Source organism: Dreissena polymorpha, chromosome 6 (genome assembly GCF_020536995.1).
Source record: "Dreissena polymorpha isolate Duluth1 chromosome 6, UMN_Dpol_1.0, whole genome shotgun sequence".
Lineage (NCBI taxonomy): Eukaryota > Metazoa > Mollusca > Bivalvia > Myida > Dreissenidae > Dreissena > Dreissena polymorpha.
This window is the reverse complement of record NC_068360.1, coordinates 116,351,512-116,423,600: the sequence shown is the minus strand read 5'-3', so window position 1 is coordinate 116,423,600 and position 72,089 is coordinate 116,351,512. Positions and strand designations below refer to the sequence as shown.

General features: G+C 34.8%; 5 protein-coding genes across 8 annotated transcripts in view; 2 read left to right on the top strand and 3 right to left on the bottom strand.

The window, feature by feature from the left end:
• The window catches only part of LOC127833870 (uncharacterized), a 16,810-nt gene extending 6,620 nt beyond the window's left edge, over positions 1 to 10,190 (top strand). Inside the window, exon 4 of the mRNA XM_052359360.1 lies at positions 9,624 to 10,190. Within this exon, the coding sequence (XP_052215320.1) occupies positions 9,624 to 9,746 (123 nt within the window). The 3' untranslated portion in view covers positions 9,747 to 10,190. The remainder of the gene's footprint in view (positions 1 to 9,623) is intronic.
• Positions 10,191 to 36,361: 26,171 nt separating this feature from the next.
• Positions 36,362 to 38,990, bottom strand: LOC127833867 (uncharacterized). The gene is made up of 2 exons (XM_052359356.1): positions 38,856 to 38,990; positions 36,362 to 38,545 (listed from the first exon to the last, which is right to left on the bottom strand). Exon 2 carries the CDS (start codon positions 38,249 to 38,251, stop codon positions 36,749 to 36,751), a length of 1,503 nt encoding a protein of 500 aa, XP_052215316.1. The 5' UTR covers positions 38,252 to 38,545; positions 38,856 to 38,990; the 3' UTR covers positions 36,362 to 36,748.
• Positions 38,991 to 39,968: 978 nt separating this feature from the next.
• On the bottom strand, positions 39,969 to 53,245 carry LOC127836024 (protein phosphatase 1 regulatory subunit 27-like). Its single transcript, XM_052362442.1, has 3 exons — positions 53,187 to 53,245; positions 48,516 to 49,026; positions 39,969 to 39,990 (listed from the first exon to the last, which is right to left on the bottom strand). Exons 2-3 carry the CDS (start codon positions 49,019 to 49,021, stop codon positions 39,969 to 39,971), a joined length of 528 nt encoding a protein of 175 aa, XP_052218402.1. The 5' UTR covers positions 49,022 to 49,026; positions 53,187 to 53,245.
• Positions 53,246 to 56,260: 3,015 nt separating this feature from the next.
• On the bottom strand, positions 56,261 to 58,651 carry LOC127836023 (uncharacterized). The gene is made up of 2 exons (XM_052362441.1): positions 58,105 to 58,651; positions 56,261 to 57,141 (listed from the first exon to the last, which is right to left on the bottom strand). Exons 1-2 carry the CDS (start codon positions 58,649 to 58,651, stop codon positions 56,261 to 56,263), a joined length of 1,428 nt encoding a protein of 475 aa, XP_052218401.1.
• Positions 58,652 to 65,716: 7,065 nt separating this feature from the next.
• The window catches only part of LOC127833865 (uncharacterized), an 11,628-nt gene continuing 5,255 nt past the window's right edge, over positions 65,717 to 72,089 (top strand). For 2 of the 4 annotated variants that reach the window (XM_052359355.1, XM_052359354.1), the window contains exons 1-5: positions 65,717 to 65,881; positions 67,376 to 67,609; positions 68,039 to 68,302; positions 68,607 to 68,879; positions 72,059 to 72,089. The exon at positions 72,059 to 72,089 is cut by the window's right edge and continues 107 nt beyond it. In XM_052359355.1, the coding sequence (XP_052215315.1) occupies positions 65,794 to 65,881; positions 67,376 to 67,609; positions 68,039 to 68,302; positions 68,607 to 68,879; positions 72,059 to 72,089 (890 nt within the window). In that variant the 5' untranslated portion in view covers positions 65,717 to 65,793. The remainder of the gene's footprint in view (positions 65,882 to 67,375; positions 67,610 to 68,038; positions 68,303 to 68,606; positions 68,880 to 72,058) is intronic. The other 2 variants (XM_052359353.1, XM_052359352.1) reach the window with 2 other exon arrangements.

Genomic DNA, 72,089 nt, shown 5'->3' with positions numbered 1-72,089 from the left:
TAAATAACTGCATAGCAACTTTTTTGTTTCCTCATTGTTTCCTATTTTCTCAACTAAAGTGTTGCTGAATAGTAACTTAAACGAAATTAAATGGGGTGCATATGCTTTAAAAAGTGTTGTTCGCGAACTCGCCAAACTGCCAGTAGCATACTTTAAATAAATCAACAAAGATAAATTATCAAATGTTCACATTATACGTTATTATTTGTTATCATTGACTGTACTAGATGATCGACAAATTTTGAAGAGTTAAAGATTATTTCATTCTTTTAATTATTGTACGTGAATACTTTGGATCACTTAACTTGCCTTCGTTGACTTCTTTGAGAGCCGTATATAGGCTTTATAATGCTAGAGCTGAACGCTGTGTCGATGGAGACCAATTATTATACTGTGCGCGAATAAGAATGCTGGAAGCAACAAAGCGGTACTTCGATGATGCAACTGCGCGACCCTGAACAGAATTATTAACAATAAAATTAGCATTAAATATATGTTTGTTTAAGAATAAACATTTTAAGTAAATAAGAATTTTTTTGTCAACAATCATAATGCAATGATATCTTAATAAATGCACTAATGTGCAGAATTGTTTTTTTTATAAACGCATAGACACAATGATTAAGGTTCTACAACACATAAGAGTAAACGTTTCGGTATCGGCGTACTCTAGGTAGTTTTAAATTTCATTGAATTAAACAGGCATCTACGATTAGTACCATTATAAGAAAGTTCAATTTTTATATATTTGTATTCGTTCATATTGTTTATGGTTTAAGATGGAGAAAATAAAATGCTTACCTTAAAAGTGTTCGAATTATCTTTAAAACTCGCTGTTCGTTCGAGAGACTTACCCCGACGACTGCGAGCATTAAACCAAGCCTAACCACTGCGACCATTCGACCAAGCCTAACCACTTCGACCAATAGACCAAGCCTAACGACTTCGACCATTAGACCAAGCGCAACGACTTCGACCATTAGACCAAGTCCAACGACTGCGACCATTAGACCAAGCCCCGCGACTAATTGCGTCAAAAAAAAATTTTGTTTAGGCCTTTCTAAACTTTTATATTATATCTTATTTTAAAAACATGTTTTAGCGGATGTGTAAAATATTTTTTGTGAATGTACATAAGTACCTGTAAAGGCAACTAAATAATTAAAAGCGACATTTAAGCTAAGTAAAATTCTCATTTGTGGGCGTGAGTTCGAATCCCACTGGACGCGTGGACTGAAAAAATAGGTTAACATCGCATACATTTTCATAGCGATTTCACTCATAACGTATTCGTACTTAATAAATATGTGTACGCTAGGAGCAAATATGTATGGATTTAATATGTTTCGTCATGATTTAGAACTAACGTTGATACCTTGGAGTTTCAGGAACAGATTGATTTCGCGAGTAGAAAACAAAATAAATAACTTTGTGTACTTGTTACAAGATAAATGAAACTCCTGAAACAGATTCACATCCCCTAGTCTGTTATTTATGCAAAATTACCAATCGATTATACGATGTTATAAATGCAATACTATATAAAAGCATGATTAAACCCTTGCCACCGTCTTGGAACGGTCAATACAAAGCATTCGGGGTTTAAACCGTTTAATGGTAACCTTACCTCACATTTATCTCAATATTAATAACAAAACATACACATGTAAATAAAGTTGAGAATGAAATGGTATACCAATATTTTAGTCTATTTTAAATGCATTATGAACTACGTGAATTACTAGGAACAGGTAATGTACGATAATTGGGACTGTATGATCTCAAGTGTCTGAAAATTGTCTTCTGTCACGACGAAAATTTTGCTCGCTTCCTGTGCAATGGCTTGAAGTCCGTCAATGTTTGAGTCATACCCGACGCCAATAGCAAACACATAGAAACCTGTATCTGGAATTAGCCCTTCGACCTCTTCTCGGACCTTTCCAATGTTGTCAAATCGGCCAGACGAAAAAACAAGTAATGTGTTTCTTTCTTTTGGATCCGTGTTAATAAATTGAGTTAAAAGTAAACCATAAATAGCTGTTGAAATATTTCGTGGAATGTTAGCTGAACAATCAGACGCACAACTTGTTTTGCGATACTGTCGAATACCTTGTACATAACTTAGAATTTCGTCCATATTCAGGCTATTGGTTGAAGACAAGTACTGACTTTGAAAATCATCAAAACGCATAACGCAAAATCGCTGTCCGTTGACTCTTCCAAAGGCCATCAAATGTTGCAATATATAAAAAATATATGTTTTCACATTGTTAGAACATTCAAGTTTATTTTGAATACGATAAGACTTTACAATATGCATATTATATAATTACCTTAATATATAAATGTTCAAAATATTTGTTTATTTTGAATATGAATGTCTTTAGAGTTGCCAATTCTTTCGTTACAAATTGTTAACTTATATTGCCTAAAATAGTATATATATATATATATATATACCTGTATGTCATTGACCACGGTTTACTACATTGTGTATTATATGTTTGTGTACTCATGGGCTTAAAGCCTAATGTATTCTGAAATAAAACCAAAAACCATGTATATGCAATTCCATTCAAAGCTAAACTAAACTCCGTATTCGTCATGGCTGATAATGAATGATCATCTATCAAAGCTTTGATATCCGTGCGACTACTTGCTCTACAGTTTCCGCATGTGGCGTCGATAAGTCGATCAATCAACGTATGCAGCGAATCGAAATTCTCGACCGAGAAGACATAGGACTGCGTAAATTCGTCAGCCGCAATGCAAATATTTGTAGTTCTTCGTGTGAAACCATTTGACCAATACCTGGATTGCAGTACAAAAGAGGCAATAGTTCATTATATAACAATAGTATGCGTGTTTTATATCAGCTGTGCGACTCATTTCCCACAAAAACACAATGTTTAAATAATGTGTATGCACTTGCAGAACCTACCCACGACAACGACAGTAGACAAACTACGAAGATACATCGCTTCCCTCTTGGTGGATATCCGATCTGTTGACATTCCGTCGGTCAGTTGGTGGATCTCCGATCTGTTGACATTCCGTCGGTCAGAACAAATATGAACTTCTCAATATTGAGGCCAGGAAGCCGGTTTCCTCGTGATTAAAACATATTAAGGGCTAAAGAAAGCCCTATGTCCGTAAATGTACTGCCAGGTCTAAATCTGCAATTTTGAAAAACATAAATACGAACTTTGAACGAGAGGAAACTTTCTTAATAATGGAAAACATAAGAAAATACCCTCGATATATTTAAATTAATATTTAAATCTAATGCAAACTACAAAGTATTATAGCCTTTATCGCATCCTTTGTCAGCCGATGGTAAATGTCTATCTCCGTGTATGCCTCGGTCAAGAAGGTTACTACTGCAATCTGAAAGGACTAACTACTGACTCCGACTGTATCGACAAAGCGTTCCACGAATTTATAGAAGCGACGCGCGAGAATGTACCACAAAATATCGCCCTTGTGTAGGTAGACCAAAAGGCGATAAATCGTGTTAAATATTGCATGTCGCTTCGTGTATCGCGCAAAATATCGTGCGTCGCCGCGACTGTCGCGCAAAATATCGTGAGTATCCGCGACTGTCGCGCAAAATACCGTGTATCGCTTCGTGTGTCGTGCCTCACGTTCAAAGGGCGACGCACGAAACACGAAGTAACGCACGATATTTTGCGTGTATCGCGCAAATATTTACAACTACTGCAGAAGATGTAACATTAATTTAAATTGTTTACTTTGACTCAAATCATTAAAAAAGTTAATATCATTTAGAATATGAACATCCAATAACAAAAACGAATGTGCTGTTTTAAGAGTTGATCTAGTTTGGCTCATTTAACGATAATACATACAAAGTTTGATCAAACCAGATATTACGTTTAAAGGCCCTATTTGTTTTTGAATGTCCCAGTATTCCAAAAGGAACATTTTGAAATTTAGAAAAATGACAACATCAAGTAAGCAATTATGTTATTAACTGATAGACAGGCTTACAGCCCCAAAATGTATGTTTAATAGTTTTACATTCAGTTGGGCAAAAGGTACCGTTTGCTGAAGTGGCATTTCAAATTTAAAATAAGAAGGAGTTCGTACCTATGATTATATGTACAATTATATATCGAAACTACTGCAAATTGGCATACCGTTAATTTCACAAGGGAATATCAAAAATATCTTCACCATATTTACAAAATATTTAACCAGAACATTGAAATAACAATACATGTGCAAAGAGTGTTCATAGTAATAAAAATGATTCAACCAAAACATTGTAATAACGACTCTACTTGTGCAAACAGTGATCTTAATGTGATTGCATTATTACGACGTTTTTCAAATATCACTTCTGTATCTATCAACTACCAACACGTACGAAATATAAACTCACGATATTCGCAACATTTTCCATAATATCTCTTGTTACAATGGCATTCTGCATAATTCCAATATCCCTCATTCTTACAGACCACACAAGATTCGGATTCAAAGCCGGTTTTCATTCAATCCACAATTATGCAAGCATTCTTGAAAGCCCCAATCATCCTCGCAACAAAACGCCCTTGACCTAAAACGGTTAAAAACGGGAACTCCGCAGATACAGTCCGCCGACCAGGATGTCTATCGTTCCCATTGACAAACGTCAACAGAACATTCGGATGATCCTATGTGCCAAAGCGCCATTATGACTCAAATAACAAATGCAAAAGTTGATTCCGTGTTCATTTCTAAATGCGCTTATTTAAATTCAGTAAGGTGAGTTTAACACCAAATACTGAGAATACTTAAGATAAGAGTGCTTTCGATTTGAAGTAAGATTTGTAACTTAACTTATCAAACTTGGTTTAACGGACGAAGTTATAAATACAAAACTGGAAGATAAGTAACAGGATGTGTAAAGAAATGTAAAGAAGCATATACAAAGACACGAAACTTTATCCTGATGATAAAGAACCACTTTACTGAAAGGGCCTAGGACAAAACGTTATGTACGAGCTTGGCACCCCTGTTGTCTGTGTACACTTGTTGATTTTAAATTATGACACGTCGTCTGTGGGCTGTAAGTGGTTGATTATCGTCTTGGTCGGTAACGGAAATTTTAAACAAGCTTCAATCTATTTTATTCAACTTTTAACAGAAATAATCATAAGCGAAAATGAGTTACTTAATTCAAACGGTTTTACTTATTAATTCGGGAATTATTTACACATATATCTATATATGATATACATTTTATGATAGTGATTGTTGATTGAACGTATAGCCAATAATGCAGCGTTGCTGGCTATTTATAATTTCAGCAAGATAAATTAAACATCTATGAAGTCATAACCACTGACCAATGAAATTGCTCCTTGCAATACTCTGGCCAATGAGATTTTTAACATAAAGTTTGAACCGCGATGACCAGATTCAATTAATCTATTGTGGATTTGAACATCGTCTGACAAAAACCTTTGTCCAAAACGACCCCAAAACCCCAAATCAATTATTATTAACCGATTATGCATTTTATGAGGTTAATATGTTCAAATTCTAAATTGATTGTTGATAAAAACTTGACGTGTTACTGTTTACTTAACATTTACTTGTATAAATATTAACGTATTGTTGGTAAATAACTATGTTGAATACTTTTATGACATGATTCAAAATGAATTCAAAATTTTAAACATATGCCTAGTTCAGGTTCATGTGAAAGATATAGGGAATCATTTCCCCGAATAATTTTCAATATTTCGTCACTGAGCTTTACATAAATAGCGTTAAATCAAAAGCCCTATGTATGCATGTATGTATAACATACGCATATAAAATTAACATATTTAATACATGGGGAATCATTAAAGAATCTAAAGAATGTTTTTTATGTTGGTCATTCTCTTTTTTGCATTTACGCAGCGAGTATCAACTGAACTTAAAAGCAATGCCTTATATACAGTGGCGTATCCATATTCAAATTTTAGCCGAGGCAGTATATAGGAGGGTCCGGGGGCATGTCCCACCCCCCCCCCCCGAAATGTTTTTATACCTAGAACGTCTCTGGTGCGTTTTAAATGCCATTTAAACCACATTTTATACCTAAATAATCGGAATCGTTGACGCTACATATGACCGTTTAGTATCAATAAAGTTAACACAAAAAAATAAGTTTTCAATTTTAGATTCTGTTACCATAAACAGTGTTTGAAGTGACAGATATGTAACAACCTTAACTACAGAAAAATATTCATATAATTCATATGAAGTCAGATAGAAAAAGAAAAAATTGAGACAAAGCACTCTCATACAAGCCTTAATATGTTTATGGATAAAAGAATGTGTTTTATATATTTATTATTATATACTAAGTAAATTGATCTACCTTATAATATAAAGAATCTATATATCAGACATTTTAGTGAATAATGTTTCATGCATTGTGAAAAACTTCTCCACTGTCTTAACATGTTTTATTATTCTTCAACTTTGAAATAATAATCTTATTGAACGCTAATTCAACTCTCCTGTCAACAGTCGATTCCCACATTTAAAGAGTTTTAAGTTATTAAATTGAAATAATTATCTGCCTCAACATGAATCAATTGTACTCAATGATAATATTTGAATATCATAGTGCCTAAAATTCATTAAATTGCCTCAATTTTTTATACAGATTTTATTCTTTGACATAAATATTCCTTTCTTTTCATTGAAATCTCAACATTGCTCTGCAAAATTTAGGCAACTGCCTCGGTGTGCCTCAGCGTAACTACGACGCTGATATATACAATTATTACGAGGATCGTTAACGTATCATTATGTTGGTTTCGTTTTTCAAGTTTTGCAATAAAAATATAAACCTTTCCTTAATAATCAAACGTTCGACGTTTCAGATATGTTTCGAGATGCGTACATGTATTGCCAACTGGCTGTGATCCATGTCGCATTGTCGTTGTTTCCTCATGCCTAAGTTGTTATTTATTTCGTCAGCCAAAATCCAAACAATTTTACATAAAAAAATACAATCATAAAGCTATCTAAGTTGCAATAAGTATTTAACTAATACATAAAACAGAAAATAGGACTCGCTCGTTTAACAATAATGTTTTTTTAAATGTGTCAATTGCTATTATAACAGTAAAATTGTTCGATTGTATGAAAAAGTATTCAAAAGATGCTAATCGGCCATATACGAATTATAATGTAAGCGTATCCTTGGATTGACCGTTCCAATGCGGTGATCACAATTGTAATCATTTAATGTATATAGTTTGTGTTCTGTGCTAACAAAAGTGGATACGTACAATAATAACTATCACGATAGAATAACTGGAGTTTTATCCTTTGCTTTTGAACTACACGAATACTATCGTGTGTTTTCTGAGGTATTCCATATCGCTCTTTGTATCTGATGTGAATGCATCGGCGAATAGAATAGAGTGTTTTCAATTTTATAAACCATTACATAAAATGATTTTCATACATGAGTCCTACTTGATCGTAATTCTTGTCCAATTTATCACGTTTAATCTGTTGTGTGTGCATGGGCTTGTGTTTTTTATTTCGAAATATAATGGGATCATGCAAAAATGTTTCAATCATACCATAATTCGTTCATGTAACCAACGAATGCAGTGGCGTTAATCGAAAAGTATCGAAGATGGATATATATAAATATATATATATAGTATATATATATATATATAATGGAGAAAGATATGCGTGAACAACCAGATACATAGACATACAAACAGACAGACATATTCCTATTGGAGACTTCGGCGTGTGCGCCTAGCTACGGTGCAGAACGAAGCAGACATACTGTGAAATCCCCAACCCCCCAAAACAGATGGTTCATTCACAATTATATACCCCATATGTTCACCGCAACGCATCTTCCAATGTTGGAACAGTTTACATACACAGAAGGGACAGTTACATGAACATTTATTACAAACATGAAACCATAGATGTATTTGGGCAGGATCCGATAAGGATTCATAAGCTACCCTAACACTATGCTAGAGACACAGCGGAAATATGTTTGATCTAGAAGATACAGTGAAATTATGAGTATTTATGTGTTTCAAGGGAGATAATTATATTTCACAACAACGTTATTTCCGTATTCCGGGATCTATAAATAGATACTCGTTCACAGTCGATTGTTTATATATATGGAGAAAGATATGCGTGAACAACCAGATACATAGACATACAAACAGACAAACAGACAGACATATTCCTATTGGAGACTTCGGCGTGTGCGCCTAGCTACGGTGCAGAATGAAGCAGACATACTGTGAAATCCCATTCCCACCCAAAAAGATGGTTCATTCACAGTTATATATCCCATACTTTCACCGCAACACATCGTCCAATGTTGGAACAGTTTACATACACAGAAGGGACAGTTACATGAACATTTATTACAAACATGAAACCATAGTTGTATTTGTGTGTGTGTGTGTGTATGTGTGTGCGTGCGTGCGTGCGTGCGTGCGTGTGAGTGTGTGTGTGTGTGTGTGTGTGTGTGTGTGTGTGTGTGTGTGTGTGTGTGTGTGCGTGCGTGCGTGCGTGCGTGCGTGCGTGCGTGCGTGCGTGCGTGCGTGCGTGCGTGCGTGCGTGCGTGCGTGCGTGCGTGCGTGCGTGCGTGCGTGCGTGCGTGCGTGTGTGTGTGTGTGTGTGTGTGTGTGTGTGTGTGTGTGTGTGTGTGTGTGTGTGTGTGTGTGTGTGTGTGTGTGTGTGTGTGTGTGTGTGTGTGTGTGTGTGTGTGTGTGTGTGTGTGTGTGTGTGTGTGTGTGCGTGCGTGTGTGCGTGTGTGTGTGTGTGCGTGTGTGTGTGTTTGTGTGTCGTGTTCTGAGACTTTTGGTACTAATTCGGCAAGCGTTATAATGAGAAAAACTCATTTGACATGACGTCGCTAAACTTGCGCTTAGCTTTGTTTAGATTGTTTAATGTTTTCTGTGATTATACTGTTTAGCGTATTTAAGTAATATAAAAATCGGCACAGACAAACCATGGAAGGAAGTGTCTCTCAAACAAATAGTTGATTTTGACCTTTTAATTTCAATGAGCTGACTTGTTACTAGCCTGTTTACGAATTTGGCTACGGCTAGTTTATAGCCACAAACAAGACTTCAACACATGTTGATACCGATTTTAGCTTGATGCTATTAATATTGTTTGGAGTGTACTTGTCTGTGAGCAAGGTTAATGTTATTTTTTTAATCAAATTTATTTGTTTGGTTAAATGTGCAAAATAATTACAAAATAACTCAACATATTTTCAAGCGAAAACGAAAATAAAATTGGCTACAATGACCATTCAAAGTTCCTGTGATATTTGGTTTACAGTTTAATTTAATAAATGAAGTTTATCGATGTGCTCACGGTTTAATAAGAAATTCAATCTGGTATTAATGCATATTTCTGAAGATATTTCATTTCTAAATTTGTCTATAATGAAATAACATTTTGTTTTGGAGAAATTTCCTATCTGGAAATTCTCCTACAATCATTGCCTGTCGCTGTATCAGTGAAATGTGATGTTTATGTTGCCAATAGATAATGCATTTAATTTGCTTAACTTCATGACTATTGATTACATCTTATTTTTGTTCAAGCACAAAATAACATCAGACAAGCCAGCTGGAAGATTAAAAGCCAGACCGGGTCTTTGTGCAGAAGATCATAAAGATGTCAAGGAATACATGACCTTCTTGAGAAGAAGTTTGATAATTTATTAATACCACACCACCAACAAATACTTATCATCTCTTCTCAATGCCTGTGATACGTTAATAGGATGAAATGGAACACTGTGCATAAGCAACTATTCCTTCTATTTCACTTGCAGATGTAACAATGCAAGTTGCCAACCAATATGGAACTAATAAAAGCTCATATTACAGCTAGTTGCTGTAACACATTTACATCACGAGAAGTCTTTTATATTGTGAAATGACAATAATAGATTTTAGAGTAACTATAGCACTCATTTTGTTTTAATATGTTTAAATGTAGAAGACATTTTACCTTTACTCACTTTATTATGCACTTTGAATGATTTAGTATCCATTCCACAATAGCGGCTTTAAATAACTGCATGAGTTTATTAATTTTAAAATGGTTACCATGGTAACCACAAAGTTTTAATCATTGTCATGTAACTAACTCTGTAATATTTTTGATTTCTGAATGTTTTGTTGTAGATAAGTTTTATGATAACAATTTGTAAAATTAATTGAACGATTTATTGAAAATTGAACAAAACAGAGAAAGTATGTTGTCTATGTAGGTACATAATTATGGCCGAGTGGATCTGTTTTGAATTTGTTATAAATTGTTATTGTCATTGAATTATTATTATATCTAAATTGCTACGAGATTGAAAAAATGCATTTTTAATAATGTTGCGTTTTATTGTTTGCAAAGTGTAGTAAACATAATTTTGAATGATCAAATCTGTTCAATAAATTATTGTAGTTTCACCTCTTTTAAATTAATAATTGTGTGTATGGCCATTGGTTTCCATGGCAACAGTACAACTAAAACCTTGAGCTAACTTGTAAGCAATCACTGATTATATTTGGACAAAAGTCGATGCAGACTTTGGAATATATTGGTCATTTATAAGACATCATTTGCAATGTCATTTAATTTGTAAAAATTTGGTAACTGTCAGTTATGGTATCTGAATAGATTGTACCGCAAAATAAGTTTGCGAAAATTTTCACAAGAATCCATATCTATTAAAATAGACACTTAGACTTTGTATCTGCATCAGGTAAAGATTTTTTTCTTGTATCAGTTATTAAATCAAACATATTATATGTTTTGTTGTATAAACATATTTTTAATTATTTCAATTATGTATGGAAACAAAATATTAAAACTCATTAAAACACATCATAAATTGACTTTGATCATGCAAAGAAATGTGTGTTCTTTCGTATTGTGTCTTCATTGAACGATTTACTTAATATAAAGCGATTTTTTTATTGTTCAGCTTCTTCTTTCCGCTGGCAAAAACATACACGCTTAAAAACTGCAGGCGTGAAACACATATGCAAACACATAATTAAAACTGCAGGCACGTATTCCGAGGCGTAATTGCTACGCATGCGCTCATGATCACCAACGGAGCTATTCCAGCGCGCATGCAAACGCCTGCACTGACAATCGTTGGCGCGATTTACATATGCAAACATTCAATAAAAAAGACGGGAACGGATCCTAATTCGCACTTAAATCAGCACTTCCGACCACACGGGCACTTACTCCCGCGGACAAAAACAAAAACGCTCGCATCATTTGATAAGGTACGACTTTATATATCTTTGAACTATTGCTAAGTAATAGTTTGACGGAAATAACACTCAATCGCTATTGAAAAGCTGTCAAGTGTTCAATAAACTATGGCAAAGTATGCATGGTAAAAAAGAAAGCTATTGATTCGCAAATCCTACTAAATGAAATGTATGATTGGAACAAAAAATATTGATCGTATAACGGATTTCTGAGTACAGTTAAAATGTATTTGATTGCTTTTGTTCGTTTTGATAACCTTTATTTAGTTTGAATACACATAAAACAATTGAAAGTCGGTAGCTATTCAAAATACACAATACAAAGATAAAACAAAGCTGTTTCATTATTCAAAGGCTCAACATCCATAATGACATCCTTTTTTCATTACTTTTTTATGTATTTCATGAACAGTGGAATGACAGCAGATTGATCGATAATAATTAACGTATCTTTCTCAAACAGACTTTGCACAGTTACCGAAACCGCAAATATTAACGATTGTTTTACGTCTTTGTTCGTATGGTACCATTATTAAGCTTCTTATTATCCATACATAAAATAAATGTTAAAGCACGTTAATGTCTTAGTAGTGAGTGACAATTTCAATATAAGCTATGATATAACGATTATAAACCCCATTAACAACAAAAATAACACTCGATGAGTTCTGCCTTCACGGGAGAAAAATAACACTAACCAATTCTGAGGCACAGTATCAAGTCGCAAACGTAATCGGCGGCCTAATGTTGTTTACTGCACGGGATTATTTTATAACTGAACAATATAATGTATATACATATATATATTTGACTGTATCTCCTGTCATTTTAGCTGGAAACAGTAATTTGTATCCTACAGCCAACCTGCGTCGCGGTTTTGTCCAGTATACGTGTAACATTATTAATTAGCTTTATTATAAAGGATATTAGCTGTAATCTTTCTATTCAGTTTTCAGCCGTTATGAAAGGTGTGTTTTAATCTTATGATATATATCGTTCCGAGCTATTACTATTAAAAAGACAGGCTTGATTTACAGTTGATCATACAATAAAAAACAAAAATAAAATATTTTTTAGTTTAAGTCAAAACTGTCAATGTTCGATTATTGTATAGAGTAAACGAGTCATGCGGACGATTCTATGAATCATAATATGACAATTGTTAAAACGTTTCCAATAATCAGGTCGGTGATTTAACATGGAAATTATTCACTAGATTCTATTAGGTAAATATTGAACGTAACTAAACATTATGAAAAATTAATAACTAGTTCCGGTAAAATAATTGCTTTTGTTTCTTTTAAATCGTATCGAACAATAAGCATTGAAAGAAGATGATTTGTACAGATCAGTCGGCATCGGTGGTTGGTGTGTTAAGTAGCTTTGGAAAAAAAAACACGAATACAATATTAAGGCTATAACTAATAATTATCATCGATAATTAAAATGGAATTTCGAATGTTTAATGTATTTTTGGTCTTGGTTTTGAATGTGCAAATGTGTCGTGTTCAACAACCTTTGTTTAAAGCTAAGAAGTCATCATCTTTGGTGAGATTCGACCGGAAAATAAGTGCAGTCTCTGGAATCAAATGTTGCGCAGAATGTGAACGTGAGAGCTCGTGCAAAAGCACGGGTTACCATCGCTCTACCAAGGAATGCTTCATTTCATATACACATGCGATTGAGGCTTTAGTTACTGCAACAGACGCTTCATCGACAGTCTTTGCAATAGATGGTAAGTTATGCATGGAAAACATAATTGACCGACTTGAGTAATGATATATTAATGTAGATAACTTCGGTAGATAAAGATTATATTCATTATATTTCCTGCATTTTTTTCTTTGCAATTATTCCATTGTATATGTCATGATAAAATGTTTACTATATTTGTACATACGAATCACTTTTGCTTCGAATACCAAATCATGGAAAACTTTTATTGACCTATATTTTGTAATAGAAACCAACTGAACATATTTTAAAGTACAAACGAACTGTACAAGCACACACACATTATTATTTGCACCACCCTCCACCTTTTTAAATGATTACATTATGTACTTTGAATGTAAAAGGGCTCAACAATAAAGATAAACGCATAAAAATCTTTAAATAGTTAGACGAAAGAAAAAGGATATGCGTTTTAAAGAAAGTCATTTGACACATACTTTAGCACAAACATTAAGAGATGAATGGAACGGAGACATCTATCTTAGTGGACAGCATACTAATAAATAAGGCGTTGCCTTTCTGATAAAAAATAATATAGGTATCACAGTCGACAACTTTAACGAAATAATAATTGGAAGACATCAAAATACTCGAAACACAATTAACATTAATCAAAGTTTAAGGCCCTAACATAGATGATTCCACATTTTACGAAACATTACAATCCTTTATCAATAATAACCAAGATATTATAAAAACATCATAGTCGGTGGTGATTTCAATACTGTTCTTAACCCATTATTAGATAAAAAGAAGGGAAACCTTTATACTCATTCTAAAAATAGAAACAGTTTGAATAACATAATTGAAATCTACAATATAATAGACATCTGGCATACAATAAATCCATCAACCATCTCAAGATCCCATTCTGGTTTCATTAAAGGACGTTACAAAGGACGAAAACGTAAGTATGATACAAGAATGCATACATTATTTCAACCAACCAAACAGGCCTTATTTGCTTTGCAGACTTCGAAAGGGCTTTCGATTCACTAGACCATTCGTTTATGTTCTCTTGTTTAGAAAATATTAATTTTGGTGAAAGTCTTATTAAATGGGTTAAACTATTTTATACCGATATTAACAGCATTATTATTAACAATGGCTTTTTTCAAACAGTTTAAACATCGAACGAGGGGTAAGACAAGGGTGCCCACTTTTATCCTCGCTATTTATTATATGCATCGAGTATCTATCACACTATATCCCATCAAATTAACTTATAAAGGATATATCGCTAGAACCAGATGAAGAAATTAAACAGTCCCTATTTGCTGACGATGCAACTTATTTCTTAAATGACAGTAGTGACCCATTCAACAATCATATTAAATGGCTAACCCTTTTTGGAATGGCATCGGGTCTTAAACTAAACAAAAGTAAATGCAATGTGCTACGAGTAGGTAAATTTAAACAAAGTAATATTCATCTTAAAAAAGAAATGAAATTCAATTGGACATCAGATGAAGCAACAACGTTAGGAATAACTTTTACAAACAATCAAAATGAAACAGATCTAAAAATCATATTGCCTACATTACACAAATTTAAAAATTGTTAAAAATCATGGCAGCATCGTAAACTTACACTAATCGGAAAAAAACACAGTGTTGAAAACGTTTGCACTCCCTAAATTGATTTATACACTAACAGTTCTCCCAAACCCACCGAATGATATTATTAAAGATATACAATCAGAAGTATTCAATTTCATATGGGACGGTAAACCTGATAAAATTAAGCGAACTCAATTAATTCAATCAGTAGAATTTGGAGGTATTCGACTAACAGACATAGATTCATTCCTGAACGATATCAAATGCAGTTGGGTTAAAAGGTATTTAGATAAAACCAATACGAGTAAATGGAAATTATTCTACCAGAAAATTTTAAAAACATATGGTGATTTCTTACTTTTGAGTGTAATATCAACATTAATATTTTAGATGAAATTTCAACCAAAAACATATTTCTATCGAATGTTTTATCGGCATGGTGTAAAGTAACTCATAATTTAGAAACCAAAACAAACAGTAAAAGCATTATATAGAACAATAAAGACATAACTACTAACAATAATACTTTTTTCTATAAACATTGGTTTGAACGAAACATAAAATATGTAGATCAATTGTACGACTACAGAATAAACGAATTATATTCCTTTGATAATTTTTGCTACACATTCGGAATACCTACAAGTAATTTCCTGATGTACTACACATTGATCAAAAGTATACCCATACATATTAAGGGATCTTTTCACGCTTTGGTAAATTGACAAAATTAAAAAAAGTTGTTTCAGATTCGTAATTTTTCGTTTTAGTTATGATATTTGTGAGGAAACAGTAATACTGAACATTAACCATGCTCTAATATAGCCATTATATGCATCTTTTGACGATTTTAAAACCTAAAAATTATAAAGCGTTGCAACGCGAAACGATTGAATAATTTGGAGAGTTCTGTTTTTGTCGTTAAATTTTGTGAAACTACGAAGATTGCTTATATAAGGTATAAAATACGTCAAGAATGTGTACTCGGCGGAATAGCTCAGTAGGCTAAAGCGTTTTTAATTCAGGACTCTGGCAGGACTCCAGGGGTCACTGGTTCGAAACCTGCTTCGGGCAATGTTCTTTTCCTTTTTTTAATTTTTTTCTTGATTTTTTACTGGAGCTTTTATGATCCAATGTTTACATTTATCAATATAAAGCATTTAATGAATAAGTTAAAAAAAATGCCTAAATCTGTGAAAAGGCCCCTTTAAAGCTGTTACCAATACAAATAACACACCATGTACTCACAAAACTTTCGTAGAAAGCATAATTGAAAAACAAAACAAAACAAACAAAATATTTTACACACTACAAATCAAACATCATACTGAACCCTCTAAAGCTCAAACTAAATGACAAAACCTTCGAGAAAAAGAATTTAATTGGAAACAAATATTTGTCATGCCATATAAAGCAACTACTGAAAGCACATTGAGAAATGTCCAATATAAATACATCCAGAGAATCATAGCTACAAATAAATATCTTTTTAAGTGCAACCTATCCAACACAAATCTATGTGATATGTGTAGTGAACATATTGAAACAATAGAACACCCTTTCTGCGAGAGTAAACATATTCAATCTCTATGGAATCAATTGGCAAACTTTGTAGAGAAACAACAAGTAAATGTTTAACTATCTTTCTTAGACATCAGTTTAGGGGTAAATACTATCAAAATACAAGAGGTTAATAACGCTGTGAATTATATTATTATATTAATAAAATATTTTATATTCAGCATGAAATGCAGGAAACAAACACCCACCATGAACTGTTTCATCAATTATTTAAAATTAAAGATTCAAATTGAAAAAGAAATAGCCCTCAACAACGATACACTTCATATATTTGAACTTAAATGGAAACATATTAAACTTTCGTAAACAAGTCCAGTTTGTTGTCTACCCACTGTATGCAACTCATATTTATTCATAATTATTATTATATATATATATAAATATATGTATATTATAGTATACATTATAGTATACATTAGCATAGTTTTGTATAACATGTTTGAACATTATTGCTGCTACGTGTAATCTTTTTGTCTTATGATCAAATACATGTATGCATTGTATGTTTTATATTGAATAAAAAAAATATAAAAAAAAGATTATATTCAAGTATAATTTAACGATAATTTTCGGTGTAATCTTTCACTTTTTGAAACAGTAAAAACAGGTTTTAATAATTAATAAGTGCATATAAAACTAAAGAATTCATAACATCACGACGGTACATACGAAAACATGTACTTTATGAATGCATTAAACAGTCAACTCCTCTAAAATTGCAAGACCTTGTTATTTGGTATGTGTTATGCAGCATTCTATGAAGGTCCTTTACTTAGTGGGATCAAAATTGCCCCGCCTTGTGGATAACTTGTATTCTTTTATATGTGTTTAGTGAAGTCTTAAAACATCTTACAAATTATTATGACGATAGCATAGATAGTTGTTGGCCATATTATACCCATGCGATCAAAGTGAACCACGTTCAAATTGTAACAAGGTATTTGGACTTGAATGTAAAAACAAAAAGTTTTATATACAACATTTAATATTAGCCCTCTACCAAATTGAAAACCTTATGGACTTTGTGGTCGACATTAGCTCCGTCGTGGGGGTAACTTGTTTACATTGATGTGCATAGAAGAAATCTCAGCTTAAATCCCAACATGAATAAATATAATCGGCTCAGGACCATTTGCCCCCTTGTTCCAACTTTGTAACACTCATTTCGAGTTTGGTGTTATTGATTTCTAAAATGTAATTTTTGAAAGTTATCGCTTTATCGGCTGGAATTTAAATTGTTCTTTTCGACGAAACAAACACGATGGAACATTGAAACCTGTTTTCTTATTTGTTGCAGTTAAAATTCACGTGTTGTTAAGAATAATTAGATGATAAAAATGTGAAATCACAATGACATAAACGCACCGTTATATAGCAGCAAAATGTGTTAGAACAATCATTCGTCGAATGCGAGATCAGATGTTTGTTACTGCCTATGGAATTTCATATGAACGCATTCATTTAGACTATCTGAGATTGTCCCATGCTTGCATATGTTTTATGTACATGTAGTTTTGACCAAAATATTAATTGCATATTAAATTGTATCAAATAGGGCACTTTTTTTTTTTTTTTTTTTTTTTTTTTTTTTTTTTTTCTTTTTTTTTTTTTTATTCAATATCATACATACAATGTAAACATGTATATGATCATACAACATAGTGATTGTACAAAGCAATAAAGTTCAGACATGTTATACAAGATATGCTAATATATATATTTTTTTTAGAGAGAATAGAAAAGAACAACAGAGGAATAGTTATGAAAAAATGATGAGTTGTATAAAGTCGGAAGAAAGCATACTGGACTTGTGTGTTTTGTTTTATATTCACAATGATCTTGTCAGATTGAAAAAAAAATAAACAAAACTATTTTAGAAAGATAAACTAACATTAGAGTGAAATGTATAAAAGTGGACAAAACAGTATGAGAATTTAATCCGATTCCATTTTTGTTCAAAGATTTGTAATGTGTCATTACTGAGGGCTATTTCTTTCTCAATCTGGATTTTGAGTTTAAGACTATGGACAAAACAATAAAAATTTGGTACTTGTTTTTTGTACTTCATGTTTAAAAAAGATAAACAAAACTATTTTAGAAAGATAAACTAACATTAGAGTGAAATGTATAAAAGTGGACAAAACATTATGAGAATTTAATCCGATTCCATTTTTGTTCAAAGATTTGTAATGTGTCATTACTGAGGGCTATTTCTTTCTCAATCTGGATTTTTAGTTTAAGACTATGGACAAAACAATTAAAATTTGGTACTTGTTTTTTGTACTTCATGTTTAAGATAAAATATTTCATCAATATAACCATAAAATTCACAATATTATTACCGTCTAGTGATTTCAATGAGTTAATTCCGAAACTTACATTTAAGAAAGATAGTTTAACGTTTAGTTGCTGTTGTTCAAGAAATGATATTAATTGATTCCAAATAGGCTGGATGTGTTTGCACTCCCAAAAAAGATGTTCTATAGTTTCAATGTTTTCACTGCAGAAGTCACACAGATTTGAGTTAGCTAATTTGCATTTAAAGAGATATTTATTTGTAGCTATAATTCTATGGATGTATTTATATTGAAAATTTCTCAGTGTGCTTTCAATGGTTGCTTTATATGGCATGGTAAATATGTGTTTCCAATTAAGTTCATTTTCTACAAAAAGGTCTTGCCATTTATTTTGGATTTTGGAGTTTTCTGTAGGTTTTTTAATTTGTAGTGTGTAAAATATTTTATTTGTTTTGTTTTTTCTTCCAAGTATGTTTTCTACAAATGTTGTTTGAGTACATGGTGTATTATTTGTATTGATTTCAGATTTAATATGTATGGGTATGCTTTTGATTAGTGTGTAGTACTTCAGAAAATTATTTGAAGGTATTCCGTATATGTAGCATATATTATCAAAAGAGTAGAAATCCTTAATTCTGTAGTCATATAATTGGTCGACATATTTAATGCTTCGTTCAAACCAATCTTTATAGAAAAACATCTTATTGTTTGAAGTTATGTCTTTATTGTTCCATAAAATTGTTTTACTGCTGGTTTGGGTTTCTAAGTTATGAGTGACATCACTCCACGCTGATAGAACATCAGACAGAAATATGTTTTCGTTTGCAATTTCATGTAAGATAGTATTGCTGATGTTACATTCAAAAAGTAAGGAGTCACCATATTTTTTAAGGATTTTCTGGTAGAATAATTTCCATTTACTCGTATTGGTATTATCTAGGTATCTTTTAACCCAGCTGCATTTGATTGCATTCAAGAATGAGTCAATGTTCGTTAATTGGATACCTCCATTTTCTACAGATTGAATTAACTGAGTTCTTTTTATTTTATCAGGCTTACCGTCCCATATGAAATTATATATTGCTGATTTTATATCGTTAATTACATCGTTTGGTGGATTTGGGAGAACTGTTAATACATATATTAATTTAGGAAGTGCAAACGTTTTTAATACTGTGTTTTTTCCGATAAGTGTAAGTTTACGATGATGCCATGATTTTAAGCAGTTTTTAAAATTCTGTAATTTAGGTAGTATGTTTTTAAGAACTGTATCCTTTTCATTATTTGTGAAAGTAATGCCTAACGTTGTGGCTTCATCGGATGTCCAATAAAATTTCATTTCTTTTTTATATTGAACAGTACTTTGTTTTAATTTACCTACTCGTAGCACAGTACATTTACTTTTGTTTAGTTTAAGACCCGATGTCATTCCGTAAAGGGTTAGCGACTCTATTAGGTTATGGAAAGAATCGTAATTGTCGTTTAAAAAATAAGTTGCATCGTCAGCAAATAGGGATTGTTTGATTTCTTCGTCAGGTTCTAGTGATATGCCTTTTATGTGTTTATTTGATTGGATTTGATGTGATAGATACTCGATGCAAATAATAAATAGCGATGATGAGAGTGGACATCCTTGTCGAACCCCTCGTTCGATGTTAAAACTGTATGAAAAGAAGCCATTGTTAATGATTATACTGTTAATATCGGTATAGAATAGTTTGACCCATTGAATGAGACTTTCACCAAAGTTCATATTTTCTAAGCAAGAGAACATAAATGAATGATCAAGCGAATCGAATGCCTTTTCAAAGTCTGCAAAGAATATTAGACCAGGATTATTTGAATTGTTGAAATAGTTTATGCATTCTTGGATAAGACGAACGTTTTCACCAATGTAACGTCCTTTTATAAAACCAGATTGAGATTTTGAAATGATTGATGGTAATATTTTTTTAATTCTGTTTGCTATACTTTTAGTTGCAATTTTATAATCATTGTTTAGTAAACTAATCGGGCGCCAGTTTGATAAGGATTCTAAGTTTTTTCCAGGTTTTGGAATAAGCGATATTATACCTTGTTTTTGTAGCGTAGTTAAGTTTTCGTTGTTAAATGAATAGTTAAGTGAATTAATTAGATGTGTTTTTATCTCATTCCAGAATATTTTATAAAACTCGATTGTGATGCCATCAGATCCTGGGCTTTTGTTATTTTGCATTTCTTTTAGGGCTAATCCACATTCATATTCATTAAGCAATCCGTCGCACAGTTGTTTTTCCTCTTGGTTTAATGCGTGATGTGTATTTTTAAAACGGGTGTTATTTTCAACATTTTTTCGTTTATAGAGGGTTTCGAAAAATAAACGTTGTTCTTCTAGTATTTCAGTTCTGTTTGTTATATCTTTGCCATTGACTACTAATTTGTGTACAGTTTTTTGTTCACTTCTACGTTTTTCAATGTTTGCGAAATATTTTGTATTTTTTTCATTGTGTTCAACATGCTGTGCACGCGCTCTTAGTATTATTCCATTGAGATGTGTATGATAGATTCCATCTAATATTTGTTTTTTTAATGTTATTTCATTTTCAATGTCGGTGGTATCATTTGTGTTTGTTTGATGCAATTGTTTTTCAAGTGTTTCAATGGTTTTGATGGTTTCAGTTTCAAGTTTGTGTGTTTCTTTTTGTTTAAATGATGTGTATCTAATTGTTGTGTTACGTATATTTCCTTTAATTACTTCCCATAAGGTGTTTGGGTTTGCATCTTTATTATTTTGAACTGTATTTAATATTTCCTGTTTTATTTGTGTTTGATATTGTGTATCTAATAAGATGCTGTTGTTAATTTTAAAGTATCCTGGGCCTCTTTCAGGTTGTATATTGTGCAGTTTAAGTTCAACTAGAGAGTGGTCAGTCATAAATCCTGGTTTTATGTTACATGTGTCAATAATATTGCAAAGAGATTCAGATATTAAAAAATAGTCTAATCTACAAAATATTGTTGGTTTTGTGTTTGAGTGCCAGGTGAATTTGCTTTCGTTTGGATTTATAGTACGCCAGATGTCTATCATATTGTAGTTTTCAATTATGTTATTTAAAATGTTTCTATTTTTAGGATGAGTATAAAGGTTTCCATTTTTTTTGTCTAATAATGGGTTAAGAACAGTATTAAAATCACCACCGACTATGATGTTTTTATCTTGGTTATTAATTATAAAGGATTGTAATGTTTCGTAGAATGTGGAATCATCTATGTTAGGGCCGTAAACATTAATTAATGTTAATTCTGTTTCGTGTATTTTGATATCTATACTTGCTTGTCTGCCAATTATTATTTCGTTAAAGTTATTGACTGTGATCCCTATATTATTTTTTATAAGAAAGGCAATGCCTTGTTTATTAGTATGTTCTCCACTGAGATAGATTTCTCCGTCCCATTCATATTTTAAGGTTTGTGCTAAAGTAGGTGTCAAATGACATTCTTGTAAAAGGCATATACTATTTTTTTTTTGTCTAACCATTTGAAGATTTTTATGCGTTTGTCTTTATTGTTTAGCCCTTTTACATTCAATGTACATAATTTAATCATTTAATGGGGGGTGATGTAAATGATGATTTGTGTGTGCGTGTCCAGTTAGTTTCAAATTTAAAACATCTCCAGTTAGTTTCTATTGTAAGATAAGATATGTCTCTACATACAAACAAAATATGGAAACAAAAATGAGCAGAAAAATAGTTATGTTTACACCCCGAAAAGCAACGGGTACACATGATAAAAAAAAACTGTTTACAATGACAAATAGGAAGAAAGGGTTCCGCCAAAAAAAAAATATATATTGTGTAACAAACACTATCATTAAACAAGTAAAAAAATGCTTAAGAGACAGAAAAACAGCACACAGAACAACGCAAACACAAAAAACACTGGCATGCAAAAACAACAACAATGTTTGCGTGGCGTTTGCGTATTTAAACAGTACGTGTTTTTGTTTCCTATGCTGTAATCTCAAGTAATAAATATGTTTAGTTTGTACGCCTGCTCGTTGTTATAATGTGATTGTTAATATGTATATGCGCAAGTTCGTGCATGTGTGTGTGTGTGTGTGTGTGTGTGTGTGTGTGTGTGTGTGTGTGTGTGTGTGTGTGTGTGTGTGTGTGTGTGTGTGTGTGTGTGTGTGTGTGTGTGTGTGTGTGTGTGTGTGTGTGTGTGTGTGTGTGTGTGTGTGTACATTCATGCGCGCGTGTGTGTGTGTGTGTGTACGTTCATGCGTGTGTGTATGTGTGTGTGCGGGTGTGCGTGTGTGTGTGCGTGTGGGTGTTTGTGTGCGCGGGCGTGTGTGTGTGCGTGAGTGTGCGTGAGTGTGCGTGTGTGTGATTTTTGTGCGTGTGTAGGCGCGCGTATATGTCCCGGTGTTTTGTGAAAATATATAAAACATCTAAAGGGACAGAGAAAAAACAACAGAACTACATTAAACATACATAAGATACAACAACCAAACATGTTGAAAATTCTTTTGAAGAAAAAGAATAAAATTGGTAATTCGTTTGTATTCGAGAGAGCGTGGTTGCTTGCATGTAGCCATGCATTGGTGTGTTTTACTGTGTGTGTGTGTGTGTAACACTGATTTTTCACCAAAAAAATAAAAAAGTGTAGTTTGTACGCCTTCTTGTTGATGAAATGTGGTTGTTAACAAGTATATGCTCACTTTCGCGCATGAGTGTGTGGTGCGTGCGTGCGTGCGTGCGTGCGTGCGTGCGTGTGTGTGTGTGTGTGTGTGTGTGTGTGTGTGTGTGTGTGTGTGTGTGTGTGTGTGTGTGTGTGTGTGTGTGTGTGTGTGTGTGTGTGTGTGTGTGTGTGTGTGTGTGTGTGTGTGTGTGTGTGTGTGTGTGTGTGTGTGTGTGTGTGTGTGTGTGTGTGTGTGTGTGTGTGTGTGTGTGTGTGAGTGCGTTCATGCGTTTGTGTGTATGCGTGTGTGTGTGCGCGTGTGTGTTTTTTGTGTGCGCGTGTAAGCGTGCGTGTATGTCCCGGTATCTTGTGAAATATATAATACACAAAAAGAAACAAAGAAAGAAAATATTAACAAACAGAACAACATAAAACATAGTAGAAAAAAACATAAGGTACAACAACCAAGCATGTTGAAAGCTATTTAAAAAAAAGGTAATCCGTTTGTGTTCGAGATAGCGTGATTGCTTGCATGTATGCATGCATTTGTGTGTTTTACTGTGTGTGTAAAAGTGATTCATTTTACACCAAAAAGGAAATATAGCAACAAAACAGCAATGTACAAGAAAACAAAACCGAGCGTGACATATTGTTTTGAATGATATACAACACATTTTTTTAAGAATAAGTTATTCCGATCAAGTGAAAATTTTAAGTTTAAGTGAAATTAACGTGTTAGGTTCGTTGTTGGCATTTTCACAATTGTAACACAGAATCAGTTTGAGCAATAAATAATTAAAAGAACCATTTGGTTTTACTATCAACTATCACTAATTGTTGGACAAAAAGGAAATACAGCAACAAAACAGCAATGTACAAGAAAACAAAACCGAGCGTGACATATAGTTTTGAATGATATACAACACATTTTTTTAAGAATAAGTTTTTCCGATCAAGTGGAAATTTTAAGTTTAAGTGAAATTAACGTGTTAAGTTCGTTGTTGGCATTTTCACAATTGTAACACAGAATAAGTTTGAGCAATAAATAAGTAAAAGAACCATTTGGTTTTACTATCAACTATCACTAATTGTTGGACAAAAGTTATTTTATCTACCAGCCATAGACGCATTATTAACGCAAATCATTTCAGAGGGTAATATAATCAAACGACTTATATAAACTTTTCAAAAAGAGTTCATTCGTCTGTCTTTTGTGTGTGTACGTACGTAATGCATCCATCACTATACAACTGATTAATAATGTAAAAGCAGTAGTTGCCTCTACCAGCTATAGCAAGATTAAACAAGAGACACAATCACGGTACAGGCGTGCATTAGAAACGCACAATCCGTTTTTGTTGTTTTAACATAAAAGATATAACTAATTTACAACCAACAATTATTGAATCTATTTATGTAAAGAATAGATTCATCTATTTGGTTTTGTAATGTTATAGATATCGTGGGGACTTTTATTATATAAGACGATCTTTGTTAGAAAAATCTACTGTATAGTGTATCGTTCAATTTAATTTTGTTAACAGTATGTTGGGTTCAAAAACAATACAGCTTAGACTATTGTGTATGCTTCCTTTTAGATGTAATTTTTATAGTAGATAATTAACGGGGATTTAAGTTACAATATGCAGAAATGAATGGTGTGTAAAAAGCGACTAAAAAAATCAATCAATAACAGCGATTGTTTCGAATGAAAAACCAACAGTAAGTGCGGTTATAAAAACATCGTTAAAGTTCGTTTACGTTTTGCGGTTTTCACGCCCCCTTTATATGAACAATTAGTTTTTTTTTTAATCCCACAAGTTGGCAAGTCTAGCACGAAAATGAAAAACTAGATAAGCCTCATGGCTATATAATTTCAATGATAGTTAATAATTATTAATAACTCTGTTAATATAAAAAGTGTATGTATTGATTGTATTAGTTGTTTGCGTACTTATAAATTGTAAACCCAAATGTGTACTGGTTATTCAACACGACATCAAGCAAAGTATAATTTTATCGATAAGAGACAATTAAATTAGTGTTCCTGCGAGTAGAATCGTTTTTCTCGCTCTCTCGTTGCGCGGTCTGCACGTCATATCCAATGTTCAACTGTGAAAATCTCGTGGAGCGTTTCTGGTTTATGGACACAGTGTTTATAAAAGAAAAGAGATCACATTTTCAATACTGGCTTAAGTGCTAGGCCATGGTAGATCCAGCCAGTATTGGTATTGGTCTTGGACGACTTTGTGTACTATCTCGTTGACGTCGCGGTAGTACACATTTCCCTCGCGTGACCAGGTCGACACGACTATGTCCCTCTGCTTTTTCCTAACGCAAGCAAGTATTGTGGTATTGAGCTTTGTAAGGTGATCATTCACATACACCGGGTCTTTTAGTGTTCGCAAGGCTTTCGCGTTTCTCATTATTTTGGTTTTTGTCATTCTCGAGATCATTTTCATGATTATTGGTCGGCTTTTTCGAGAGTTGAACGGCCCAATTCTATGAGCAATGTCAATGTCGTCGCGATTTAGTTTAAGGTCTGTGATGTGTCGATTGAGAAGTTCTATTACTTTGTCTGCAGTTTCTAGGCTAGTTTCGTTTTCCTTGTCCTGTACTCCATCTATCTTAATATTGCTGCGTTTGCTATACTGTTCAATATCGTTGAACCTGAAATCGTTTGCAGTTTCCTTAGTTTTGATGGTCCGTTTCAGCATTTCATTTTCATCCTCTTTATCTTTCAGTCTTTGGCTCATTTCTTCTATCTGCTTCGACAGTTTGCTGTTCGTTTCCGCCTTCTCAAAAATTTCGCTTTCGAGAATTTCCACTCTTAAGGTTATTGAGCCTAAGAGCTCGTCTTTCAATTGACTAATGATATCTTTTATCATGGTTTTTAGTTCTGTGCTATCTTTCGTAAGAACATTATTTAGTTTAATGTTTATTTCTTTTAGTTCTTTCATCACAATGTTTTCCGTTTGATTAAATTCTTGGTCTTTTGATTTTTGCTTTTTCTTTGATTGTTTCACTTGTGTTTCATCGTTCAAACTTGTATCTGTTTCACTAACGCTACTCAAACTTCCTACATGTCGGCTGCGTTTATCACCTGCTTTTGGATACGGCTTAGGGTTAAGTTCAACATCACATTGTTCTCCCTTTTTTGAATTTGCTTTGTGATTCATGTCTGCAAGTATTTTCTCTTAACTTCTATATAATTTACTTATTGCTGTCTTTTCTTTTTTGCGCAGTATACTTTTACATTTTCATCACGTGGACAGCTTATGTATTGTTTGTTACGTGCGGCATCAATTATGCACGGGAAAAAATGGCGGCACCCATTACACGTTTATGAAAAGTTTATCATGTTCATTTACTTAGTATTAAGTTTTATTATGTGTTCTTATAGCTAACAAACTGTTACCGTTTTCTTACTGATTTAAAAATATTACAATATAAAACTTGCTTGTGTACATATTGTAGTGCAAAGTGAAACTCTAACTGCAGGATTCGATCCTTAGCGTCATTACGGACTCTTTTATTAAAGCGAGTACATATGGTTTTAAAGTCAACATTATACTTTCTCAAATATTGAACAGTGCATTGATATGAACGTGGAATACTAAATAAAATATATAAAGTATCTAATAATTGAACCATTAAAATGATGTTATTTGATTTAAATTAAAAACCACCAAATGTGTGCAGTTTCATATGAGTTTGACGTAGTACCAAAACGTGTGTGTTTGTGTCAGAAGAGCAAGTCTATACCGACTTATGGGGATCCCCAATCATGTAAATGTCTACATTCATTAATGAATTTGTGACTGTACACTAGTACATTATTTAATTGTATAAAACTCTTACTCTTATCATGTTAAGTGCTTTTTGCTCTTACTTGTATTATATTGTATATTTATCAATGTTTTGTCTGTTTTGAAAATAAACTATATCATATTCTTGATTACAATTCTAAGGCTGGGATCAGGAATGGCTTACCGTGTTTCGCGGAATCCCTGGAATAGGTCTGAACCCAGTAGATGCCTTGTTGAACGGAACTGGAACCACCTCTGACCTAACATGTCGAGACATGCGAGTTCCCTCCTGTGACAAACATTTTAGAGACCCATTAGTTCAAAATTGGACTGCACTTAGGATTACAGAGGTATTGACACGAAGGCAGACTCTTATTTAGGTATTTTTACAAAGTTAAACGCAGTGACAGCCACTGCAATCTCAATTAAGAATTGTCACTGGTATAAATGTGTACAGTTAAATATGTAAAGGTAATATAATCAATTTTAACAATAACAGGTGGCAAACTATTTAATTCGACAAAAGTCAGTGATATATAAGGGTGGCAGATAATCTTTCTCTCTTTCTATCTCGAATTTATTTACATCTACAAACAAATACTTTTAGTATTTTTTTCTTACAGAAAGGTAGTAACAATTGACGTTAAAATACAAATAAGTATAAACGATGTTTATTTTGTTTCATCAAGGTTAAGATAGTCTTCTACAAAGGCAACTTGGAGAAGTTCATCAAATTCAACGGCACGGGAAGCTCTGTCTCAAACTGGTTCGACATCAACAGAGTACTGGCTTCTTCGTGGCCTACATTGGTCGGCGGACCATATGGATACTTCTCCATTGATGGGTTAGTTTGTCAATTTTTCAGAGGCATGAACACTTTACATGGATTTTTTTCGACTCTTTCTTTTTCATATCTTTTGTCTGTGTTATAATACTTGAACATGTCACGGTTTAGAAACACCGAGGTTTCTGTAACATGAAATTTGGACGAAAATTGTTTCTGTTTTACATACGCAATTATGTAAATGCAGCGCCACGCCGACTTCCTTAGACCGCCACTGAGCGCTTTTTGCCTCCGAAGGTGCGATGTGCCGTTCGAATCCCTCGAACAGCCAATTACAAAATTAGCAAATGTAATTATAAATTTGCTCCAGGCTGCTTTCATTATGATACGAAAATATTAAAAACAATCGAGTCGCCACAAATATATACAATTTATACGACAAACAGGGGACCGTTGCTTTCAATGATACGTTCAATATTTTCATGCTCATCTAGCGTACACGTCTAGCTGTTCGTTAACCCAAGGTCCTACGTTACGCGTCCGCCACTCTCTTGTATGACTTACGTAGACACCAACCCTCTGAAGAACCTCTACACTTGAAACACGAAAACTGAAAGCAGGGCATCCCCGTTTGAATTCAACGAAATTACCAACATACTCCAGATTTCTGTTCTCTAGAGTGCCTTTTCTTCGGATCTTGACCCGCTCGCATCCGCAGGAGAAGTGACCATTTTACAAATGTTCAAGCCTTTAAATTTTAGCAAAACGAGCGCCACCTTGTCAAACAATCGTAAAGTCTCTAGTCGGAATTAACCGACGTTTTGGACCTCACTACGCCTTTGTCGAAGATTACCAAATCATAGGAAAATGACCTCCGTATTCTACGGAGATTATCGTTCAGGATTTTTCCTTAACTGCCACATAAACGAATTTATTATATACCTGTTTGATGCATTTAACAAAATACAGGTTGTATCAATCGTTGAAATAAAAAATCCCGTATTACGCTACTCGATGTTTCCAAGTCCGTATTACCATACTAGCCGGACTACTTCGACCCATTTAATGACGTCACATTACGCGCACCGAAAATATAAATATTTTATATTACGAAATATATTACGTAGGACATCGTGTGACGTCATTTCTGTGACGAAACACAATAGTTTTATCTTAACTCTCTGGAATTTAAGTACATGTCGGACGTGGTGTTTTTTAACAGTAAACTATTTATTAAAAATATCGAACGAATTCAAAACGTATTTTGGAGTGTGTGTTTATTATGCTTAAATGTTTATTTCGATAGGAATACAATAAAATAGTGTGGTTTAAACTCAGTTTCGATAAAGACATTGTAGAAAAGATGTGGAAGTGCATATCGTTTCAACGTTTTTGTTATAAACATCGGATTAAAGTTGTCAACTTAATTGTTATAAACATTGGATTAATGATGGCATTAAGGTAAGCGTGTCGGAAACCTGTGTTTTCCCGGTTCGAATGTTTGCACGTTATCTTACATAAACTGTATTCATACGCGTCTTAAAAACTATGGCTTACCGTTTTTGTCATTGTTTTGGAAGATTTGTTAAAGTAAACAATACAATTGTTAACTGTTTTCGTTAGTTGTTGCATATATTAAAAGGAATATTACGCTAGTCTCGTGGCTTGTGCTATTTCGCATCACACTCGAGGCTCCGCCACTCGTGTGATACGTCATCACACAAGCAACTCGAGTGATACAAACTCTTGGAACAATTGACGTGCGTAATATTCCGTATTTATATGCAGGAATTTATAAGACAATTTTCTAAAATATCAAGAACAATTTCAATGCTTATTCAAAGTAATAAATTACTTTGTGAATTACAAATAACAAGTGCATATTGTTTACTTGGCAAATGTAAAACGAAGGGATGTAATTATAACCTGCCAGTGAAAAAACGCAAAAAGCATCTATTTCGGCCCCGAAGCCACATAAACAACATCAAAATATTTATTATTTGCAAATGTAAAATATGTTGATTTATTAAATGCTTTTATGTGGTTTATTATATTAGCGCTTTAAATCATATGAATCATTTGTTTTGAAACATGAAAACAACAATGTTAATTAGTTTAAACCTATTTATTTTAGCTCGATTTCATCGAAAGCCTAAGGCTTATATAAACGCTCTCGAGTCCGTTTCCTGGGCCTAGAACCAGTACTTGGTGTCTTTGGGGGAGATCTAAAGAACGCTCTCACGGTGGGGATCGAACCCGTGACCTCCCGGTCGCTAGGCGGACACCATATCCACTACACCACGGCGACCTTAACAGTGTTAATTATCGAGTATTACTGTTTTACTGTCAAATTACGTCTTTTTATACGACATGACGTCAGAATTCCAGTGATGATCTGCAGTTTTACTTTTTTAATTATAGTAAACGTACAAAAGGGATTAAATAAAAAGAAACTGTTTGATTTTTGTAAGATAATAGATTCTTACAATTGATCATATAGAATGAATAGTTTCCCTCAAGGCTGCGCAATTCATAAACATATTAATTTATGTTCTACTGCATCAACCGAGCAATACTCAACGTGTTAAGGATCAATTTTGAGTGATGTGTTTTAATTGTAGTTTAGTGTATTCATTGGCACTAAATATAGCAACCCATGACAGCACACATTTCATTCAAAAATAACAATCAATTCATTGCAATTTACCGTTTAATTATGTAAAAAATAATGTGTTTAATTCGTTTGTTTCAACGTCGTTTTGACACTGAAAGCTACTTTGAACATGTTTGATTCTGTCATTTTCATTGACAAGAGAAAAACATGATTGATTCTAGCTTACTGGCATTGAAAACAATTGTCCAGGATCAATGTCATTAAATGTGTTCCATCTAATCACTTAAAAGAACTTGGAACATTTCGAGTTCAAACAACGACAGCAGACTAAAAACCATTGCAAAATGAAAGTTGTTTAGTGAATTGCCTATATGATGCACTTGAAAGGTGGTTATCCTACAGCTTTTATACATTTTAACAGTGAAACTATTCTATTTTTCTGAACAAACGAGGACCAGAATTTTGATATGCGGTATGAAACATTGTAAATGATTGTACATCATGTGTATTTAAATCGTGTCCCTGGTGATAAAACTTGCAACCTTCCGCATGTATCCTTGTTTTTATCGATATCATAATAAACACAAATAAAATACAACAAAGGCAATACACTTGTTCAACTTATATTTTTAATAATCGTATTTAATTGATCCATTAGCATCAGTTCTATTAATATATGAATAGCAATAATGCAAACATGATTTCTTAAATAAATAAAACTATTAAAATCACTATTCTGTCCACAGAGATGCCGCTAATGGAAGGCGGTTCTTCACAGCAGGATACTACGCAAACTGTAGCACTGACAGGATATTCACACTTGTTATCACGAAAAAGGTTTCCCCGTGTGCCTATGATCGACAGTCCTCGTACCCACAGATTATGTTTGCTACTGGGGATGACATGGGCTATCCCGAGAGCATGACAGGTAGTTCATCTCAAATTCGGAAGCAGTGACATGTTTCTAATTGATATTTTGTATGCATAAAAGGCTGTTATTAATGATTGTTTAATGTTTTTAGCCGGATTTTTTTCGAAAAAATCTCGGCTTATAGATTGATGTTGTCGGGCGGGCGGGGGGGCGGGCGGGCGGGCGGGGTGGCGGCGTGCTCGAAAATGTTAAAGTTCTTATTTCATGGTATAACTTTGGTATGCTTGGACCTAGAGTCTTCAAACTTGACATGAAGGTTGGCCAGGATTAACAGATGACCACTGGTCATTTCAAGGTCATTCATTTGAAGGTCAAGGTCACTGTGACCTTCAATATAAAAAATGTTAAAGTTGTTATAACTTTGGTATGCTTGGACCTAGAGTCTTGAAACTTGACATGAAGGTTGGCCATAACTAGTTAGTAACCACTGGTCATTTCAAGGTCATTCATTTGAAGGTCAAGGTCACTGTGACCTTGAATGTAAAAATGTTAAAGTTCTTATTTCATGTTATAACTTTGGTATGCTTGGACCTAGAGTCTTGAAACTTGACATGAAGGTTGGCCAGAACTAGTAAGTAACCACTGGACATTTCAAGGTCATTCATTTGAAGGTCAAGGTCACTGTGACCTTGAATGTAAAAATGTTAAAGTTGTTATAACTTTGGTATGCTTGGACCTAGAGTCTTGAAACTTGACATGAAGGTTGGCCAGAACTAGTAAGTAACCACTGGACATTTCAAGGTCATTCATTTGAAGGTCAAGGTCACTGTGACCTTGAATGTAAAAATGTTAAAGTTCTTATTTCATGTTATAACTTTGGTATGCTTGTACCTAGAGTCTTCAAACTTGAAATAAAGATTGGCCAGTACTAGAAGATGACCACTGGTCATTTCAATGTCATTCATTTGAAGGTCAAGGTCACTGTGACCTTAAATGTTAAAATGTTAAAATTGTTATAACTTTGGTATGCTTGGACATAGAGTCTTAAAACTTGACATGAAGGTTTGCAAGCACACTTAGATGACCACTGGTCATTTCAAGGTCATTCATTCTAAGGTCAAGGTCACTGTGACCTTGAATGTAAAAATGTTAAAGTTCTTATAACTTTGGTAGGTAAAAATGTTAAAGTTCTTATTCCATGTTATAACTTTGGTATGCTTGTACCTAGAGTCTTCAAACTTGACATAAAGGTTGGCCAGTACTAGAAGATCACCACTGCTCATTTCAATGTCATTCATTTGAAGGTCAAGGTCACTGTGACCTTCAATGTTAAAATGTTAAAATTGTTATAACTTTGGTATGCTTGGACCTAGAATCAAGGTTTGCTCATGCCTTGAAAAGTACTTACATTTCATTTTGACCTTTGAACAATATTTCAGTAATTTAAGTATTGCATTGACAAAAACACGAAAGGTACTTTCCTGTCATTTAAATCAAAAATCCGGCTTCAATGCGGTCATCTCCGACCGCGGAACTTTTGTTAAATTTATTAACATGGTATAACATAAGATTAAGACAAAGATCATTGAAATTATCTGTTACCACAAAACCAATATTTAAATAGATGTTGGTAAGATAATATTGTAACTTTACTACCATAATCGATTGTCGGAAAAACAGGTCGGTATTTTTCTTACATGTTATATCTGGTTCCTGTAGGGTAAAGTTTATGTTTCAGGGATGGCGTTAGCTGATTCGTTTGCTATTTTTATCAAGTAAGCGCATTATGGATCTTTGTGGCTGATTGAGACATCGATTATGTTTTATATGTATTCATTTCATGTGATCCTTTATAAGACACGGAGGTGACGCATTGTCTATATTAGTCTCACAATTTCAATTTATGTCCATAATGTTTTTAGGTTACTCGAACTGAATCCATGTGCTATTGTGTTTTTTATTGTTTGCCTAATGTGACAAAAAGTCCTTCAACATACTGATTTTGTGTAAGGTACGTCGATTCAAAAATAACTACGCTGACAATGTCACGTTAATAACGAGCTGTTTCAATAAATACTTGTATTTCTTATTATCGACAAATAATTAACTCTTACAAATAACCTTTTCTGCCAACAATGGTATAACTTTCAAGAGTCAGTTGTGTTTGTTTATGCTTGTTTATAAGTGTATTGATATTTTAATCGCTTTTTTTAATTTTAATGTACCACAGGTTTATTTCTGTTTTGTGAACGTACGATACGTGATAAAAACTTTTTGCGTAGAAAACATCTGGTAGATTATAAGATTTGTAATATGTGTGTTACTTATAGATTGGTTGATTATTTTTTTGCAATTAATATTTGTGCATTTTCAACGAATATGTGTCGGGTATCTTTGTTCTTACGTTCTTGTTTGAAATTTGATAAGCTTTCAATAAATGTTTATGTTTGAGATTGAAAATCGCGTACATTACTACAACCAGTGTATTATCATATCTATACAAAGAACTAAATTAAATGTGCACGCGGTATAAGTATTTGCATTACTGCGCAAATAAGACGTTATAGTCTATAGGTTATAGGAAAAAGATTAGCTTTTAACTGAGTGGAAATGCACCGCGTAGTTAAGAGGTAGCTCCGTGTACTCAGTGTTTTTTAATGGTAATTTCGGGGCCCCATTCCCCTCAAAAAAAGAGTATATATTTTTCCCCCATTTTGTAAAAATAATCCCCTCCAGAAGTAAAAAAAAAAAAATATTTTTTTTTTTTAGAAAGAACTGTTTCATAATCATGACAAATATATCTCAAATTTATTTCATAAATAACTTACAAAGTATATAACTATAATTTATATGATGATTTTTAATTATTATAAAGTGTTATATTAAATTAGAATAGTTTTTTCCAAATCAGTGGACTTTTCACATGAATTGCATTTTTCTCCCAAAATGGCCAGGAAAAGGCCTGATGTATCTATATTGTGTCAATATTTGTTGATAAAAACATTCCAATTTGGTCCATTTTATTGATAAAAAATGCTCAAATTTGCCATTTAATTTTTTTACAAACTCAATTCGACTCAAAATGGCTAAGAAAACTGAGACTGTGCATGAAGGCTGAACTGTCTGAAACTAATATTGAAAAAATCATTGATATATATTTCAGAAAAAGGACAGAGACATTCTGCTGTGAATATAATATTCATACAAACATGTGTATTCATATAATAAATATCATTTCATATAAAAGAGTGAATTTTTAATTTTCCCCTTTTCCTAATAAACGACGCATTTTTCCCCTTTGGACGGGCCCCGCCGCCATTCCTCTATGAGTGAAAAAAACACTGGTACTTTCTGCGAGTTTCAAAAGTGTACATAGTTGGCTAATTTATCTTTTTGTCCGGTTTATGTCCCGTGTAAGGTCTAATAAAAAAAAAAGATAATCCACAAACGTGTGTTTTGTTAACGTGTTTATATATAATTGAGAGTATAGGACAATTTTAGTTTTGTTCAGGATTAAAAATGCACCATGTTATGTTAAGTGTTGGCAAAGACAACTTGTCTTAGGTCGTTGGTCTGTTGGAAAATTGGCAATTTTGACACATTTAACTTCTTAACTACTTTTTTTAGGGACTAAAAGAGAGTTTGCACGATTTTGTCAAATATTTATTAATTTATATAAAATGTGTAAACAACTTATTATACATATATTTCAATATAAATTTATATAAATGTTAAGAAGAACATGTGTCGAAAAATGCGAAATAAGCCAGATATTTAATTTTGAAATCGAAAATGTCTGTACAGTCGAATTCGCCAGCATGTATATCATGCATGTACGATGTGTATCCAAATTTAGTTTTATTGATCATTTTTATTTGTTAGCGAAGCTCACAAAAAATGCAGACGCAATTTTGCAAATCAGTATGGATCAGTATGGGCTTAGGTACGGCAGGAACCGTAATCCGTGACTGCCAGTAACTCGGATAACTCAAGTAAACTTTAGCAGACGATAAGCTAAAAGCGTCTGCTTTAATCGCCGCATCTACCTGTTCTCACTGGTACAGTACATAGAGTGTATTTAACAACTTGTAGCAAGAAAACGTTTGCCAGTCCAGTGTTTATCATTGAAATATGTACTTATTGGCTGCTTTCAGGGAGAACGGGGCTTAAAATATTTACCAACATTAACTAGTATGCTGGGTTTATTTGCCAGTTATTTGCTTCTAACATTAGAGTGTTTATAAATAGAAACACGTGTTTGAGCAGACAGCATTTGGTATACTGTTGAATCTGTATTTACATGTAAACTTGATTTGAGTCATTAGCTAGCTACTTGCTGAGAGAAGTTAATAACCTTTTAAGTGGGCGGTGCTTAGCATTTACAGGGAAATTTGAATTTCAAGCAGACAACAACAAAAAATTCTGTAAGTCAATAACTATAAAACTTTCAACCACCAAATAACACATACATATTGTTTGTATACTAAAGTATATGTATGCCATCATTTCATTGGAAAATATTAAATACAAACTTAAATAATATGAAAATAATATATTTTGTTTTCTGCTGTTTAAACACCAGTGTACAACTGAAAAGTAGACATTTTGTGAGGTTGTGGCCCTGTTATAATGCTTCTCTAGTGTTTAATGCATGTCAAATAAGATTAGCCTGTGCACACTGATTAGCTGTATCGATGATTTGAAAAAAACACATCTCGACCTGTGATTTAAGACACACTTTTTATAAATTTGAATGGGTTGTGATAATTTCAAACTTGCGATATAAAAAGCTATAACATAATTTTGAAAACTGAGTTGCGTCTAAGATTATACAACAGCGAACAAATTCAGTGCCTTCAGCACTTTGATAATTTCCTGCAACGATATCTATTCATACGACACACGAACACTAACTTTGATCCTAATAAAAAGACGAACGCTTCGGTTATTGTACGAAAAAATGTACGAAATATCTTCGTCACAATCGGCTCGGGGCGCTAATTTGTCTTTGTTGCATTTTATGAAATTCGTCTTCAATGTATAATTTTTCTCGCCTATTTTGTATAAGTGTAACATACTTTTATCAATATATTACAATTTAACACATATACAAATCGTGCATACTCTCTTTAACATATACTGTACATCTGTTGAGTCGCGGTACTTAATCGTATTCTCGGAAATAAAACATCCAAACACAACTTACCAATCAAATGAAATATTTTTCATTTAATCCCATCATAATATTTATCAGAAATGATAAAACTAGTATAAAATTAACAAAGAAAACGAAACAACGCTGAAAAATACGAATGGCTATCGGCCATTTTAGTCCTAGTTTATAACATCACTTGAGTCGCGGTAATTAGGTCAAACATGTTTACCCTTACATAATTGAGGTTATTTTACACTGAATTTTCAAAATCATTACCAAATTTATTGCAAAGGGATATTATTGTTGAAATGTTATAGTTTTTCAAGTTTATTCATATATTTTATTGTTTTATTTGAGTAAACAGTGTTGTCATTCATTCTTCAGCAGAACAACAGTGAATGCACAAAAATGTGCTGTCTCTTCTCAGGACCCTCACATCACAGCAGTATGTCAAGTGGACCCAGTGTTGGCATTTGTCACACTGCCCCCATTTAATTATGACCAGTGTGTGTATGTCCTTCAGCTGTGGAGGGGACGACCTGGAACATACACAGCATAGATCCGATAGATCCTCCTCCTCATCACCATCAGTTTCAGATTCAGCACCTGTTCCATGCTGGTTGACCCGGTTGATTTGCAGTCCAGATGTTGTTGCTTTTGGGGATTTACATATTGTTTGATTATTTGGTTGCTTTGATTTAGATATTTTCTCATTTTTCTTCGCGTTTTCTTCCAGCTGAATTTTCTTTTGATGTTGGAGTTTTATTTGTTCCATGTTTTTATCAGACATGAGACTTCCTTGTAATTTATATGGTGGTGTGAATTTTTTTCTTGGTTTTACAGTCACATTTTTTGTTATTGTTCTCTCCTCAAAGAAGTTTCGACTAATTTTACAAGTTGATGTTTTGGCCTGGTTGTCTGAGTTTGCAGCACTTGTACTTTCGGCATCATCTCTAAGCATTTCTGGTGGATGTTTGTAGATGGATGATGGTGCTGTAGCTGTTGATGTGATCACATCGGGATTGAAGGGGTAAATACCAGCCTTTCTGAAGGCACTTGTTATGTTGTCTGGGGAAAAAGCTTTACCGTATGGTCTTGCAGTCAGCCGAGCCACTTCATATCTTGTGATTGACACCCCTTGGTTAGCATGCATGTATGATTTGCACTCGTTATTGTAATGGTGTTTCATAGGTCCAAACACACCAATATCAAGGGGCTGGGTGAGATGGCTAGAATGGGGTGGTAATACAAACAATACCACTGAATGTTCCTTAGCCCAATCAGTCAAAGTCAGTGACACATGAGATTTGTGACCGTCATACAGGATCAATGTTGTTGGCTTGTCTGTGCCCTTTACCAGTCCTGCATGGTTGGTGAAATGACCTTTCAGGTATCTTTCAAATAGGTCCCTATTCACAAACCCACTTTCAGTCATGCCTCCATGTGATCCAGGGGCAGCACCTTCTAGCAATTCATCACACCACCTTTTCCCTGGGAAAATGTAAAAGGGTGGTATGTGGTTGCCAAGAGCATTCGCAGCCCCAATGACAGTGACTGTCTTCGTTCGGGCTGATGTTACTGCTTGAGGTTTGGTCAGGTTGCCGCATACTATTTTGGGTGGTTTATGTTCAGTTGAGAATCCAGACTCATCAATGTTAAAAATTCTTTGTGGAGATTGCTTCGGATCATGTTCAGTGAGAATAGAATTTAACTCTTGGAAGTACTTGTCAATGTTTTCCTTGGATGCAGACTTAGCCCTTGATAGAGAGAGACATTGGGGCTTAACGACTTTTAGCTCTTCCCACCTGGAGAGAAAAGAATACATCCAGCCCTGGCTAAGATGTTCTTTTGCCTTAACAGGCTTGTGAAGAGACATTGCATAGTTCTATGCCATGTACTGGATGTCCATTAGAGAGTAGCCATACCCAATGTCTGCCATGTATACAATATGGTCAACCAATTTCCTTTCTTCATCTGTTGTAAATAGTGTGTTTGCCCCATGATGACAGTCGACCGCCACATTTTGTCTGGTTCTGTCCCTCAGTGTTGATTCAGGCACCTGATACACCCTTGCTGCACGATACACAGACATCCCGGACAATGTAGCAGCATATGCCCTTTGCAGATTATTTCTTTCATATGGCTTCTTGTCTCTGCATTGTTTCAATTTCTGAAAAAAATCAAACAGATCTGGCTAATTATCTTTCATTGTTGGCTTTAATTAAAATGACATTGTCAATACTTTTATATTCATAATTTAATGAAAGTGTTGAGCCTGACCTATTAACAAAACTGAAAAGGGAATTAGTTTATGTTAACCGTTTTATAATGTGTATTGTCTGACCTTATTGATATGGCAGACGAACTTTTAAACATCGATGTAAAGGTTGACAGGTACCGATTTTTTCTTATTTTCTTAGTTTTTGTTAATACATTTTAATGAAAAACATATAAATAACGAAGAAAATGAACAAACTTACCAGTATTCCACTCATTTTCAACCAGAAAATACTACTTCAATGAAAACTGAAAGTAGGTCAGCTTGTAGACAATGTAAACATCGGCTAGGTGGCGCACAACGAAATACCGCGAGACAAGTTATACCGCGAGTCAAGTGATGTTGAGTATACTACCGTTTAAATGAGTAAGAGTATGCAATATAAATTCATAAAGGTTTATCTTCCGATTTATAGATAGTAGATAGTCGCGATTGGTTTTATGAATAGGTTGGAAGTCAGGTGTCGTAATATTGACAGTTTAGCAGGGCAAGCATGAGTACTCTATATTACAGTTTCGTGAAGCAGGGCAAACATGAGTGCTCTAGACTACAGTTTCGTGAAGCAGGGCAAACATGAGTGCTCTAGACTACAGTATCGTGAAGCAGGGCATACATGAGTGCTCTAGACTACAGAATCGTGAAGCAGGGCAAACATGAGTTCTCTAGATTACAGGGCAAACCTGAGTACTCTAGACTACAGGGCAAACATGAGTCTTCTAGATTACAGGGCAAACATGAGTAATCTAGATTACAAGGCAAACCTGAGTACTCTAGATTACAGGGCAAACATGAGTTCTCTAGACTACAGGGCAAACATGAGTACTCTAGATTACAGGGCAATCATAAGTACTCTAGATTACATGGCAAACATGAGTACTCTTGATTACAGGGCAAACATGTGTACTTTAGATTACAGGGCAAACATGAGTACTCTAGAAAACAGGGCAAACATGAGTACTACATATTACAGGGCAAACATGAGTACTCTAGATTACAGGGCAAACATGAGTACTCTAGATTACATGGCAAACATGAGTACTCTAGATTACATGGCAAACATGAGTACTCTAGATTACATGGCAAATATGAGTACTCTATATTACAGGGCAAACATGATTACTCTAGATTACAGGGCAAACATGAGTACTCTTGACTACAGGGCAAACATGAGTACTCTAGATTACATGGCAAACATGAGTACTCTAGATTACATGGCAAACATGGGTACTCTAGATTACATGGCAAATATGAGTACTCTAGATTACATGGCAAACATGAGTACTCTAGATTACAGGGCAAACATGAGTACTTTAGATTACAGGGCAAACATGAGTACTCTAGAAAACAGGGCAAACATGAATACCCTAGATTACATGGCAAACATGAGTACTCTAGATTACAGGGCAAACATGTGTACTTTAGATTACAGGGCAAACATGAGTACTCTAGAAAACAGGGCAAACATGAGTACTCTAGATTACATGGCAAACATGAGTTCTCTAGATTACAGGGCAAACATGAGTACTTAAGATTACAGGGCAAACATGAGTACTCTAGATTACAGGGCTACCATGAGTGCTCTAGTTTACATGGAAAACATGAGTACTCTAGATTACAGGGCTACCATGAGTGCTCTAAGAAAGTCTTTTCTTCTAAAAAAATATAGTTTTGGCGGAAAGTGTCGTCCCTGATTAGCCTGTGCGGGCTGCTGAGGCTAATCTGGAACGACATATTACGCACATACATTATGCCCAGTTTTATCAGAACACGACTCATATAACATTTCAAATGCCAAACCTATGGACATTGAACTTTTATCTGATATGGGTTTTTTTAAGATCACCGGAAACATTTTAGGAAAACAACTAACATCTAGGGCAAGGATTTTTTTTATTCTTTGAGCATGATAAGAAAAAAATTGATTGATGACCACCTTATGACATTACATGCCAAAATTTTTATCCCTGTGCCTTTCGGTACTAACAATCGTAATGCTCAATACATAGACTAAAAAATATAACAATTAAAGATCCATTTTTTAAACATTTGTTCCTCAATATTTAACTTCAGTTGCAGGGATTGATCGTGCGGATTATTTTGCAATTCACATCAAAGAGTCGCATGTGGATCTTTGTCACGGATTTAGACACGGAATTTTTATTTCAATATGACACGACACTGTAATACATCATTATTATTATTGTCTTTATAACAAATTTCGCATGTACAATCGTCTGCATATTGTAATTTTATCAAATAAGTTCATATTCAAACACCACAACATGTAATTAAGTTGAGGATGTACCGCTTCATTCCTAAATAGACTTTGTCATTCTTTCTCTCCGGCTCGGCTACATATATTGTTAGATATAAATTATTCGAATGTTCGCATTTCATTATAGTTATACCAAGGAATTGTTAGGGCCACGGTAACTTATGCTAAAAAAGGAGACCCGATCTCAATTATTCGAAAAAAGAGCTAAATGTGTTGTGACTTCCCACATACCTGATATTCAGACCTGTCTTAGGATGGTTAAGTACGCTTGTGACTGATCACGACCATATGTTAACAAAAAGGAACATGTTTCTACAGAAAATCTCAACAAAACATAAAACCAATGAAATGTCCCACACAGGTACCATATGAACGAGTACTTGCAATATGTTGTATGGCATTGGACTCATTAACCTTTGTGGCGACTGTCAATGTCCAGTGTGGATGCTGTCAGAATATGTATATGTGGAAATATATGTTTAATGTATATGACAAGTACGTGTGATAATATATACATTAATAAATAATACACTGTTTCTTTATCTTTATGTGGAACAACAATACATATTATGTTCATGAATGTTAAAATTTAAAAATGTTAATTAAACCAATGAAACTTATACAAGATAATTTATAATACGATTAAAACCACAGGAACCCATAAAATATAATGATTTGAACGATGTATCCGCAATATTTTCAACAGTTAAACCACTGTGTATTTGGATTTGTAGTAAATGAATACGCCCTTTCGTCTCTACGGTGTTTGTGCTTCCCGCGGTAGTTTGTTTCAAGATCGTTAACGTCGGGAATACAAAGTTATTTAGGGAAAACCATCCACAAATATGTTGTCTACTTACGTAACGCTCGAGAAATTTGATGTGCAAACATCATGCCATCTTGGAAGTAAGTTCCTCACTAACGAACCTCACTTAAAGCCGTTAAGCTCCCGTATACGCATGCTCCCCTGCTGATACTTTTCTTGAGTAAAGTACTATACTTTTATAGCAAGCCACTCGTAACGTACCTTAACTAAATAGTGTTGAGTATTATATTCAAGATATTCTTCTAAAGTTTAATTTTTAATGTACTTTAACTTAATTGTTTATATGTTTTATATACATGTTCTCCTTACATCTTTAACCTAAAAAGAAGTTAGATTATTTTAATACATTAATTTTTCCGGTTATCTTTCTCATAACCAATCAAAATGTGCAATAAGACTGTGTGTACTATCAGCCTAATCTAGAGGAGGATTGTTGCACCATTTAAATAGCAGACCAACTGTAAATGGGTTGAGCACGCTTCTAAAATAAACGACACATATAACAATTTATGGTATATTAAATGTCCGCTGGCAAATAAGTAAGGTCATAGCAAGATCATCATTTAGAAAACTCTTATTAACCAATAGTATATTGGTCAATCATGACTATTATTTAAATGGAACAAACCTACATAGAAACAATCCGGTAAAATGACATTTGAAGATATAAAGGGGCTTGTTCACAGTTGTGCAAAATGACAATTTCAAAAGAGAATATGAAGCCAATTCAAATACTTCGTACTTAGACAATTGTTAAAAATATCGGTTAGTTTATTACAACCATCGATTAAACTAAGTGAAATGATAAAGCGCCTTATTATTTGCAAAGCGTTTAAAATACAAAGATAAGTTCAGAAACCCAAGTGTTGCAAAAGTAGCGCGTCAGATTTTGCTCATAAAGATCCCGGGCTCAAACTTTGAGCATGTACGAGTGCTCTTTATGTAGTTTCAGTTCTTACCGCAAGGCAAGAAACACAATATGTTCAATAGATTATGTTGCTTAAATATCTTTCAGGGTCCAACCAAGGCAGAAAATCCTTAAAAACTGCATTCCAACTGATTCGGAAAATACACTGCTATCGGTCATCCTGACCGCCACATACGGTTGTAGTTATTCACAGAGCGGCAGGAATGGTAAACTAATTAACAAGTCTCTGAAAGGTTTACCCCAAGAATTGACATGGTCCCGTCTCAGTGGGGGGGATTGTGGTATATCAGAAACACGATCAGTACATATTTAACGTGACATGCGGTACCATCGTGCGTATAACATAAGAGAACATGTCATGTTTTAAGTAGATTGTTTCATGTAGATTGACTCTGATAAGTCATTGACAATGCCAGATTGTGATAAGTGTATGTTATACTTAATACTCCCGTTCTGTCCGTTCACGCTCCGCAGATACTTCTTGATTAAGATGTTTACAAAATATTAACCATTCTGATCGTGTAAAAACATAAAGTTAGATAGCATATTATATTATCAGATTACATTAAATTAATAATGTAGTAATACGTTTATATTATATAATGAAAACAGAACATTATATTTATTAAACTTAAGAATTACAATTTTGTCTTTTAGCAAATATGCAAATAAAAAACACAAAGCACAAAGCAAGAGTTATGCCATATTTAAATAAGTATTCATTACTACTATGAAAATAGTCATACATTAGTACAACATCACAAGAATGAAATATTTTAATGTAAAAATAAACATGCAGTAATTAACTGTTTAAGTTAGTTCTATTATATTTACAGGAATTAACAAACTATATATTAAAGATTGTATAATTTTCAGCTACAACAACTCAGAAATTATTTTGTTGTTTCCGTAACACCTTTGAAATGTAATGTTTGAATCTTTTATGTTGTTATTCAAATGTCGCAAAAAGTGTTCCATCTAGGCTGCACATGCGCAATATCGTCCGTGTATTCCACTTAAACAGGGAAAGGCACATTATCTTAAGACGAATAACCGAATAATTATTTCACTAGTTAATGTAGTAAAAAAATGCTATTTTCAATAGAGGAGTCGATATCTAAATAAATTTGATCAAACGCCAAAGCCAATAAACATCCTCAATATAATTTGCACGTATTAAAATAACCGTTTTAACATTGAACAACAAATATAATATCATAACTATTTTTTCGTTAATGAACGCATGCAGAATCTGACATGTAATATCGCAGCATGAAGAGGCGATTGATCTTAGCCGTAAACCGTTTCACATCTGGAAGTGATTAAAAGCCTCTCCACATTTCACGCTTCAGTCGAAACCGCTCGGTGAGGAGTTTAGACGTTCAATAACCCTGATATACCACGAGTGTAATTTTAAATGATTACTTTGTGTGGGATGATGTTCTCTTCACTTCTTTAAGTAACACCCGTTCTTAACCCATGTATGCCTAGCGTGTAGAAAAAAAGGCCTTGGCAAGCACCGTAGACACAGATGAGACGCCGCATGACGCGGCGTCTCATCAGGGTCTGCGCTGTTTGCTTTCATTAATTTCTGTAAGAAATATTCTAAATATAGAAATACATATACTTGTACTAGATATCCCTAATGTTGGTAATAAGTTGATCCAATTAAGAAGGATGGGAGAGACCACTAGGCATAAATGGGTTAAGTACAGTTGTAGATAAATACGCTGTTTATTACAAGTTGTCATAGAAATATGTGTCAGTATTATCTTCAGTTTGGCGATCAAGAGTAATACGAATGTGTAGTTATTGTATTCGAGTTTATATGTCCATATACAGTGAAACTATAGTGTTTATAATTAAGTACAGGTGGATAAACACTCAGTACACATTGGCTCTGCAATATATCTGGCAAAACGTCAAAATACTTAAGCACTGTAAATAGATCATAGATGTATGATCCAATATCCAAACTGACAGCATTATGGGTAAAACATTTCTAGGGTAAATATAAGTGTATAGTTAAGTACAGGTAGAAAAACACTTAGTACACATAGGTTCTGAAATACATCTGGCAAAAAGTAAAAATACTTAAGCATGCCAAATATATCATACATGTCCAAACTGACAGCACTATGGGTAAAACAAAACTCGTGTATTTATAATTTCTTGTGTATTTCTTAACATTACATGTATTTGTCTACAAACGCTAGTTCTGCTTCTAACATAATATGATCAATTTCTCAAGCAGACGAAGTTATCTCACAATCGCTATTTACACAAAAGTAATCTATGACACGACGGTATTCCGCTTCCGTCGGAGATTTGAAAGAAATCGGTGACCTGTCTGTGGTACGCAATTAGGAACTTCGTGCGAACAAGATTTGTCTTCAAATGATATCCGTTGTATCAGACTAAGTTTGTTGTGTACGAGTCCTGAATGACATATATGCTCAATCGTGATACATATCTGGAATCCTCCGTAAAATAGATCTCGTGTCTGTCGTTGAGCCATCTTGCATTGATATACCCTATGTCTGATCCTTCTCTTGTTAAACATGCGCCAATCTTCCTGTCGACATTTTCATGAACGAGCACTGTGAACGTTAATTTGTTGCACATTTTGACCATATATACTACCGGTCTCCAATGTTAGTTCATCATGTTAAAGTCTCACTTGAACATAAATTTACGGATTTTACAAAACTACTCAAACCAAACGTGAATCAGGGCACATAACATTTCATTATGAGAACAGTTGTAAAGCTTAAACTGAAGTTAATTGACCTAAGACAATTGTGTATTCATTCAGCACAGGCTATAATTGCCAATTAAAGTACTACACAACGTTCATGGTTTTACCTGTTAGTCTCTATGTGCATGGCACCCATTCAACCAGCGCCAATCAAACACAGAAAATTGTGTATTTAATAAATACATACTATTATTGCAGAATACAGGCTTAGTAGGTTATTAGTAGTTGTACTTGACTTGATGCTGAGGTTATAGAGTTATGAATTGGAAGTACCTTCTGATCATGTGACCAATAATTGTATAATGGTATATCTCACCTCCTAAAAAAATGACCTGATCCGAGTGGCTTAGAGCGGTCACGTGCCCATGGAGTATTTTCCATACACCCCGAGTAATTTCCGTACACCCCGAGTAATCGAGTAGTCGTTTAAGATATAATCGTTACACAGTTAGTTACGGATGGTGTTTGCGATATACACCCTCAGTACTTTCATACCATACTCGAGCTTCGCTCTCTTATGGTATGAAATTACTGAGGGTGTATATCCCATACACCATAAGTTACTAGTTACTACGGTGTAACTAATACTACTCAAATGCATGAGTGGCTTATTATAACAACTGAAAGCCTAGAAGTAACCACAACAATGCCAATTCGATGGCTTGTTTTTCAAGACCTTGTTGTGTATGGGAGTAAAAATGCAACACTTTTACTGTTAAGTTCATTAAATAACAGTAACTGAATAAGTTAATTAGTTAATTAACTGGCAGTGTGGGAATCTTACCGGGATCTAACATGTTACATCTGTTTCGTTACTTATTCATGAATACAGAATGTATTTTTATTGCAAAAAGCCCCCCCCCCCCTGAAAAAGGTCTTTCTAAATGAGATAGTTGCAAAAAAATGAGTTATGCATAATGTAGAAGTAAATAAGTTTCGAAATTGATATAACAGACTCATATATTATTATGTTTATTGAATTTTTTTTTATTTGTAATCATATTTGATATTTTATGATAAATATGTCATTAAAATACAAATAATGTGCAACGATTTATTTTACTTGTGTACAAGTACCATTCTAATCTTATATAAGTGATTTATTTCAAAAGCACCATGACTATGAAACACGTGTATGCATATTGCATACTTCAACAGCACCATGACTATGAAACACGTGTATGCATATTGCATATTTCAACAACACCATGACTATGAAACACGTGTATGCATATTGCATACTTCAACAGCAATGATGCTGCTGATTACTCAGCGTCCTGATGAAAAATATTTATTTCCGAATTCCATTTCCTCTCACGTTTCCTTATAATATTCAATGATAAAACTGAAATTATTCCACTGTTAAACGGTACCACATATTACTCAACGTTCTATGCTTTGTGCAATTAATATCTTACATTAATATATTCTTCGAGCTTCCTAATAATGTTAACCTTTTCTCTGGCATTTGACAACTTGAATACCAATGCCTTTGGGAGCGGCCATATTTGAAGTAGTCCGAAATGTCGCCGTATGTTCCAGAGATTGATTTAAGGTCGCAATTTACTAAAAGATCCTATCCCCCCCACCTCACCCCCACCCCCATTAAATTTAACTTCATCGCAAAATAAACACAACATTAATGACGCTCAAAACCATATTTTTCAGAGCATTGCAAGTCTTATTGACATCAACAAAAATATAGGCCATTAAATATGTAAGAAGGAAGTCGACGCGAATCTAAAGGATCCTTTTCACGTTTTGGTAAATTGACAAAATAAAAAAAAGTTGTTTCAGATTCGCACATTTTCTTTTTATGATATTTCGTGATATTTGTGAGCAAACAGTAATACTGAACATTTACCGTGCTCTAAAATATCCATTATAAGCATCTTTTACTATTTAAATAACTGAAAATTATTTAGCGTTGCAACGCGAAACGATTGAATAATTTGGAGAGTTCTGTTGTTGTCGTTATATTTTGTTAAACTACGAGGATTGCTTATATAAAGTATAAAATACATCAGACATTGTATTAGCACCGATGGCTTAGTGATCTACGTGGTAGACGTTTACTCCAGGACTCCACGGGTCAGTGGTTCGAGCCCTGTTCAGGATGACTTTTTATCTTTTTTAAATGTTATTATTGATTTTTTTACTGGAGCTTTTTGAATCCAATGTTGACATTTATCAATATAAAACATTTAATAACAAACTTCAAAATATACCAAAATCTGTGAAATGGCCCCCTAAGTCATTCCGATTCATACAACGAATGCGTGTTGTTTCATGCCATTTTATCTAAACAATCCGACACTGAAACGAATATTCCTCAGTGTATCACATGTGCATTATTTGACATACTAGAACTTATTGATATATACCGAAACATGCTAATGTGTGTAAGCTTTAAAAAGCCCATTGATAGTTTTGATTTCATTTGAGATATTTGTATTACTGTGACTAAATGAAAGTCAGTAGCAACTTATGAGTCAATCTTGTGACATGTTGTGAGACAATCTACTTAAAAACACACATCATGTGCCTGTTGCATTGATTTTTTTATTTAAACCTGTTTTCCATCGCTAAATGTAAAATATTAAACGCCACACTCATTTAATGCATATTCCTGTAAGAATAGTCAATAAATATGGTAAATTAATTTACAGACTGATTTTGTGGATCAGTTTATTTATCAACTTCACAAATTTAACTCTATAACTATATGCAATATCAAATGTTTGCATCTAGAACCCGGTTATAAGACCAGTAGAGACCAATGTATTAGGAAGAGTTCAATGGAAATTTATTTAATCCGATTTCGAATGGTACGAGTTAAACAACGGATCGAGATCATGTTCAGTTTCGCTGAGAACACCTTCAGTTCCGCTGGTCAAATCAATGTGTTTATGTCGAGGACGTTTGAAAGCAGTTACTAAATTTCCTTGAATCAACTTACAAACGTATTGACAAACAAATCGTAATGAGATGAAAATAACGCGGTATATACTGATTATAAACCAAGTGAAAAAGCACATTGCATGCTTTAAATAATAAACAGCTATAGATCTCCACATATAATCCACATGCACTCTTTGACACATCTCTGTCATCAGGATTCTTATCACATGTATATCCTTTGCTAAATCAATCGGCAACTCGGATTGTTTTGTCAGCGAGAATACGTTTGCCCCGAACACAATCAACAAGGACGTTACGTCAATATTTCCCAGCGCCGCTGCCGTGTGTAACGCGCTAAACCCGTATACGTCCTGAGCGTTGACGTCAGCACCAAAAGCTATCAACATTTTGACTGTATCTAAATTATTGGTGAGAACGGCATAGTGAAGTGCAGTAAGACCACTATGGTTTTTCTGATTTATGTTGATTTCCGACAGACGGCGAGAGAGGATATGATGCAACTCCGCAACGTCGCCGTCCTGTATAATGGCGTTAAAGATGGAATCCACTGGGAATGATATTTTCCTGCTGTTGGTTGACAAAGGGCCTTCCTCATTGTCTTCTTCGTCAGCTTCACAACTTAAGACCTCCAGATGGCCTCCTTCATCCGAGGAGCTCATTCTCACTAAAACGATATGAAAGGCATATATATTCCACAACTAAATGATATTATAGAAAGAAACTTAAGGTGTCATTTAAACGTTTGCTTCACATACCTACAAGCCTTTACACGGCTTCTTCATGTACAGTTTAAGAATAAAAGCCGTAAGTTTATAACCCAACGCAGTGTTTCTATTGATTTTCTAGGTAAATGCAAAACGCATCGCCAAACAGCATGCGTTTTTCATCTGACATTAAGTCACTTCGCTTGCATCATTCACTCAGTGTTTTTGCATTTTGAGACGCTGTTGAATTAATATATGACGTAATTGTGGGTTAAGTAAGGATCATTATGACAAAATGTGAGTAAAAGTGTTGGAATATATTGCTCTCATGAAACCATTGGGATTGCATTTTAAATTTCTTTATGTCGAATTTTCTTGAAAAACGCGTGTTTTAAATAGAGTTGTTGTTGGATAATTGACGGATTGAGAATAGTGACTTATAAGAGTGTTTAAATCTTATAATTGCGGTGAATTGTTGTTATTGTTTATTTTTTTACTGGAATTCACAAAGAATTTAAAGGGTACTTTCTTTGATGAATCGGTCGTTGTTTTCATCACCTATTTTTAAATTGAAAAGGAAGAAAGCGATGAACACATGAATCGCGTATGCCTTATGCAGATTTTCAACTCATCGTGGAAGCATACAAAACTTGACTAAAGTTAATGTGGTTGTTCTAATCATAACAAAAACTTTAGTGAGAAGATCATTGGCCGAACGAGGTTTGGCTTTTGTATGACAGTTATGACAGTTAGTAAAAAGTAAATCAAAAGAAGAGTTATTTGTAGACTAAAAATTAAAAATAAAGGCGGGGATAAATGCTGCATCATGCTTGCACAAATTCTGAAAGTTGAAAATGGCAGCCATCTTTCTTTTGAGCCTCGCCTTTCTTCAATTCGTCGATAAATTCAAGTAAACAATGACACTAACATAGTATTCTCTAAATGCACCATAACATATTTTATGATATTTTAAATTCGGTTACTTAATCATCACAAGACCGCTATGTTTAGGTTTAAATCCCGCATGCTTTGCATCGACCGTTGGTTAAAGTCCACACAGGCTTATCATGGACGAAACTGGATTTTCGCTAAGAATATAATTCCTTTAACCTAAAAATACAATTAAAGCGGAAGTGTCGCCCCTGATTAGCGTGTACGGACTGCACTGAAAAATGTTACATTCCACTAGAAAACGGCCGGAAAAAAGTTTAAAAAACAGTCGTTTTTGATTTATTTCAAGTTCTTTCTTGGTTTGTACATGGTTTGTTTTAGTGCATAAATCGTTTCCGCCTAGAATGGCCTTAAAGAAAAGGAATGGTTATGGGGGTCCCTGTGCAAAATGATGCATTATTTTCGCTTAATGTTGTCGTTTTTACATTGAATTATATTGGAAAAATATTTAGTATATTATGACCTGATATATGAGAAGAAACCGTTTTCTCAAAGCGAGGCTCATAATCACTTAAGATACTGAGTTTATTCGGGACTCTGCTAATCCAATCTGTATTTCTATAGTCAATTCGATTTCCGGTAGTGTAATGCGAAAGCACGAACATCATTCTAATCGATTGTACAGGTGGGCGATTACCAATCGTTGATAAACCCTGTTCGTGTGTAAGTGAACAAAGATTAAACAGGAATGTTTTGATAAAGCAACAAGGAAATCATTGTTTAAAAAATCAGTTTAAATTTTTCTTAACTTGCTATATCGATAGAAAGGATGAGTGCTATTAATGTATTGGAACGCGTTGCGGTGCTCAGGCATTTACAATTGTATTGGTTGTCAAATGTCTATATAAAGAAACAGTCCTTTAGTTGCATCTTAAATTAAATAAAAAATAATATATTACATATTGATTTACTAATGTAATCTCAATCATGCTATACAATACGAGTGTGAATAGCATACGTAAATGTATCATGATATACTAAATAAAGTTCGTGATTAATGACTGGGTATAACACCAGTTTTGTATTTATTGTGAAAATATGCAATATAGAACGAAATACACCTTTATTTTTGGAGTTTGTAAGGATTCATAAAAAATTATCAACGTGCTGATAGTTTTCATCGAAATAGTAAATGCATGGAGAACATAAGGACATGTGCACAATCTTGATGTACACGTGCAACCATTGTTGGTGTTATTCAAAAACCATCAGAACTACATAATATGAATGTACAATAAAAATTGAAATTGTTTGTATTTACAGCAATTATTGGTATTATTAAATACATTAATTGTTAATGTTTTAATGATAAATAGGATAGTTTTGAGATTACATATAAGCATAATTTAATTACATTCATGTTTGCAAACATTAAATCCCACAACCATTTAAAGAGGCCTTTTCACAGATTTTGGCATGTTTTGAAGTTTGTCATTAAATGCTTTATATTGATAAATGTAAACATTAAATTTTAAAAGCTCCAGTAAAAAATCAAAATAAAATTTTAAAAAAGGAAAAAAAGTATCCCGCAGCAGGGCTCGAACCAGTGACTCCCGGAATCCTGAAGTAAAAACGCATAAGCCAACGGAGCTATCCTGCCAAGCATACATAAGATGCGTATTTTATACGTTATATAAGCAATCTTCGTAGTTTAACAAATTAAAACGACAACAACAGAACTCTCCAAATTATTCAATCGTTTCGCGTTGCAACGCTTTATAATTTTTAGGTTTTTAAATCGCCAAAAGATGCATATAATGGCTATATTAGACATTGGCAAATGTTCAGTAATAATGTTTCCTCACAAATATCATAACTAAACCAAAAATTTGCGAATTTGAAACAACTTTTTTCACTTTTGTCAATTTACCAAACCGTGAAAAGATCCATTTAAACAAATACATCGAGACATTTAATAACAATACACAAATATTACAGATTACTAAAATAATGTATTTTTATTTGCTTTTGCTATTTAACTCGTTGACATTGAGTAACACAAAGTCAGTTGTTTACTCACCAACACTTCAGATCTTCTAAATCTTAGTACTTAGATCTTTGTAAGTATACGTGATTAAAACATTCTGATTCATAACGATAGTAACACACTAAAGATATGTAAAATTCCAGTCCACTTTGAAATAGCATCGCAGTAAATCTCTACATTGCTTTCTCACCCTTCACTTGGCACACGTATAAATTCACATGCTGCAGCCAGAAGATATATTACCGGCAGCCTTCAGAACGCAGACAGAAATAGACGCAAGTGTCTTACTGTTTTCATCGCAGAGAAGTTCCGTGAAAGATGCTTAAACATTAGGTATCGATTAACGACACGTGTATTTTATTATAGTATATACCTGGACAATTAATCGTATACATAATCGAACTTCAAACAGTAACATGTTTACAGTATGAACCTGGCGATCGATGATAATTCAGTCTTTGGGAAAACTGGACTTCATGCATGTGCATAAATAATCGTCATATATTAGCATAAGCAGCCCGCACAGGCCTAGCAGGGAACGACACTTTCAGCATGGATAACTAACAACAACACAAAATGCATGAAGGCGGAAAAAGTCGTTCCTGATTAGACTGCGTAGACAGCATGGGCTAATCTGGTGCGAAACTTTTCGCAATACATTAAGCCCCGTTTTCCCAAAGCGAGGCTCAATTCGATGCACATTCAAATGGTGTTCGTTCTAATATTATTTATTTTACGTTTACCTATTTCGGTGCAAAGGGTTATAGATACTACGATCGCGTTTTGTACAAATGGAATATACAGTTTACTTAAGTTTGATGCGAATGTAACCGACACGTTCATCCTGAGACAACTCGAGCCATCGCGTGTTCAGGAATCTGTTATTTTAAACTCGATATCGTTCAAGTATTATGAAACTACAAAGCGACCGGGATTTTTAGGAAACGAATTGTTGATCACCAGAACGTCGTACTTTGCGGTTACGCTTGAAATGCTTGAAATAAGCCTCGCTCTAGGAAACACGGTCTTAGTGCAAGTGCGCAATGTGCATTATGTAATTCACAGGCGGCATGTGTATGAAGGTTGGTCTGTATTGCAAATAAGGTAAAATCCACATAAATAATATGCACGTTAATGTAACCATGCTTTGCTCAAATAATATTCAAAAATGAACAAAATTACACGTATTTCATTTTCCAATATCGCGGATCTCGCTGTAATTCCGTTTGAGTGTACACATGAAACCGCATTCCGACTGGAGTAATTGACAAGCAGACGACGTAAGTCTTCATTGATTTCTGGAGAAAATCAAGCCAACGTAGCAACCGCCCGTGGACAGAACGTGTAAGTTGTGACACTTCATTATCTGAAGACAATCCTATTGTGACACTTCATTATCTGAAGACAATCCTATTGTGACACTTCATAATCTGAAGACAATCCTATTGTGACACTTCATAATCTGAAGACAATCCTATTGTGACACTTCATAATCTGAAGACAATCCTATTGTGACTCTTCATTATCTGAAGACAATCCTATTGTGACACTTCATTATCTGAAGACAATCCTATTGTGACACTTCATTTTCTGAAGACAATCCTATTGTGACACTTCATTATCTGAAGACAATCCTATTGTGACACTTCATTATCTGAAGACAATCCTATTGTGACACTTCATTATCTGAAGACAATCCTATTGTGACACTTCATTATCTGAAGACAATCCTATTGTGACACTTCATTATCTGAAGACAATCCTATTGTGACACTTCATTATCTGAAGACAATCCTATTGTGACACTTCATTATCTGAAGACAATCCTATTGTGACACTTCATTATCTGAAGACAATCCTATTGTGAGACTTCATTATCTGAAGACAATCCTATTGTGACTCTTCATTATCTGAAGACAATCCTATTGTGACACTTCATTATCTGAAGACAATCCTATTGTGACACTTCATTATCTGAAGACAATCCTATTGCTTTCATTAGAGTCTTGTTCTGAGAAAACTGGGCTTTATGCGTGCGCGTTAAGTGTTGTCCCAGATTACCCTATGAAGTCCCCAAACATTACGTGTTCATGGAACTTTTCGTTTTTGAGGAAGTCTTTTCGAAACAAAATCCAGTTTAAGCGGAAAGTGTCGTCCCTGAACAGGACTGCACAGGCTAATCTTGGATGACACTTCACGCACAGTCATTTAGCCCGGTTTTCCTAGAACGCCATAGTTACATAATGTAACTCTACACAATGTTTCTTTTAAATATACCTCATAAAACAGAGTTGATCGCAATAAAAGCTGAGGCGAATATAAACTTGGTTATTAAAGTCACTTATTCACAGATTGTCGAAATGGCCATTTTTCAACTTTTTATCACATCACAATATTAAAGTACACTTTATCACATCACAATATTAAAGTACACTGAACACCAGGGAGCGAAATAACATGCGAAATAGTTTACACGTACGTGTCCGCTTGTGAGTAACCATCATTAGAAATCAATACAGGTCTCAAGCGTTACAAACGCAAAACTATCTATTAACATCTAGGTTACAGCGATAGGTTGTAATCCAGAAGACAGTGGCAGGGAGTACAGGTGTGTAAATCTCTGTTTCTTTTCAACCCATGTATGCCTAGTTGACTCTCCCATCCTTCTAAATTGGATCAATTTTTTCCAAAATAAGGGATGTCTAGCATATTTATTTATATATTTAGAATATTTCTTACAGAAATTCTTTTAAGCAAACAGCGCAGACCCTGATGAGACGCTTCATCATGCGGCGTCTCATCTGGGTCTACGCTGTTTGCAAAGGCCTTTTTTCTAGACGCTAGGCATAAATGGCTAAATATTTCTTAACTATATTATTGTTTTGTACCGGCGCTCTTAAATTCCGATGTTGACATTTATCAATCTAAAGCATTCACCGATAAACTTTCAAACAATTGCCAAACTCTGTCAACAACTCCCTTTAAAGTGAAAGACTGAAAGCGGTAAAGTTTGAATCGATTATGGAGACGGCAGAGCCCTTATTGTCGTATCTTACCGATTTAAGTTCATATTTATAATATTCGCAATATGTACGACCGCATAAGAGGGGTGATCCAGGATTCCAGGAATATCCCTTTCCGATAAATGTGGTTTATTGAAAAAACAAATAAATAAAACCCTAAAACACAAGCGGAATCATTCTGCTAAAACAGTTTTCAACATTTTCAAAAACAAAACTGAGAAAATGTTAATTATTTTGTCTTGCATATACCCTTTATTCGTGTCGAACGCAAATAACAATAGACGTCGGATTTCGATATTTTGTTCTAATGCAAGCTTGGTAGTCTGGCATTTCACATCTCGCTAGACGGCTTCGTACTGACATGCATTAAGATGACCAGTGTTCGTTCTTCGTGGTGGTGGGTTCTGAAACTGTGTGTACAAGAAAGGCTTAATATAAACCGTATTAACTTCATTACATAGTGCCTCAGAAAGCTGGAGTTCTGTTGCTCTGGCAAATATTTACGCATTCAATAATTTTTGTAATTAAATGGTATATAATTTCTATTTTATTGGTTTACTTTAAAATTGCTATATGTGTTTATACGTGTGTGTATTTTGCGGTTAATTTTGTGTTAAGATTCGGGATGCCTATTAACCCGTTTTAACCCCCAATAATATGCATCAAAATTTCCAAAGTGTCGATCCCACGTTTAATCATTGTTATTTTTAATTCTGACTTGTTTTTTTTTTGCAATGTAATGAAAGGTAATTGCTCACTAACCTTAAATAAAAACACAAGCGGATGTTAAGACGATTTTTGCGGATGGTAACACAATTTTTTCTCCTTATACTTTTCATAAGATGCATTGTTCCCGTATTTATTAAAAAGTAACAGCAGCTTGCACGGCCATGTGTTGTCACTGGCATGGTTTATACCGTCAAAGACGTCAAATTAATCAAACTTGATCTTAACCGTGATTAAATGTTTGTTTTTCATAATATATCGAAGCCTTCCTTCATTTGGTGAATGCTCTATTGATTGAATACACGCTGGTTGTTTGTCTTAGATAACACAGTTCCACATTTATCTTTTAAACAAAATTTAAGAGAACGCTAACTGTTTTTGGGAAACAATTCCACGTTTTACTTTCGCATAAGCAGTTGCATCTCATTATATTCGTCATTAAAAATGCTGCGCCAGAGTTATTTTGGCTTTACTAACTTACTTATGCGTTCCATCTTCTTATGGCCGTTATACTTGCAGTTGTGAAGCAGTGATGAACTGCACTGTTTGTCGTAGGTTGTCTGGACTACCCCACAGTTTGGTTTGAAGGGTTGTTTCTGTTGGCCAATATGTTTGGCGGGCCTCTTCAAGGTTGGGGCAGCTCTGTAGTATATGAAAGGGCGTTTGTTCTTCGGCTCCGCACTGACATGAAGCTGTTTCAGCAAGTCCAAGTCTATTCATGTGCTTTTGAAGACGACAGTGTCCAGTTCTGAGTCTTAAGATGATGGTTTGACCGTGTCTGTTGAGTTTGTCGATGCTGTCTTTCTGAGGTTGGTATCCATCATTTTTGTCATTCCATTTTGTGGTGAATTTGTTCTTGAGTAAGGTTTTTGCCTCATGGTATGATGTTGGGGGTTGGGGCTGCTCCTTCTTTGATCTCTCCTTGGCAAGCTTGTCTGCAGCTTCGTTGCCGGCTATGCCTACATGGGCAGGTATCAACTGTAGCACAACATTATTGTGGTCTGGCAGGTGGCATAAGTGTGCCAGCAGCTGTCTTGTTGTGGCATCTGATGGTCCTGCTGAGAGGGACTGTAGGGCTGACAGTGAGTCTGTGAGGAAGACAATGTTTCTTTCTTGAACACCCTGCTCAATCAGATGATGTGCTGCTGAGTGAAGAGCCTGGACCTCAGCGCTGTAGTTGGAGCTTTGTTCACCTACTGAGATTGCTGAGGCAAAAGGGGGTCCTGTTGGGTATGTTATGTACACCCCGCTTCCAGCGTTCTTGACTGCCTTTTCTGCTGATCCGTCAGCATAGGCCTGGATCCATGATTGTGGTGGGTAGCGCTGGCTGATCATGTCTTGAGTACAGAATTTCAGTTGGACAGGGTTTTGTGCCTTGTTCTCAACTCCTGGAACATCGACTCTGATGGTTGGGGTTTGTTGTCTTGGGATCCATGTGTCTGGGGTGATTGGTTCGATGTCCGTGTCTACTGTCACTCCCTTTTCACTGATTAGTTGTTTGACAACGTGGTTGAGACTTTGTCTTTTGAGTCTTCATTTTGGTCTCTTCTGTAGCTTTGAGTGGATGGGGTGGGATGGAAGTCTCCGTGCTTTCTCCGATTGTTCTAGAGCTTTGTATTGTCGCCTTGTTTCTAATGGTTCTAGATTGGCTGCTTTCTCCATTTCTGTGATTGGTGTAGTTTTTATGGCTCCTAGTATGATGCGCAGACATGAGTTTTGTACCTTGTCAAGTTTGCTCTTGCTGGATTTGGAGGCTGCTATCCATGATGAAGAGGCATATTTGGCTATTGGTCTTACAGTGCCCGTGTATATATGTGTCAAGATTTTTCTATTGGCTCCCCAGGTTGTATCAGCAAGCTTTTTCATAATGGCTATCTTTTTGATGGATCTTTCTTGTAGTTTGTCTAGGTGTGTGTTCCATGTCAGGTGCGAATCAAACGTTACTCCAAGGAATGTTGTTGTTTCTACTTATGGTACTGGGGTTTTGTTTATTGTTAGATTGAATCTCTCTTTGGAAGTAGATAGTGAGAAGAGCATGATGACTGTTTTGGTTTTGTTGATATTTAATGCCCACGTGTCTGTCCACTCCTCTACCTAGTTAACAGCTGTCTGCCAGCACTTTTCTCTGAGCTCCAAATGGCAAGGTCATCAGCATGTAGGGTGTTCAACACGTATATTGGTAGATTTGGCACAAGGTCGTTAATGTATACGAGGAACAATGTGGTGGATATAACTCCCCTTGTGGCACCCCTTCTTTTTAACTTGTTAGCTGAGAGTGTTGTCAAGTTTGACTCTTGCTGTTCTATTGAATAGATAGCCCTTGATCCATTTGCGAAGTTTTCCTGACACACCCTTTTGGAGGAGTTTCAGAAGCAGACCTTCCTTCCAGACTTTGTCAAATGCTTTTGAGAGGTCAAAGAAGACAGCCAGCACCTTCTTTTTATCTTGAAAAGCATCTTCAATGTCTTGTGTGAAGTAGGCTAGTTGGTCTTCTGTGCTATGGTGTTGTCGGTAGCCAGTCTGTGTTGGGACAAGTAAATTGTTTGACTCTAGGTGCCAGACAAGCCGCTTGTTTATTATTCTTTCCAGAAGTTTGCCAGTGCAGCTAAGTAGTCTGATTGGTCTGTATCTTTCTTGTTTGCTTTTGTCTTTACCTTTTTTGAAAATAGGAATGATGTGAGCTTCTTTCCATTTCAATGGGAATTTGCCACAGTGCAAGCTTAGGTTGAAGATGTGTAGAAGAGTAGTCTTTGCTTTATGACCTAGATGTGTCAGCATTTCATTTGTGATGCCGTCTGCGCCTGGTGATTTCTTCTTCTTCAGCTTCTTCAAGGCTGTCTGTAACTCGTGCATGGTGAGACTATCTGACATGTATGGGCTTACTTCTTCTTCTGCCATGTGATTTGAGAGTGTTTTGGTCTCTCGTCTTACGTCTCTAATTCTTTCTTGTGGGAGGTTTACTCTACTCTCTGCCTCGTAGACTTTCGCAAAAACTTGTGCGGCTGCCTTTCCAGTGACAGGTGTGCTATTCTCCAGGAGAGCAGTTTTCTTCTGCCGGCGGTTGTCGTCATTCAGCAGATTGGTGAGATGCCAAAGCTTTCATGTGTCTTTTTCGAGATTCAGAGATGCCGTTTTTTCCTGCCAGCTTTCCCTTGCCTGTTTAGCCTTCTCTTCTTCAAAACGTTCTCTCAGTTGTTTGCTTTTCAGGATGTTCTGCTCTGAAGGGTTTTCTTCCATTTCTTCTCTGGCTTCGCTCAGTTGGTTGTGGAGTTTGTCTAGCTCAGGTGACCAGAAGGGTTTGTAGTCCCGCCTTCTACATCTTGGGATAGATTTGTGAGCTGCGTTGAGAATTGCTTCAGTGAATAAGCTTGCAGCCTTGTCCATGTCTGATGCCTGTGTGATGATGTCGGCACAATTTCTGTCTGCCAGTGTTTTAAAGATTTCCCAATCGGCTTTCTTGTAATTCCAACTTCGTGGTAGTTTGCCTTCTCTTGTGATGTTTTTCTGTACCGTGATAATGACCGGTCGGTGGTCACTACCTCCTAGTTGTGATGACACTTCGCGTTGAGATATTTTCTGAATATCATCTGTGGCAATAGCTAAGTCTGGGCTGCTTGTCTTATGCCACAATCTGGAGTAGAATGTTGGTGTGTCATCTGGTTTGTTGAGAAGGACAAGACAATTTGAAACCATCCAGTCTTCAACCTCTTCGCCTTTGGCATTTAGCTCCTTGTACCCCCAACTAGGAGAATGGCTGTTGAAGTCGCCTACAGCTATCCAGTTAGTTTGATTTGCTTCAAGTTGATGTAGCCCAATATGTTTGTTTGGAGGACTATAAAGGTTGAGCACTGTCAGATTCTTGTCAGGAAGAATAACCTCAACACTGATGTATTCTGTGTCAGAGTCACAGGAGCGCTGTTTCTCCACTGATGGTATACTGTTCTTCACAAGGGTGCAGACCCCGTCCCTTTGGTCTATTCGGTCTATCATGTCTATTGAGTTCATACCCTCTGATGAAAAACCTGTGATTCTCGTTTAGATGGGTTTCTTGGATGCAGCAGATGTCGATGCTGTTGGTTTTTAGGAAATTTTGCAGCTCTAGCTTTTTACGCTGCAGACCCTCTGCATTCCAGTGCATGATGCGGGGGGATTGTGCGTGGCTAGTATCTGTACTCTGTCCTCCCCTAGTCACTGCAGGAGTATCAGAGCCGCAGTCAGTAGCTTGTGGTGGGCCCCTTCGAGGCTCGGGTCCCGATGTCGCCCTACCCTGTCTACGATTCATCAGGACGACACCACATCGTTCCAACGTTAGTTGTACGGCCATGTGATGGGTTATGCGTGAATGTACGGTTGACTTCCCACGCCATTTCTGGCTGACATTCGCCGACTTCGGTGGTTGAGGTTTTTACTCAGGGTGTCCTCCTCCCCAAGAATAGCGGCCTACCATGGCTTGAGAACCTACTCTGTCCTTGGTTTTTATATTAGTGATATCCTTCACCTAGCACTTTCCCATGGAGGTGTATGGCCGCAAGGCAGCGGAGGTTTGAAGTCAGAGTTTTCCCTCTATTAGATGGACTGTCTTCCAAGACTAGCGAGATCCATCTGACCGAAGCATGTGGTTATGGCGCCACGGATCCGCCCTTGCCCCTTCTCCTGTCAGTAGTAGCAGTTCCGCCGGGCTATAGACAAGCCACACGCGCAGGCCAGGAGTTGGACTTAGTTGACAGAGGCTATGTTTTACGCCCACCATTGAGAAGCATTTTATAGACAATGGGAGCTTATCCACCATTGCCACTCCTCGGTGATACCAACCTTGGAACCGTTATTTTGGCTAATTACCTATCAAACATTGCCAATTGTTCCATGGTGAAATCAATTAGTTAAAGTTGTATACAATACAGCACTACCGGTGTTTCTAAAAAATGTTTATACTTATCAGTAAAAATATAACCACAGCAACAAGTTGTAACTGCAAAAAATACACATTGCATGTTCATTTTATTAATTGTTTTCATAGATCTTATATAACAAAAAACAAAAATGATGTTTGACCCCGTTTATGATTTGAATCTTAAAATTTCAATAGCGGTCTGGGAAAACAGGGCCTAATGTATTTACGTAAAGTATCGTCCCAGAACAGTCTGTTAAGTCCACACAAACTAATCAGGGACGACGTATTTGCATTTTCGATATAAAAAAGACTTCCTTTAAACAAAAAAAAATATAAGCGGAAAATGACGTCCTGTGCGGACTGCACTCGCTAATTTGGGACTTCAAAGATTAATTTAATACGCTTTTCCTACAGCGATGCTATTTGAAAATTTGTAAAAACGTTTAAAATTAAATAACAACAAATCAAGTTTGCCTTCCCATCTTATTTTGATCATACAGATCTAAACCGAAACAAATATTCGTGCTATCGTCTGAGAAGTAAAGTGAGTTTATTTGTGTAGACCAGATCAATCTCCTCGCTATGCCAACAAGGGGTGGAAAGGCTCCCGATCACTCTCAACGGAAGCAGATGCCCAATTGTCACCCACGACTCCTTCATTCGTTACCGCCATTGTTTCCGTCTCCTTCGTTTGCGGCGGTTGTTCCTTCGAAACCGTCCCGGTGGGATTCGGCATCATTTTCTGCGCGTATTGGCGATCGACGGATGCTTTCATGTTTGCGACGGAAGAGAACAGTTTGTAGAACATCGGGGAAAGTTCTTGATATACTGTAACGTAACGAGTATTTGGGGCATTATTGAATTAATACTATGATCGAAATTAGTATCAACGCTATGAACCAAATTTCGTGCAATCTTCAAAAGGCAGTCATGCCTCAACCGTTCATGCCTCGAGTATCAAACGTCAATAAGTCCTAGTTGTATTCGTTATGTGTACTTTACATACGGATACAAAGTCACGCCTCTTTAGGTCTTGAACCCAATGAAGAATTATAATATTGGTTATAAATATGTATTTCATTCAAGAAATTTGGAATATTTTAAGATCAAATATATTATATAATGAAATGAATCTTGTTACCGCGGGTTTATTTGTAATTCTGTGATATGTACAATAAATACATAATTTTGAAAACACTAGGGCTTTAATGGTAGTTTAATTATATTAAAGTATGCGATAAAAGTAATAAAGAAGAATTGTTAATAGCACAGGGTTTCATTCAATCATCTATGCATGCATATATTTATTTATTTATGTATTTATATAGGGAGGGAGGGAGGGAGGGAGGGAGGGAGGGAGGGAGGGAGGGAGGGAGGGAGGGAGGGAGGGAGGGAGGGAGGGAGGGAGGAGGGAGGGAGGGAGGGAGGGAGGGAGGGAGGGAGGGAGGAGGGAGGGAGGGAGGGAGGGAGGGAGGGAGGGAGGGAGGGAGGGAGGGAGGGAGGGAGGGAGGGAGGAGGGAGGGAGGGAGGGAGGGAGGGAGGGAGGGAGGGAGGGAGGCAGTAAGTCAGTCAGTCAGTTGTTCTTTCGCTCGCTCGTGCGCTCTTTTGTTCGTGCGTCCGCCGGTCCGTTCGTTTGTTCGTTCGTTCGTTCGTTTTTTTTGTGCGTTCGAGCGTCTGTACATTCGTCATCATCATAATCAGCAGCAGCATCAGCACAATCATCATCATCTTCTTTTTCTTCATCTTTGTTTTTAATTTTAATTTTTATAGATGCACATTATGTTAATGCTGCCACGTTAAAAAAATGTTGAATGAAGGTTAAAAATCAATTGGTGATATCGTCACATAGCAGCAGGAAGGGTGCCTTGGGTACTTTATGGCATCTCATGCCGATAGGTGATTGATGTCGGTGTGTCGTGATACAATGTCCTATTTATTGGACCCTTAATGTAATAAAGCCGCTTTTAATAATGGTGATAACTGTTATATATTTTGCTAAACAATATGAGACTGCGAAAAGAAATGCCACAGGTTATTTATTGTACTCTTTCTTTGTTTCAATTTATTTTAAAGTATATTAATGCGTTCAAGTGTGTCTTTATTTTAAAGTTTTAATATGAAATTACCAACAACAAAAAAAGTTGTTAATTTACACATGCACTTGCCTCTTTAACATGTGTTTATTAAATTGTTGTGAAACTACGATACTAGTCGCTAGAAATATCTTTTTTAAGATGCTCGGCGTATATCCCGATTATGAAAATAAAGGTTGAAATGAAACGTTTCTATTTAAATTACTTTAAATTATTTTTTTTACAATTTTAAGTCGCTTATCAACCACATCAAATATTTTATATAGTGTATTGTATATTTATGTTTGACATTTTTGAGTCATGGTGGTACACTGTATAAATCAATAACAACTGCATATCACATTTCCCGTTCACTTTTATACAGTTATTATTTAATTTGCAGAAACAAAACATATAGGAACAACCAAGTACATTAATGTAAACGTAAATTCAAACTGCACACTTGTGTGCGTACATATAACTGATTATATGCGTCCTCATATGGCATATTATTTATGTGACATGTTTGTTTAGGAAGCATAGGCAAAATGATATGGAATCCAATTTTGAAATTCAAGTCCTATAAAGAGTCTGCAAAAAGCGCCTTTTACTTTTTAATTGAAGCATACAGTTGACATCAAAGTCGAAGACGTGATTTGCTGGAAGAAAAAACACACCTGGAGTTAACTGAGGACGACACATACAATTAAGTTAATAATAAATCACATTGAGGCAGTTAATATTTTACTTAAGTCAACAAATAAATTCAGGCTAACCATCGTATTTTATTAAGGAATATAATACATGTATAAGTGTGTCTCTGTCCAATTAGATGTCTTGCTAGCGAATTTCACATGTAGTATGTGCTGTGATAGAAACCAAATTTGGTCCTATTAATAGAGGAAATACAATGAAATTAATTTATGATGACGACTTTTATTGAAATTTCAACCTCCGCGGGAAGGAAATAGTAATGTTAAATATAGTGATCGTCCGTAACTCGATATACATGTACTCTCACCTAACATTTTCCATAATTTTAAATAAACTAATTTTTATAAGAAATTAAGAAAATATGTATTTTATATTATACTGCAGAAGATTTAATAATAGTATTATAATTGTAAATGTGTCGTGCGAATAATTTCTACATTTAATTTATGTTGCCGATTCTGTTCTATGATGGTAATATATATATGATTTTATATACATTCCATGAGAGTAATGTTCATGTAATTTAATAGCAATAATCCTGATTTAAGAGAATAATGTAGTACTAATATTTATGTCCATGAATATTTTATTAATGACAATCGTGCCCTATACGATTCATAACAACAATCTTATATATATCATGCTAACATTGTATTATGTGGCAGATGTATTGATTGTTGGCGAAGTTATTGGCCTTTGGCTTAGACAAATAAACTTTGCTCGATTGGTCATTGTCGGCTCGAGAACTACGTAAATGTACCCCGGGTACTCTTAAGTATACTTAAATGTACCCCGGGTACGGAAAATACACTGAAACGTACCTGGGAATTCTAATGCTAAATTGGTCACTGTCGTCTTTTTTTCAAATTTTTTATGTTCATATTTATGTCAATAATCTGTAAAATGGCCTCTATATTATCGAAACTCCTGCTCAATGAAGCATTTTGAGGAAGTTTTTTTTTCAAAGAGATTTTTGTATTCCATAGCGCGTTTTACGACATCGGATTTTATGCAGGTTCAGTCTAGATTGACCGGGTACGTGTTAGTATTTTTTCCGTACCCGGTGTACATTTAAGTATACATCAGAGTACCCGGGGTACATGTAAGTAGTACCCGAGCCGACAATGACAAATCGAGCGAAACTTACCAGTTCAAATTAATGAACATTATCCATATCACCTCACTAATTGCTTTCAAAATTATTTGTTTTTCACAAATTATTAACATAGCAACGTTCAGACCTACAACCTCCTGTATCAGTTGCTGCAATTCGAGACTCCTCTTTCCATGGCCAATCAAAATACTTGTTATGTCAAATATCGATAGATAAAGCATTCAGGATCAGAAGGGGTAATTACCGCTTGATTGGTTATTGTCGGCTCAGACACTACTTAAATGTACCCCGGGTGGTCTTAAGTATACTTAAAAGGACCAAGGGTACGGAGAATATACTGGAACGTACCCGGGAATTCTAACGCTAAATTGGTCGTTGTTGGCTTTTTTTAAAATTAAAAATGTCTATATTGATGTCAATATTGTGTAAAATGACCTCTATATTATCGAAACTCGTACTCAAAAAGCATGTTGAGGCAGGTTTTGTTCAAAGAGTATTTTGTTTCGTATTCCGTAGCGCTTTTTCGACATCGTATTTTGGCCGGGAATAAAACTAGGGTGCAGTCTAAGTTGGCCGGGAACGTGTAAGTACATGTATATTTTCCGTACCCGGGGTACATTTAAGTTTATTTAAAAGTACCCGGGATATATTTAAGTAGTACCCAAGCCGATAATTACCAATCGAGCGTAATTGACTGATCGGAAATGTGATAAGATCGGCGATAAGAAAACATTACCGTTGGCATTTTCTCCACTGGCGAGTAAATTAGGCTCGATTGGTTATTGTCGGCTTGCTAATTTCTGTTTTTCATTTACTGAAATTTGCGTTTAAGGACTAATTATTTAATACTGACAAGTCAGCTTGAGTCACTGATATGCAATAGCAAACAATTGCAGTGATTTCAGCGCTTTGTTTTTATCTTCTGAAATCGTTTCGTTATTGTTACCTATCAACAATGACACGTCTCACATTACACTACATTTATACAGTTATTATCTAAGTCACGTAAAATTGCTTTTTATCTAATAGCAATTGTCAATTAACATACAGCAATCAATTTGTACTGTACTAACAAGTTGGGTTAAAATAAAATCATAAACAATAACGTTGATAACTTATATTTCAAGTGTCAAATATCGTCGATCATAAAATCGGTAGGGCTGTTATCAGATGACATTAAAGATAAAATGTTTATAAAACTTAATATTCATTGATGACAATTGAACACAACTGAAAATCTTATTTTATAATGGATGTCGTTAAAACTGTTTTACTGGTATTTGTCTTGTGTATAGGATTTAGCTTTCAGTATCCGTATGACGATTGTACAGGTTTAGGTAAGAAATACTTGATTTTGACGGTTACCATTATATGGCGAGCGGTTCGACGCATAATCCCAAGAAACGAGGTTTTTCCTGAGAACCTAGGTTCTCATTCTGGGAACCTAGGTTCAAACCAGGACTTATGATCCCAAATAGAATATTGTGTTCTCATGAAAACTAAGGATATCCGAGAGAACGACGCGAAAAGCTGTCGAGAATCTAGGTTCTTGTGAAAACCATGGATATCAAACGAGAACTTTAGTTTTCATGAAATTGTGTGTTTTTATAAATATTGGTTAAATGTCTGACTGAAAACCGGGGTTCTGAGATGATAACTTAGGTTCTCATGAGAACCTAAGTTCTATGTGTCTATGTGCGTTGTCTCGCCGAGAACATTGTTTCTCGAGCGTAAACTATTTATCGTCTGCGAGCCAAACCAGCTATTTACCTCCAGTTTCCTATGTTAACGCCGTCCGGCGCGTAATTCTGGGAACCTAGGTTCCTATGAGAACTACGGTTCCCAAATGAAAACCACGGATTTAGTATTAAAGACGATAATTTAAGTTCTCGTCCTGAAAACTATGGATTTCACCGATTCTTTAACGTCTGTCGAAACCTTTGTTTTCAAATAAGAACCTAGGCTATCGCCGTTTGATCTACATTTTATGATAACTTGGGTTCTGGCGAAAACCTATGATATAGAATAAAAACTTTTGGAAGCCATGTGCAATCTTCAAGCGAGAACCTAGATTCTCAGAATGAGAACCTATGTTCTCAGTTAAAACCTAGTTTCTTTGGATTATGCGTCGAACTGCTTGCCATACCATTATTCATGTACGGAACGAGAATCAACACTATTTACTAGTAAAGATACAAATATATAAGCATTCATATCGTCTTATGTGTCAGCGATAGTAAGTCAGTATGTTTCTATTTACACGACCGAACCTATTGTTGGCTCTATTCCATATGTCCGTTGCGTGAACGTGAACGCGTTTGATGAACGTGAAAGTACGAAAATGTTTTACCCACCTACCTACCAAAAATTGTTTGTATATATTAGCGGAGACAAATAACTTTTTTCCGTACGACTTAAATAATGTAATGCTTTGAATGATTTTACTTTTCATGAGAGCCAAATTCCATTTAAACAAACATGTTTAGTTTTAACACTTGAACATATAAGTGTTACTAACATTTATGTGTAATGGAATGTGAAGCTGAAATGTGTACGCTACAATCCAGCCCAACTTCGGAAAGTAAATGAAAGTAGGTTTCAAAAATCGCCATTTAAATGAATATTTGACGTTAAATGTCCATGGCATGAAAGTTTGTAATGTCATTATCATTCGTCACATCAAAAATCATTACAGTTTCAAAATATGTTTACAATCCGAAACAGTTAACATTCTGTATTTCGACAAGTGTGTACTTTTTCTTGTTATAACACATACGATAAATATGGTTGTTTCTATTCATTACCAATAAATGTATAATTTCAATTGATAGGTTATGAGGAAGTCTACGCGAACGTTGGTGACTATATAACATTAGAGTGTAACACTTCTTCGATCAATGGCACAATTTACGGTTATTTATGGCAAATTCCAAGACACAGATCTAACTCTGGTCCTAAATGGCACCATTTTACTGTCGATAAAGAATATGCTGGATTGTACAAATGCTTCGTTTTTACTAAAGAGGGTGATATTTTAGTTGACGAGGTCTGCGTATCTATTTACGGTAAGAATACTTCAAGTATACTTCTCCCCCATTTATGTGTACAACTTAGGGATAATAAAATACTGCAAAAATAATATGGGAATGTAGTTAAGTTCTTAGAAAAAATGCACAAAGTCCCAAAATAGTACGGTCACACTCTTCACCTTCTGAAATGATCTCTTTACAAAATTTACCAATCAACGTTTGTGCATGATATTTTAAAGAAACGTTTTCGGTAACAATAAAAAATAGCCGAATGCCGGCCCTTTTGCGTGTGTTTCACAACTAAAATACTTGGACTAGTTCACTTGAAGATAGAAAAATATTATATAAAATGTTTGAGCATACTTGTCTCAACTATTCAACACAAATAAATGCGCATTGCGTTCTATTGATTATTTCAAAAATATTGAAAGCATATCAACTGAATTATGACGTTTATATACACAGAAGAAGTCGTGATTAAATGGTTCAAGACACCTGAAACATTGGAATGGCCAGATTTCAATTTAGAATTCGAAGTAGAAGGTATTCCGCATCCAGTAACAAAATTAACAAACAGCAAAACTGGGGTATTAGTGGCACAAGTAAACAGTAGTGGAGTGCAGAATATGACGTTCCGAATGGTCACGTGCGTTGAAAACGGACAATACCAGCTAACGGCTAGCAATACATACAGCAACGACTCCTCGATGATTAATATCACAGTCAGAGGTATATGTTCATACCAAATAATACGTTTGTAATAACAATTAAATCTCAATATTTAGCGCCTAGTTGCGATCGTGTTTACCTAACAGACATTACTTCAATATCGTTTGCCAATCAGTAGAATAATATTGTACAATCATTTCAGTAGTGTTAAATTTGGAGGGGGCGGTGGCACTACAAAGACTACACAACTGTGTATTATCTTCATGTTTCCAAATATATTACCTCTTACGTATATAAAACTTATTTTCATTTATTTTTAAAAAGAAACTACCTACATATTAAATGTCTTATACATGTTTCACAGTTCCACCAAGACCAGATCCAAAATTCCCTGTAGCATATACGCTGAGCCGTCGGATAGGTCAGATTGCAAAGTTTGAGGAACACATCCTTGGTTGTCCACAGCCAACGTTCACTTGGACGCATGGAAATTTGTCTTATTCGACGGGCACTAAAAATATATCATACACAGCAAACACTGTGTATGTTTCCTCATTCAAGGACTTTGGGGTATACAAGCTTGAAATTGAAAACAACGCTGGGATGTATCGAACTTATTTTACCTTATTGGCTGATGGTAGGTACTCGTACAATCGCAACATCTGTTAAGATACTTTATAAAGCCGTGCTAAGAACATTTCAATGTTTAAATTGTATGGCATTTGAAAGCCGCAAACATGTGACGATATAACGCAAAAAAATGCCGTCTCTGCGGTGAAAATCGCACTCATGCACCGCATCGTCAGTACCTAATACTATTTCAATCTAAAGAGGCTGTGTTACTATTCCACCGTAAACGTTGATGGGGATTATCGCAATCGGACTTCCATTCTGCTACACTGTTCGTCCACCCGCGTATAGTTAATATTCATATGCAATTTCCTAATATCATCATATAAACAATATTTTAATACAAAATGATATTCGTCCTCAAGAACATTGCAATGCTGATATTTTCTATCTTTTAAAGGTATGGCTTCAGGTTTATGCCATCTGCCTAATTTGAATTCTAGTCTATGTGATGCAACTCTTAATCTACATAGATCAGATCTTAACTCATTTATACTAACATTTTTTTAAGTAAGGTTGCAATTCAAAAGTACAAAACTGCCTGTAACTTATTGATATTGAAGATTCATTAAGTTCTGACATCCAATTGCGGTTAAATTTATCCTTTAATCTAGATTTTACCAAGGATAACAAACACTTTTCATCACCTTCACCTTGGTAAAGTCGTGCATATTAAAAGCCTAAGGTCTGCAACAGACAGGTGTTGCCCAAGAATGGATATTTGGTTTATTTATTAAAATCTCACACATGTTGCTATAAAAACACTTAACATACTTATGATCTTCTAACTGAATAACTTTTACCAATACAGTAGTACATTAATGGCTGTTTTAGTTATCAAGTATGTTCTTTCAAGTTCCCCATATACAAAATTATCCTGTGTCTAAATTTTCACGCCAAGTACTTTTTTTCAAAAAATTAAGTGAGCTCTTTCATCGTCATTGACTAATATGGTATGTATTGAAATTTTTGGGTAATTTATTAAAAATGAGTTAAGCTTAAAAACACCCTTTGAGGCTTGATATGTACCCAGGAACAGAGAAATAGTTATGACGTAATTCACAAGCGAAGACACAATGACGTGAACAAAATCCAGGGGCAGTACTGTATAGTAAAAATAAAAATATTAATGGGGCGGTACTGCAATATTGAACTACTAATAAAACAAGTTTAGGTGATTAAATATTAAGAATCAATTGTATAAAATGGTAATTCCATTAAAGCGACATAATTGGAATCAAACAGTATATAGGTGTTTTGACAACTGACGACAGAAATGTTTTGATGTAATATGTGAGTTTAAATGTAGTTTTAATGCAGATTTGTGCAAACGACGCACAGACACAATTTTGCTCCCATGTGAAAAATGCCCATAATATCATTAATGATTCCAAATTTTAAGAGAAGAAAGATATAGTGATTCAAAAACCATCAAACATGCGTTTTTAAGTACATCTGCATCATATCCTTTTGATAAAAACGAGTTTATTAAACTGAAAAGTTTAATATGAACATTTTTTTAACATATTTTAATTTGCGGACACGCTTCAAAACATCTCCATAAAATGATGAATGGGAAATTCTATTATTTAAATGCCATTTTAAAGAAACAGTATATTTTGAAATTAAATCACCATACTTTGAGTGAAATCTAGCGAATTTAAATCTTAGGAATTTAAATACAAAAAGCCTTGTTTTAGCAATTATTTAGTTAATATTAGATTGCGATCATTAAAATCTTTAATACACGAACATGCTCTGGCATAACGTACCAACTGCGAAATGTAAATACCATAGGAAGGACCTTTAGGGATGTTGCCATCTAGGATTGGAAAATTCTCAATTTCAAAGTTAAAGTCGTCCCGTTTGTCGTATAAACTAGTTTTAATCATATTATTATAAATAGTTAGATGTAAGTCTAAATACGCAGCGTCTGTATTGGATTAAGACTATCTATTTAAGACTAGTTCGTTTGGGTTGATTTTGTGAATATATTGTTCAAATAATGGATTATCTAAATTAAGTATGTCATCAATGTACCTACTAGTAAGGTTAAAACATTGAATCAAATCTACTTGTTTAATTTTAGATAATTCTAACATAAATTCGCTTTCATAACAATATAAAAAAGATCAGCTATAAGTGGCGCACAATTAGTACCCATAGGAACGCCAATAATTTGTTTAAATAGTATACCATTAAATTAAGTATGTCATCAATGTACCTACTAGTGACCTAAGCACTGTGATGTTAGAGGCAAAGTTAAAGTTTTATATTAGAAGTCACAGTGACCTTGACCTTTGACCTAGTGACCCCAAAATGGGTGTGGCGTGTAGAACTAATCAAGGTGCATGTACATTTGAAGTTTCAAAGTTGTAGGTGGAAGCACTTTGATTTTAGAGCCTATGTTAAAGTTTTATATTAGAGGTCACAGTGACCTTGACCTTTGACCTAGTGGCCCAAAAATGAGTGTGGCGTGTAGAACTCATCAAGGTGCATCTACATATGAAGTTTCAAAGTTGTAAGTGGAAGCACTTTGATTTTAGAGCCAATAAGCACGACGCCTACGGCGGACGGCTGACGGCGGACGGCTGACGGCGGACGGCGGAAGACGAGCTGGTTATGACAATACCTCGGGTTTTCTCCGAAAACAGCCGAGCTAATAAAATAAACATTTAAAATAGTCCATCTTTTCTCATTTGTAACGCTTTATAATTTAATCATTTTCAAATAATAATTATTCATAAACGAAATTGTATTTTCAGTATATGAGTTATTTCGCTCCTTGTTGTATAAGGTTCCAAACTTTTCCAAAACTGTGACACAAAGTTGGAAAAATATCATTTCATCAAATTGTGGACATATATCATATCCTTTTGATATGAATTTCTTTTTAAGCAGTCGATATTAAAATATAAATGATTTAGTATCAATATGACATAAAACAGATTGACTGTATTAGGTTATTACAGGGTTTTGTTTATTTCCCTCAATTAATGATATTTCCTTTGCGTATGTGGTTTACACATTAAATATGAAGATTCGATCATACATTTACCTCAAGTCCCTCGTAGTCTTGCATGAATTTCCTGTTACGTGTAGCATTATTAATGTTTACGAACACAATATTTTTGCGTTTAGCCTTATTTTGATAAGCGATTACACACCGTTTTAATAACATTTCAGGGCAACCAGATGCAGCAGCTGACATTGAAGT

Coding starts and splice junctions, on each gene's coding strand:
- LOC127833867 (XM_052359356.1), bottom strand. CDS start 38,251: ATGTCTCTTCACAAGCCTGTTAAGGCAAAAGAACATCTTAGCCAGGGC.
- LOC127836024 (XM_052362442.1), bottom strand. CDS start 49,021: ATGAGCTCCTCGGATGAAGGAGGCCATCTGGAGGTCTTAAGTTGTGAA. Junction 39,991..48,515: donor AGAGTGCATGTGGATTATAT/GTGGAGATCTAT, acceptor CCTGTTTTCTAG/AGTACTCATGTTTGCCCTGT.
- LOC127836023 (XM_052362441.1), bottom strand. CDS start 58,651: ATGGCAGAAGAAGAAGTAAGCCCATACATGTCAGATAGTCTCACCATG. Junction 57,142..58,104: donor TCTGAAACTCCTCCAAAAGG/GTGTGTCAGGAA, acceptor TCGATGTTCCAG/GAGTTGAGAACAAGGCACAA.